This window comes from Lactuca serriola, chromosome 7 (genome assembly GCF_051521515.1).
Source record: "Lactuca serriola cultivar US96UC23 chromosome 7, Lser_US96UC23_V15, whole genome shotgun sequence".
Classification (NCBI taxonomy): domain Eukaryota; kingdom Viridiplantae; phylum Streptophyta; class Magnoliopsida; order Asterales; family Asteraceae; genus Lactuca; species Lactuca serriola.
Genome location: NC_136414.1, coordinates 30,361,901 through 30,433,989, shown reverse-complemented (window position 1 = coordinate 30,433,989; position 72,089 = coordinate 30,361,901). Strand labels below are relative to the sequence as shown.

The following is a 72,089-nucleotide window of genomic DNA, read 5'->3' as shown; positions in this document are numbered from 1 at the left end:
TCTACCAAACAATCCATAAATGAGTTATTTTAACAAATTAATTTTTATTTCATGTGAAAAAAATATATAAAACAATAATATCAAATTAAGTTAAAAATCCAATAGAAATTAATAAGAATAATAATAATAATTATGGTACATAGATTTGTGATTTTTATGTCATTGTTCACTTATCACCCTGCCAACAAAAAACAAAACTATATTTATTAAAAAAATAATAATAATAAAATAAAATAAAATAAAATAAACCGCTCTTTCAGCTTCTTCACCAGTAATCAATCAATTAATTGAATTCCACGTCCCTTTTTCTTGTTCTTCGACAACCAGATGTTTCTACTCTCGACGCCTATTTATGTTATGATCAATCGTATTCCCATGAATGCATTATTGTACGTATGTGTTTGAATTTCATCCCTGTAATGAATTTGTTTTCATAAATTTCTTCTATAACGATCTCTAGTACATAAGCAATTAATGTAGGTTATGGATTTGAAGTTAATGTTAATGGTTTCATTTAGTTGTACTTCATTTCCATTAGTTATATGGAATTTTTTTATATAGTTAAAAAAAATATTAACTTTTTAATTTTGTAATAATAAACAAAATAAATTAAGAAAAAAAATATAATTGAACTTATTTGTTGACACATAAAGATGGATGTATAGTAAAAATTTACATTAGCTATGAGTTACTTTGCAAAATAATAACCAAAGCTGGATATATAGTAAAATTTAAAATATATTTTTTTTCTTGTTCATTACTTTTAAGTTTTTAAGTTTAATAGGGAACAATATTTTTATATATTTAAAATAAATAATGATTTTAAAAATTTGTGCTAATAAGACAACATATCAAAATAAATAAACAAAAAATATAATTACATTTACTTTATACATTCATGGGATTTTGAACAGTATATACATACATGTATATATAGCTATTGTTTTTAAAATATAGGTAATCGCAAAAAGATTTAATGTTTATTTTGATATATAAAACTAATAAATGGATCCTGATTTATTGGTAATTCAAATTGGAGTTCTATTTTGAAATTAAGTAAAAGTGTATAATCGTACAACAACACTATTCTTTTATTAGGAAGCGTTTTTTTTTTTTAATAATATTCTTACTTTTGTTGAATACTAATTTAGCTCTTCAGAAACTAATGAGCTACCTAAGGTCCAATAAGATTTAGGTTTGGCCCCAAACCCGTTTTGAATAAATGCTATCATCCTTATTTTGGGCTTCATAAAATCCAATATTTGAGTGTTTGTGCCTCGCTATTTGGGTTAAAGAATAACTGAAAAAAAGTGTTTTTATTAAAGAGAAATAAAGTAATCTAACCATTTTCTTTTTGTTTTATTTTAAATATAAAATATAACGATTTTTTTTTTGAAAACTAGCTTTTGGTCCAGAATGGTCATTTCGGACCCGAAAATCGGCCGAAGCCCAACATATATGGGTCCCTCACAAAAAAATCTTGAATACGCGTTCCAGAATTAGCAGATTCAAAGCACGATGAACCCGCATTTTGAACCAAATTTTCAGCATAGATTCGTCAAACGAAATAAATTCTACACTTTAAGTTAGTTTGCATTTGATTTTCTGAAACGATTTATGTATTTTTAAATTGTCCGAAATGGTCCGGAATACGAGGAACAACTCTAGAATATCCAAATTATAATTTTCTTTAATATTTTTCTTGTTGTACATGTATGAATCTTATGTAAGTACTTTGTATGTGTTTTGAATCAGCTGTTTTAGTCCGGAATTAGTTATTGTAGGGGTTCCGGAGTGGTAATGTAGGCCCGGAACACGATGAACGTGGTCCGGAACCCGATGATCTATTCCGAAATGATGATCCAGAATAACTATACTTATAATTTTTTTCTAGGTATTTTTTAATAATTCATGTTAGTCCAAAGACGAGTTACCGTGAATATTGTAAAAACAAGTGGGTTTTACGAACGACGGAATTGTACTTTATTTATAGGAGTTTTCAGAATTGCGCCCGATAAAGGAAAAATCGAAAAACAATAATTTTATAATTATACTTTATTTTTATGGTAATGCATTAAAATGTTTTTTGAATTTTGTTTTTGTAGATAAAAAACGAACATGTTGAGTTTCAAAATACGACAAAAAATAAACCAACAAAAGCACCAATAAAATTAAGAAAGAAATCAAAAAGGGTGTTATAATTTAAATTGAAAATAGATAGGACTCCGAAAGATGGCACCGGAGCAAGTGCAAGACAAACCTGTTATGATAGACTGGTTGCAAATTTTATTTTATTATTATTATTATTAATTTTGTTATGGATATATTTTAGGAAGTGTTTTTTATTATTATTAAATACTTTTATGCACATTGTTTTCAAATAGTATATTAATATAATTTAGATATATTCTTTTTTCAGTCTCCAACATCCAGTGACTTGAACTATGATGATGATTGCCTATAGAGTATGTTATACCACATCTTGAAGACGAGCAACGATGTCTTGTTGATACGAGTGCATTAGAAATGATTTGTGATTATCAACGTGCTAAACAACAAGTGGTAATACTAGAAATCCCAATACCATCTTCATATGTAAGGTATTTATAGGCCCAAATAGCACGTAAATAGTATCCAAGGTCCGTCGCATATGTTAATGGGTCAATGAGGCCCAATAAACATATAAATAGTATACAGGACCTATCAAACATATAAATGGGCCACTAAGGCCCAATAACCTAGAAAATGATCAAATTAATCCGTTTGTTAGTTTATCATTGGTTTTGGTTCAAATATTCACTAAAATAGCATAAAAGTCCACTTTTTATAAAAATGACGTTCTTGGCCCAATAAGCCAAAAATTTACAATTAAGGCCCAATTTTTGTAAGAATAACACTTTAAACCCATTTTGTCAAAAATGTCATTTGTGGCTTGATTTTTGTGAAAACACACATTTTTCTGGTTTTGGGCTTTTCTGACCTAGTTGTTGGAAAATTCATAGAAAAATCATCGTAAGTCGAAATTTGGATCCGTAAATTCTGGAAGTTTGGAAATTTTGTTTACTTTGTTCACAATTTTTCTCATAATTTTTAAGGGCTTCTAACAAGTGTGAAATTGCTCTCCTTCACAGGATGGTCTGAAATTATTTCAAATTTGATAGGCAGTTTTGTAAAATTCGCCAAAAATTGTAGAAAAATCGTATGAACTTACACATTTTTGAGATGTAGATGAAGAAGAAGAAGAAGAAGAAGCTTGAGAAGTAGAGAAAATGTTGAACGAACTTGACGAGTTAGTTAGCCAACTCGACGAGTTGGTTAGGGTTTTCCCCAATATTTTTCACACTGTGCGAACTCGACGAGCTGGTGAGACAACTCGGCAAGTTGAATCGAACTTTTCTGATCTTTTGAGAACAGAAGGAACTCGATGAGTCGCATAGATGCACTCAACGAGTTGAGTCAACATAGACTGTTGACTTGAGTGTTGACTTTCGTTGACTTTTTAGGGTTTGGTCAAATTGTGGACTTTGGAGACCATGGAGGGGTAAAATGGTCTTTCACCCTTTCTGAGATTTAGTAGAGGAGCTAGCTTAACATCTTTGGAGTTGTTAATGCAAATTTTTTATTAGAGATGATTGTGACATATGTAGGCGGAGTCTAGACCGACAGTTTGAGCACAAGACATACTAGCTTTACGTACGAGGTGAGTCTTCTCACTATACTTATTTGAGTGGTATTTACTGTGCGACCAGAAGGTCTTATTTGAGTTACTGAACGAATGGTCTTATGTGCTTATACTGAGATATGTGATATTATAGATATATAAAAAGGACTTATCAGTAATTCTAATTATAATGTTGATTGATCTACTTATGGGAGTTATGTCTAGAATGGTCATATTGGCTTGGTTGTTGGATTTCAAAAAGGCTATATGCTGAAATGGTCCTTCCTCCCAACTGTCCGGCCTGGCTGATCCTTATTTTATAGAACTCTCAGTATTCATTAAGATTAATAAAAGATCTAGCTTTCATTACCAGATCGCCATATAAATTAATAAGTCATAGTATTATAGGCTAATACTTGTTAGACACATTACTCGTTAGTTGGATCGTTAGTAAGATCAGCCAGGCCGGACATACATACATCACCTAGATGGTTGTCAATCGTTGAAGTAATTGTCCAGGTGAGTTACATTACTATACGGTGTATTACAATACATGTCCATCTATGTTATGATATAAGATCTAGTAGAGTAGAGATGATAGTATAGTCTCTCTTTGATTAATGTTAGTGTACTCGAAGATAGTAGAATAGAAGGTATAGCCTCTATGTGCCTATATTAGTAGAGCCTAAAGGGTAGTCTTTATGTGATTAATATGGTTATGTATGTATGTCGGGAGGGTCCTAATAGGTAGTTCGGGCGGGGGCCATTAGGTAATTTGGGCGAGGCCAATTTATTTTTAGGATTGGCAGGGCCATTTATATGTTTATCGCGGGGGGGGGGGGGGGGGGGGTATATGTATTATGGTATATGTTATTTTGGAGAATTTATTAAGCTTCGTGTTTACCTAGTTGAATATAATTTTTTTTCCAGGTACTCATGTGAAGGGCAAGGTTCGACTGTACACACACACATTTGCAATATGTTTCTGCACAATGTAATCGTACACTGATATATGTTAATAAATAAAAATGAAAATCAGGACGTTACATTTTATTTTAATGTAATTTATAGCATTTTAAACTCATGTTAATGTCATTCATAGCATTCAACTTTCATCTTAATATTGATTATAGCATTTTACTTTAATTTTTTAATTATAACATTCAACTTTCATATTAAATGACATTTATAACATTCTACTTTCCTAAAATGGTTTTCTGCATTATGGTTTCGAATATGAGATTTTTTCTGTATTTTTGAAGTGTAATCTTTCTTAAATGAAATATGAGAACTGTATGTATTTCTGAAGTGTAATCTTTTTTAATTGCACAAAAAACTTCATACTTTCTAATTTCTGGAAACTTTCATTTACAACATTTTATTTTGTAAAATTATATATATATGAATTTCGAATATAAACCAGAAAATAATAAAAACATTTATTTGTAACATTCTACTTTTTGAAAACAGTCGTTTATAGCATTATACTTTGTAAAATGGTCTCATTTTGAGGATTTCAAACATGAAGTGGAAATTAAAAAAAAAAAAAACATCTTCTTTTTGTAGCATTGTAATTTCTGTAAACTGCTATTTATAGCATCCTACTTTCTAAGATGGTCATTTTTTTAAAATTTCGGACATGCAATGATAGAGAAGGATTTTTTATTTGAAAATAGTTAGCATAGAAAACATTTTATATTCATGAATCTTGGAACAAAAAAACGTTTGCAATGGAACGTTGTACATAAAAAGTGTTTGTAAATTTATGAAAACTAGGAAAGAGGCTCATGCGTTGTACATGCCAATTTTTTTGTTGATAATATAAAGTGTTATAAACTCACTTACAGAACAATTTATCAATGGCATTTCAATCTCGTTACCTATTTATCTAACAACATACATAAATTGAAGTATTTAAATAGGTAGACAAATGAAGAATCAAATGTTGTTAAAAGAATCCATTTGACATGCATAAAGGCTTCATACTCAAACCCAAGTTAGCTTAAGGCTTTAGTACATTCATCCTTTAGGCCAAGCTTAATAACACACCTGAAATTTAAAAATTTAAACTTTGTAATTATAGTGCTAAAATCCGGAATTTAACTTACCTAAATAGTGCAAGATAGATGTTAAAAGACTTGTTATTAAATAGATATTGCACAAAAAAAGGAAAATACTTACTCAGTAGGAACTCAAGTGAAAAGAAGTATGGACATTTAGGATCCTTTTTTTTTAAATGTTGTTGTGTGTGATGCTATTGTTCAGTTAATCGGTCCTTCACACTATGTGACAATATCTGCAAGTAGCAAGAAACAACAATGTACTTTAGTTTCATTTATTTGTGTATTAAAGGATCATACTTTCATTTTTTTCGACTTCAACATTTTGATTTAAATGAAAAATATACCAAAATATAGCATTGTAATTTCAGTTATTCTCTTATTTGAACAACGTACTTTAAAAAAAAACTACAAAATTATATCAATATACTTTTAGTTTTTTATTCTTTTTTTGACATAGTAACAAATCTGCCCAACAAAAAACATGAAAAAGAAAAAACATATATATGAATATACATTTTAATTTATTTTAAAGAGAAAAGAAAAATAGTAATTATGGTAAATTTGTTTTTGATGTCAGCTTTTCGGCTTCCAAGCCTTTTTGTATCAACTCTAAGAGCTGTAGATTTATCTAACCCTTTTCATCTCCTTATACACCTGATGTTAATAAATCGCAATCAATCAAGTAAATGATAATAAGAAATTTATAGTAGTTACTATTGCAAATCAAGAACAAATGGTTTCACAAATGTAACATCCTATTTTGAGAATTTATTAATTCGGGATTTGCGTACTATAAATGGATCAATTAAAGGCATTGGGCTTCCATGGAATAGGCTTTAGACCTTGATGGATGATGATAATGTTGGTTAAGTGATTAAAGCCACTGATTTGTGCTTGGAAGAAAAAGGGTAAAATGGGAAAAGTTAATTGTTGGGTGTCTTGCATTGATTATGGTTTTTACATCTACATGTGTGAAGCCATAGGTAACTAGATAGAAGTATAGGGTTCGTCAATACCTTTTTGTGGATATAAAGATTGCCGAAAACGGACTTGAAACAAAGAAGTTATGGTTGTTTGAAATTGAGGTGGGTTTGGGTGAAGAGTCATGGCCACGACGTGGGGATCAGAGCCCATGAGCTCATGATTTTTAGAGTTTTCAACGTGTTTGAGCTTAATGTTTCACATTTTTGGGTATTTTATCAGTCTCCATTACCTCTAGAACCCCTTGAGAGAAACCATAACCTCAATCTTCAAGATTTGAGCTTCTCCCTTCTCTTCTCTCCTCTTCTAGATGCTTTTTATGCTATTTTGATGGAGCTTAAAGATCAAGAAGGTTATTTTGGTTGCAAGGATTTATGCTTTAAGTTTAGATCCATCAAAGGCATTACATTTATGGGCTATTGTAAGTATAAAGTTCCAATCTTGCTATCTATTTCATTTAGATCTTGTCATTTGGGGTTTTTGGCACTTTTGATCCATTTTGTGAGTGATCACGGAGTTAAGTGGACTCCAACATCTTTTGATCATATTAGAATGCTTCTTGGACCTCATGGACTAGGAAAGTTGTGATCTTTTGACTTTCCTTATAGCCATGCAACTTATCTTGGCTCTTTAGGTTATTTTGCTATATTAAAGTTTAGATCTTGAATGATTGTGGTATTACTATGGATAAAGTTGGAAACTTTATCCCTCTAGAAATCTTGTTGATTCAGATCTGAAAGTGGGGGACTTGGACTTAGTGGATTAAGATGAGAAATGTGCACTTTTGGGTCCCTTTGAAACTTATAGTCTAGATCTTGGTGGTTTGGATCTTCCTAATGAATATAATTAAAACCTTTATCCATTAAGGCATTGGAAAGAATCATTTTGAAACTTTTGATTATATAAAAATGGAAGGTCTAATGTAGCTAAGGTCACCTACAGTTAAAAAGGGCAAAACGCTAAAAATTTAACCAACATAGTAACCGGTGACAACTAAAAATAACCCAAGGACCAAAACTATCAAAACCAAAAGGTTACTTTCATTTTTCCATCCAATATATATATATATATATATATATATATATATATATATATATATATATATATATATATATATATATATATATATATAATGATGTTATTTTAATTTATTGTATAGTACATGAGTTTTAACCTAATAAAATAAATAAATAACTTTAATAAAGTAATTATAATTATAGATAATTAATTTATGTTTATCTTTAAATAATTCATCAAAAATATTATAAATCCGAGCATAATTGAAAAGTGTCGGTGTACATGATTTATACTTTGTCTTCAGCCCTTTCTTAAGTCACACCTATCAAATACATGAATTTTCTTAGAATGGTACCAACAATAAAAAGACCAAATTGCCCTCACATCTTTCTATTGTCCATGTTCATTTGAGGACATTTTCGTCTAAAAAGGGAATACCATTTATTGAAAGGGTTGGAAGTTATCGGTCTATGTGATACTGATGGAGAATTGGAGAGTGACCCCCGTTGATAGAATCCAAATTTAAAGCATGGTACAAGCTTCATTTTACAATGTACAAGTCATTAAAAGCCACATCACTTCAAAAAAGTATTTTGCGTAGTAAGTGAAAGCAATGGACAACAGGTAATACTACTTGGTAGAAGTAAAATGGCATAAAGTACCCTTAAAGGAACTACAAGTAATATCAAGTATTTCATGTTTTGATCATCTTTATATACTTTCAAATTTTTTTTAAAAAAAAAAATCCCCTTTATTCCGATAAAGTTAAGGTCTTAAACTATATCTAATCTATCTTTATTTTTTAACACCAAAATCGAACAAAAAATTATACAAATAGTATTCATCTTATATTCTACTAATTTTTCACACCAAAAAAATATATATTTCCAAATATATTTATTTATATATAACTTATATAGATTCTTAAAAACATCATTTTTTATAAATTATATTTTCACAAAAAAATTATTTATATAAAATATGATACTGTGTTTTAATTGTTAAAACATATTTCACTTTACAAAAACTAAACTTTATGCTTGTTATTAATTAAACACATTTAATATATAACATGATATTGCAAGTATTAGTTATTACGTTTAATTACCAAAGGAATTTTAACCCAACAATATCGAATATTATCTTTTTTTTATTAAGGTCTAGGGTTTAAATCTCATTTAAAATAGTATAAGGCCAATATAAAAGATACCAAAAATGACAATCAAAAGTTCCACTTAATTTTGGTTTAAATAAATAATATTACTCCATATTCGCAATAATTTTGGTTTAAAAGTTCCATTTTGATTTTTGGATGGGTCGGAGGGAAACACGCATGTGTGGATCTTACAGGGGTATCCCCTCTCTTAGGCCTGAGGGTTGGGGGTTTCACAGCGGGACATGCTGCTTTAAAAGCAGCCACATGCAAAGTTACCAAACATGAGAGATCGTGCCTGGAAAATCAACATGTGTTCATACCATTTGCATTTGATACGTTTGGTTTCCTCACACCGGATGCGGTAGAGCTTCTTAAAAGAGTACAACGAATCTTGCATAGTAATGTTATATCCCCTAGATCTTCGGATGTAGTCTTTAAAAGAATTAGCTTTATCATTCAAAAAGACTTAGCAGCACAACTTGTTGTCCATTTGCCATCTCACTCATTGTATGATGACTTTTAATTTTTTTTTTTTCTTAGCATCGAACGGAAATCTCTCATGTGACAAAAAAAAATGAAATGAAAAATTATAGTAGGATTAAAGAGGAATAAAATATGAAATAACTTATGTAAATGAGAAATATAGTAGGATAGAGAAATAAAGTATGAAATAGAGTAAGAAACTAGATAGAGTGGGATTGTTCACTATTTGGATAAAACCGAATTGTCCAATTGGACAATTTGGATCGGACTATTTGGTTCGGATATTCGGATTTTTGGATTGGTTTTTAGCAAAACCGAATTATTATTTTGGATTTCGGATTGGTTTTGGTTTATAAAATAAAAACCGAATAGTCCAAAAAAACCGAATTACAATTTATTATTTTGTTTTTTTTAATATATATCTTTAAAAATTATAAATTTACTAAATTATTCTTTTAATATATTAAAATTTTTCATCAATTATAATACTTTAATATGTACTTCTTATAAAAAAAATTGTCTATAAAGTAGTAAACTATAATATATTTTTCTTGATAGTTATTTATAAGTTTTAGTTCACAACTAATTAAACAATATTTTTTAGTTTATATTATAGAGTAAGTTAATACTAAAGTTATATATTTGTTTAAATGTCTTGATTCTTGAAAACCGAATTGTAAAAAACCGATCCAACCGAATTATAATTTGGTTGGATCAGATCGGATTTGAATTTAGTTTGGTCTATTTGGATCTACGTTTTGAAAACCGAAATTAATTTGGATTCACTTGATCGGATCGGATTAAACCGATCCATCCAAATGAACACTCCTAAGATAGAGTGGGTGTTTGGCAAAACTTTTTAAAATAGCTTATTAGCTTTTTTAGTTTTTCAAAAAGTTAATAAGCTAAAAAAATGTTTGTGTAATTGAAAAGCACTTTTTAAAACAGTTATTTGGATAGGAAAAAATAAAGCTTTTAAAAAGCTAGAAAATCCTAGATTTTTAGCTTTTTAACCATTCTACTCTTAAAAAGCTGTTTTTCTTATCCAAACACTTTTTAAAACCAGTTTTTCCTAAAAGTTATAAGCTAATAATCACTTTTTCTTAAAAATCACTTTTATACTAAAAAAGGCTAACCCAAACATGTCCGCAATGTGAATTGGAGACGCTTTTAAAGTATTGGGTTTTAAAGTATTGGGTATGAGGATTAAAGTATTAGGTATGAGTGTGAGGGTTTTTAGTATTTAAAGTATTGGGTATGTAAGTGAGGGTTTGACATTGTCACATCATAATATCATATAGTGAACACCATACACCTTGTTAGTAAATATTTTTTAGTAGTGGAGTAACTCTAATTATGGAGTTTTGTAAGAAAAAAAAAATGTCTCTTTCTCTCTCTTCTTACATCCTCTTTGTCTCTCTTTCTATCTTCTTCATCGGTTACCACCATCCTAAAAAATAATGGAATGATTTTGTGACGAGATGCCCACCCTCCTTGACAAGTCGACTCGTTGATCATACTGTATAGCTTTGGTCAACTTTTTTGTCCTAAAGATTATTTGGGTTAATGTAATAATTGGTTAAAATACATTTGTTTTTTACTATAAAACATTTTTTTTAAAACAAATACAATAGATGGATAACAAACTACTTGTTTTTGTTTACGAAATATCAATAAAATAATGGTATTCTATAAACAAAATAGTTTAATTGATTATCTTCTGAGAAAAGTTATTCGTACACAATATTTTTTTGTCATACACAACAATTCATGCATTATATAGTTGTACAATACAACATTTTAAAGCACAAATTGTTGTGTATGGAGAAAAATTGTTGTGTACGGATCAGCTCCCATCTTCTGATATCATTTATTTACATAAATGTTTTTTTTTATAAAAAGAAATATATTATTTATGACGGGTTGTGAGATAGGTTTTTACTTTGATTTTTGGTTGTGAACCATTTTTCAAGTATAATATATACATACAATGTATTTTTTTTTTCAAGTTGCATCTGTCATACTCAATCTATAGGGGATTCTATGTCTTGTGTAAGATTTTGTACAAAAAGTGTGTAAGAAAGGCATTATTCATTTGTCTGTCTACATGAAAATATTCTTATCCTTTACCATCATAAACTCGTACGATCCACTCAGTCAATTACTTTTTGATACCTAAGTAAACAAATTGATTTTTTTTTCTAAATAATAATTGTTTTCATAAAACAACAAAAACGTACATTTGCAATTTTCGTAAGACAAAATGTTCAAATAATGTCACCTGCATAATGCATATGGCTTAACTGAAAATCATTGAACATTGACCAAGTATGGACCCTTTTTTTAGTAAATTACATTTTTAGTCATTCAATTTGTAATAAATTTCAGTTTTGATTTCACATAGTTTTTTCTTGGAATTTGTGTTCCTATTTTCATTTGTTGTAATGATTTTGGTACCTATAAGCACAAAAGCTGCAAAACGGAAAATTCAATTTTTGAACAAAATCAAGGACCAAAATGGCTACAACATCGAAAACAGATGCAAAAAAAAAAAAATAAATAAATAAATAAAAAAAAAAAAAACCAACTGAATCCAAAACCACAATTTTTGAATAAAATAGACCAATAATATATATCACTTTGAAGAAAACTACGAAAATGGTCTGATTAATAAACAAAATACATAAGATAAAAATTGTCTTGTGAGCTCTATTTTAGAATAGCACATGATCAAAACATTTGATAAAAGTTTATTATAATCATATTAGATGTAAGATGCAATGTGTGCAATGCATGACCATATTCAAATGCAAAAGCTATTGGGCCATCCCGATCCATTGTTCCATAAATACTTTAAACTAGTGGTTTGATTGTAAGAACTCAAAATTTAGAGAGATTTGACTTACAAATGGTCTATAAAACGCATACAAGAGATGGAAGTAGATTACTTTCTTGATTTTTGCACTAAACCTCCTTCCTCTTTCTTCAAAGACCATAAAGGCACCAAAAGTGAGCTCAAAAATTGCAAAGGAGGCGTGGGTTTAGGTTTATGAGTTTGGAGGGTGATGGAGGCTGAGAATAGACGAAACACTAGCCATTACTTCCTTTAAATATGGCTCAAGGCCAAGAAATTTAGGGTTTGCCATAATAGAGCCACCACATCATAGCCATTGCATGACCACACTATGGGGATCCAAAGACCCGCACATTCATGCAAGTGATGCCACATAACAAGTAAGGTGCTATTTGGTTCGCAGAATGTTGCTGAAGGAATTTGAATTGGAATTGGAAAAGGAATCTGTCACAAATTTGAATCCAATTCCATGTGCTGTTTGGTTAACAGGAAATGGAATTGGAATTAATTCCAGATTCTGTTTGGTTCATAGGAAATGGAATTGAAATTCATGTAAAATGACAGAATTGCCCTTTTGTCTATTACTATACCATTAAACTTATTTTTCATATTTCTTCAACAATTGAAACCCAAATATCAAACGAAATCTTTAGCAACTTCCATTTCATGTTCAAGCTTCTTCTACATGCTATTTCTTTCATCTTTTCATGTCAATAAACAAAAGTATAATTGTGTTACCAATCTTTCTAAATTCAATAGTAAACTTATAACAAAAAGGAAGTTGAGATTTCACAGACCTTTTATGTTTTCACAAAAAACAATTCACCAGCTGTATAACTAAAACAACACAATCAATTTTCAAAATGTTGCTATGAAATAAAAAAGAGATTGACAAACATGATAAGAAATCGATTTTAACAATCATTTAGTTAACAAAAACTGACAGCAATTCATTCCAGCAACAAAGATTTTAAGAAATCGATGTTAACAAGTATTCAATAAACAATAGCAATGGTTTTAAGAAACCATCAATTTTGACAGAATGTATACAACAACCATGATTTTAACAAGCATTCAACTAATAAAAATTGGCAAACAGGAAGAGAAATCGATTTTCAGGAGATGAGGTTGAGATAAATAGGAAAAAAATCGATAAACAGGAAGATAAATCGATTTTTAGAAACCATTGATTTTGACAGTGATTTAAGAGCATGAGAGATAGCGAGAGTGAGATCGAGAAAACAACAATTCACTTACTCGACGGAAGAATCATAGACGAGTCTGATTTTGACGAAACGAGGTTTGTCGACTGATTTTGACGAACAAGCTGTATACGTGAGATAGGGTTATATGTGGGTATAATGGTAATTGTAAACTTTCCTTGATAGTAAGGAATTCATTCCATCCTTTAATTGAAGGAAAGTATTTTCCCTCCTTTGAAGGAATGTTTTCTCATTTAGGATTCATTTTCCCTCTTTAAAGTTGAACCAAATCTAGAAATTCGAGGGAATTGGAATCCTTTTCCCTCGAATTCCATTCCATTCATGCTAACCAAATAGGCCCTAAGGTGATTTTTCTAACCCTAATTTCATATGGAGTTGTGAAAATTGTATGCTAGATCTAGGGTTATTGCTTTGGAATTCAATTTGCATCTTCAATAGTGAAAAACTTAGATCCAAAGCAATTAGGGTTGCATGATCACATAAGAATGTTGTTATGCTCAAAACCTATCAGTTTCAACCAACGTGAAACCAACAATTCCAAATATACTAATAAGCCTAAATAGATGTTTAATCATTGATTATAAGAATATGAAAACTATGTAACAGGTTATAAACTATATAATTAGCATGCTTTTATCATTCGTAATATGGTTTATAGTTCATACGACATTTATTTTGTTAATAATCATCAAATAAATGTAAATGGTTTGATCACAAAAACATTTATGTTATTGTTTATAATAACTAGTTTTTATCAAACAATATGTTACTATTATTATAAAAATTGGTAGATAATAAATCAATGTTTATATAAAATCAAAAGGATCATTCGACCCATGGATATAGTGAGGAGACTCACCTCTGATGGAAGATAATTGTATCGCATACTCGAGCTGCTTCTAACACGGCTCCTCACACTAATCATAACCCAATAAGAACCCTAATTAATAATTGGGGTTTAACCAACAAATAATGGTCCAAAACATAATTTATCCTACCAAGGGCAAAAGACCATTTTGCCCCTCCACGCATGGCCCAACCAACCAAGCCCAAAAACTCCTTAGAGACCTAAAGTCTCAAAACAGCCCAAAAGGCTTCCTGAGCGTATGCCCAACATACATTGAGCTACGCCCAACGTATAGCTTGTCCTCGGAAGGTTTACGGGGTCGCAACCTGGTACTCCCAACGTTCCCTAGGTCATGCCTAGCGTACGCGACCGGCTCCAAAAACTCTATTAAGGTCTTAAAGCCTTCAGACTTTACATCCAAACTTCAGATCCAAGTCTAATGAACATCTAGAGTAATAAAGTTGCAAACTTTATGCCTTTGCATGGCTACAAGGAGTCCAAAATCCAAATCTAAGTCTTATTCATGACCTAAAGGCTTAATAGATCTAACATGCATGATTGGGAAAGAACAAGATCCCATTTTTATGAACCACCATGCTCAAAATGAAAGGAAACTCTTCTCATTAGGCCTGGAGTTGCTCAAACTCACAAGATCTAAGGCTATGGGACCAATAATGAAAAAATCTCACTATATAGCTAGATCTAAAGAAATATGCATCAATGTTGGAGCTTTATACCTCTAGAAGATATTAATACATGGAACAAACTTCATTGAAGATGATGTTCTTCATCATCTTACTGCTCTCCATCTCTAGTACTTTCAATCTCTAGATAATTTTAATTTTTATAGTTAATATTTTAAACAGTAAAATTCCTCAAAATGACGATGTGTTTTTTCCCTGTTAAAACTAGATTTTTTTTATAAAAGTAGTGTATTTTAAATAAATATTTGCCAAAATGGTATGGTTTTTAAAATATTTTATATTTATGTTAAATTTTGTACCAAATCAAAATTTATAGGTAAAATAAAAAAAAGAAGGAAAATTGAATTATCATGGTACTTACCTTTTCATTTTGTTTATATTTGGATAATTTTTTTTGTAAACATTTAGGTAAGGAACTTGTTGGAAATGTTCACATATAACTATTATACAACCGATTATAATGGTTATATGTAAACTTTTCTAACAAGTTCGTTACATAAATATGTATAAAATAAAGATTAAATAAAAACAGTTACTTATATGTGAAAAAACAAAAAAAATTAATTATACTGATAAGTCATATTTTCAAAAAAGACGGATGAGCTAATTTCAATCTATTTAATTAAGTGACATATATCAACCTTTTACATAAACGGGTTTGATTGAGTGGAGAATTTTATTTAACCAAATTGGTTAATCCGAAAATGCACCCTAATAGGCTAATATATAGCACACATGATATTGTTCTTTAGTGTATATAACTTTTTTTAGTATTTTATAACTTCAATTATTTTTAACATGGCACATTAAACTAATAAATTTATATCAATGCATCATAAAAATTCGTGGTAACATATATTAAATTGCTCATGTTTTGCATGACATCCTTTAATATTCATTGATGAATTCTCTCTACCAATTTGTCTCTCACAGTGTCACTTTCTTTCTCTTCGTCCCACCACCACCACACACACACACACACACACACACACATATATATATATATATATATATATATATATATATATATATATATATATATATATATATATATATATATATATATATATATATATATATATATATAGGGCCTACGAAAACAGCCACTTGTCAAACTTGTTTTTAATTGCAGAAATTTTGGGTAGACGACTCCTTCTTAGTCATCACTCGTGTTCTTCACATGTCAGATTCACTTCCAGAAGAATAATTACAAGCTTTACTTCATCTTCATTAACCTTCTTCACGTTCTTTAATCTCTTCGAGCATTCCTTAATGATTATCCAGGTAACCCATCTTTTAATTCATCAATTCTACTCCCTAATGTATTAACTATCAGTCTTGATTATGATAGGAAACTAATAAGTTTGTCGTTCAATTTTGTGGTTTGTTTCTTATGGTTTGTGATCAATTATGAGTTTTTTTTCTTCCACTAGTTTATAGGATCGTAGATTCATTTCACTTACTCATATGAACACTTTCTGTGTGTGCGTGTGGTATTGAGGGAAAAACGGAACGCCAATCTTAGTTTCTTTTCTTGATGATCTTGATTTTGAAACAAGTGATTGGAGTAATTTATCTGTTAATTATGTGAATTAAATCAGTAGATTGAAGTCTTTTTAGGAGCCAAGATTCATGAACGATTTTCTCCAGTTGTTACGAATTTAACTGTATACACATTGAACTTACACTGTTTGAGATTCAAATAAAACAACACACAAACTGTACTAAAGTTATGAATAGTTCATAAAATTTGTTCCCAAAACGATGAAGATCTTAAAGAAATTTTGGAAGCCTTTCATTTGTAGGGTCATGAGGTGCCAAATGGATGGCCTTTTGGGCTTGGAAGTATGAACATGAGACTTAGTGTTGAAGGTGTTGTGGATGCAAGAGAACCAAACACTTTTCATGGTCCATGTTCAAGTTTTTCTTCATTTTCATCATCCAACTTAGACACGGAGGTATTCACATTTTGTTACTTGTATTCTTCGATTCAGTTCTTATAATGTGGTAAACTGTATATGAGTGTTTCTGCCTTTTGCAGTCAACGGTGTCGTTCTTTCAAGACAACAGTGTGTCTCTAGGTCGATTAATAGGAATCAAACCACGAGACAATAGAACCTTATACTTTACAAGAGCATCGTGCATACCACCACAACAAAGATCCCAAAGCTCCAAGGTATCGTCTAATGATCATCAAATTGAAAATTCTCATGGGGTTTGTGTTCCCAATTTGTTGAACATTTTAGTGAAGATGAGTAGAAGTAAAAGCCACTCAAGATAGTGAATGAAGAGGTTGTGTTTCTTCATCGTTGGTCAATATATTTGATCATATAAGGTTTTGGATTCAAAATGTGTGAAAATGTAGTTCAACCCATGGTTGTATCCTTTGTATAGATGATAAGATGCAAATAAATCAAATGATGATGAAATACGCAAAATTAATGATGAAATTTGTGACAAATATGTTCGCTTTTTGTTGAAATATAATTTTAAAGTGTGTATGTAGTTTTTGTCAATAAATATATTACAAGATCAAATAGTTTAATACATGGTTTGTTTAAAGTAGTTAAACATGGAAAATATCTATAGGCAATTGTTATCATAGTGTTTTAATATATAAATAATTTATTTATTATATTATACAATATGTACGGAATGAAAATCATGGATCCCTTGTTGTTCCCCTCTACTACCATTATATATACCTACTCCAAAAAAAATGTCTTGTTAAGGTAGGGAGCACATTAAATGTTTAATTGAACTACTAGGCCCTCAAAACACGATCCATGTTTTTTTTCTTGGACAACGAGAATAAACATCATATACAAACGAACTTTGTTGACCTAGAAAAAAAAATTGATAAAACTAAGATGCGATTTGTTTTTTCGAAGCAAAAACGTCTGAAGTCTGCAGACCATCTCTGCAACCCTCTATAGCAGAAAAGGGGACCAAACGGCTGTAACATGTAATAAAAAATTTGTTTTTTAACCTCTACAGACTGTTGCATTAAGTTAAAGTAAAGCGTGAAGAGATTTGAAGCAAAGGATCAAGTGTTGCGCCACGCAACACACACGCAACAGTGTTTAAGTCAGAAGTCTTCTTAAAAACAAACAGCTGCGAAAATGTCAAGTGCTACGCGTTTACTATACGGCGCAGCAATAAGCGGTTATAAGAGGTTTTTTAGAAAAAACAAACAGCACCTAAGAGACAGTCGACTGGAAGTTGGTAGCTGGAAGTTGCAATCTCAAAACCGGAAGCTGTAATTTATATTTGTTTAGAAATATTTGACAAAAATAGTCGGTATGCTTTTTGAAAAGTGCAAAATGACATAAAATAATAATCATTTTATTTAAAGAAATGTCATCTTCATCTTCATTATTCAATATAGCCCTAGAAAGTTTGTCTTAACCATTTCATCTTCATTATTCAATATAGCCCTAGAAAGTTTGTCTTAACCATCTAGTCATTTGTAACAAGGCTAGGCAAAAGGACCTCAACATTTGGACTAGAAAAGTGCAAGAATCACAAACACATGATCTTTAATAAGTTGCTATTAACACTCAAATCTTACACTTTTTTTTTGCTTTCACATTCAATAAACTACTACAAACAAGCATAATTTCTTGGAATCAACCAATGTAATCATTTCAAAAGATAAACCACTTAAAATGACATTAGGGTAAAATTCTAATACGTGTTATACGAGGATATCAACACGAAAAGGTTAAACCAAACCTTTTGTAGTTGTATATCAAAAAACCCACAAGTCACAAGAACAATCATACCACATACCATTAATTAAATTCAATTCATTCTTCAACATTCACCAACTCATACTCGATCAGAGACAAGTTGTTATCCTCTTTCACAGTGAAACTTGCAGGTTCTGTAACTTCAATGCGTCCCCATTTATCCACAGCAAGTCTCATGGAGCCTTTGAACATGTCAATCTTTGCATTACGTATTATTACAGTTGTTTCAGGCTTCATCAAATCAACTGCAATGAACATATAATTGTTTAGAATATGCAAACATTTCATAGCTATATTACTTTGCTTTCCCAAATAAGTAATTCAATTGTTGCATTGATTCAAGAGTATATCATTAGCTTGAAGAACAGTAAAAAGAAATTAATTTGTATTCAATATCATTATTTATGCCACAAAAAAATTGCAAGACGAGGTACGAAAAGTTAATTGAAAGCTCAAATGCAAGCCTCGGGTACAATCGGTTAGATTGAACACTGTAATTACAGATACAGATCGATAAAAGTCATGTACTTGTAGATCGAAGAAAGTATCATATAAAAGGCGTTAAAGAGATAGATATAGAGAGAGGGAGAGATAGATAGATATAGAGAGAGAGAGAGAGAGAGACCTTGATCGTTACGAGCAGTGAAAAGAACGGTGCCGGTTTCATCGCCGATAAGGCACTCGGAGATGCGAGTATGAGCAGCTCCGGGGCGACTAGTGTACGACGACGTATAGCGTGATTTCTTGTCTAAGACGGTGGTGGCAGACAAGACTTTGACGGCGAGTGTGTGGCCGTTGGTTCCAGGTTTTAGATCACCGACCTTCACAAAAACAGGCTTCCTCTTCGTTACTACTCGAGCTACCTGTTCTGGTTGTTTAATATCAATTTCTGTCTCCGCCGCTGTCGACATCGCAACCGTGGAATCGAAGTTCAGTCGGTCAGTTGACTAGTTACTCCCCACCAATCGATAAACCCTAACCCTAATAGACAACGGGGATTCGACTGCATTTTGGGGATTTCGGGTTTGGGATAGTTTCCATTTAAGTACTCCAAGTTTTAAAATGTGACCAGTTGAACCTTCTACTTTTTTTATTAAATTTTATTCATAAATAAGTTTTAATCTTGCGGGATAAATTGTGGAGAAAATGACAAAAATAGTCATTTATACTAATGGGATTATAAAAATAGCCAAAAAAAAAATCAAAATTACAAAATTAGCCCACAATTTCGCAGATGGAGATGCCCCATCTGCGAAATCAGCATCTCATCTGTGAATGTACAAGCACCTAAAGCACAGTTGTGCTTTAGGTGCTTGTACATTCGCAGGTGCTTTTAATTTTTTTTTTAATTTTTTTTCTGTATATATAGGGGTAAAATCGCAGATGGAATAGGTCCATCTGCGATTTACTCTCATTCTATCTGCGAAATTGTGGTTTTTTTTTGTATTTTTTTTTAGTTTGACTATGAAATGAATTGGTTTGACTACGAAATCATGTTGCTATATAAAAAGTTTTGTAGAAAAATATCATTTTGGTTGTTATTTGTTTAGGAACTTTCTCTACAATTTGCTCAAAAAATGATTGAATATTTGGCTTGTCTTGTAACCGGTGGGAGATGGCAAGTTAATGGAACTAATCTGGAATACATATGTCCACAAGGAGGTATTTCTAAACTTGCTTTGATATTTTCTGAGTATATTAATTATAGTAATTTTGTATCTTTGGTAAGAAACAAAATTGGTTTGTTAGACAAATATAGAATTAGTCTTCGTTTCCACCATCCTGAATTAAATTATTATATAGCTATAGTTGAAGACATGGATGTTAGAATGTTGATAAATGTAATCAAATGTAGTGGAGGAAGGGCTGTGAAAGTGTTTGTGGTGGTTGATGAAGTTGAGGAGGTTAATGGGGGTGGTGAAATTGGAAACCAGCTTGTTGGTAATTTATGCAGTTATAAAGGGAGCAACAATCCGATAGGTACTTTCAATACTCCTAGTGTACCTCAGTTTCACAGTGTTGCTGAAAATGTTAATGTTATTTATTCACCTATTCACTATGTGGATCCTGAGAATTACAAGCATGTTGGTGATGATGATGTTGGTACTTATCTTGATGATGTGGGTGGTCGTTGTGATGATGTTGCCGAACAAGAAGTTAAAGTTATAAGTAGGCGTGTGGTAGATAAAACTAAAAAGAAAAAAAATTCAAGTCAAAAAAATGAAAAAAATCATGTTTGCGGGCATTATGTTGATGTTGGTGATGTATGTTTAGATATAACCGAGCTACAAAGCAATTCCGATAGAGATGAGTTGGGTGATGAAGTTAAAGCTAAGTTTCCCGATAACCTTTTTCACGGTATGCCCCCTGTACCAGCATGGCCAGTTGATATTAATGAAGATATCCCAACACAGATGGTAGACATGAATCTTCAAAAGATTCAATGTGAGAGTATATTTAAGAACAAAGAACTTTTAAAGCGGTGTATTGGTAAAAAATGTCTTCGAGAAGGTTTCCAGACGAGGACAAGTAGATCCACCAAATCAAGGTATGAAGCTGTGTGTGTTTCGAAAAATTGTTCTTGGTTACTAAGAGCAAAAGCAATTAAAGATTCTGATGGACTTTTCCAAGTGAATAAATATGTTGATGTACACACATGTTATTCAACATTATTGCAACCTAATCATCGACAAGCAAACAAATATGTTTTGGGTGAATATGTTGCTGATGTTTTGGCTGAAGACTATAGTAGAGTTTATCGGGGAAAAGAAATTGTTAATGATATGAATGCTCAATTGAATATCAATATTTCATACCATCAGGCATGGCGTGCGAAGCAATATGCATTGTTGTCGTTAAGGGGTACGAAAGAGGATTCTTTTACCAAACTTCCGGCGTATTGTCACAACTTGGCCAAACATAATCCGGGTAATGTCACACATATTAAAACAGATGCTGATGATCGCTTTGAGTTTTTGTACGTCGCACTCGGTTGCTCGGTTAGTATTATCATATTATATTAATTTTTTAATATTTATTTTGGTGTATTTGAATAGATATACAATGTATTGTAGGTACGCGCTTTTGTCAATTTTTGTAAGCCGACCCTAGTAGTAGATGGAGCTCACCTAAAGGGCGAGTTCAAAGGTACCATGTTACTTGCAGTTACTAAGGACAGACAAAACCAAATATTATCGGTTGCATATGGTATATGCAAAAAGAGTGTACCGATTCTTGGACATGGTTTTTTCAAAAACTACATGATTGCATAGGAAATATGCAGGAGCTTACAATTATATCTGATAGGTCTCCATCTATAGCAACATCCGTTGCCAACATTTTTCCTCACGCTCATCATGGAATATGTGGTGTCCATTTGTATTTCGACATAGTATCTAGATTCGGCAAGAGTAAGACGGTTAAAGGAATTTTTTGGGAGGCGTGTACGGCGTACACAGTTGATGCTTTTGATGCTGCCATGGATGTTATGAAAAAGACAAAAGAACCAGTATGGGAGTACTTAAAAAGTATAAATCTAGAAACCTGGTCAAGGGCACATTTTAAAGGGAACCGATACAATCTTATGTCGTCCAACAGTGCGGAGTCTATAAATGCATTATCTAGACACGCACGTAAGGTGCCAATACTTATGTTGATCGATTTTTTTCGTGCTACAATGCAACAATGGTGGTTTCAAAGACGTAATTTTGCAGGTATTAAGTAAATTTGTAATATTAATGTTTTATTAGTTTTGATGTTATTGATCTTAACTTCTTCATTTTGGCTGTTTTTTTAGCGGAAGCAACAACAATACTTACCCCTTGGGCGGATGAAGTTGTAAAAGAAAACATGAAAACTTTTACCAAATGGGATGTTCGCATGATCTCAAATACGAAATGCGAGGTCAAAAAGGGGGCACAAAATGTGATTGTTGATTTTCAACATATGACATGTACATGTAGGCATTGACAACTTGATGGGATACCTTGTGGTCATGTCATAAGATGTTTAACAGTGAACAATTACCAAGACCGCTCGAGGTTTGCATTAAATGCTTACCTTACCGAAACACTGAGGAAAACATATGAGGAATCAATAAACCCTCTGCCAAAGCCATCCGAATGGGAGATCCCTTATGATTTGATGATTGTTAAGCCACCTATAATGGATAAACGTCAGCCAGGCAGGCCAAGAAATACAGACCACTTTCCATCCCAAGGCGAGGGTCCAATTATAAAAGAGTGTTCTACATGTAGTCAACTAGGACACAAGAGAAATAATTGTACTGGAAGGGCGTCCGGTAGCAGAGCATGTCACATAATTTCTATTGCAGAAATGGCATATAATATTGGTGGTTCAGCGGGTTGCTCACAAACCTATAACGCTGATTTTGATATAAAACAACCTTGAAATTAAGAGTAATGATGAGTTGTTTACTTATTATGTATTGTAATATTTTTATTAACTCTTACAAGACATTGCTATGCTTTCATATTTTAGTTAAGTTTGTTGATTATAACAATGAATGAAGCCTTTATATTATAAAATATAGTTTGCAGATTTTTTTAACAGTTACAACATGTTATTTAAAAAAATAACAAACGATCCTTTTGCAACCTAATTTGTTTCATGATAATATTACAACAACTTTGTAACTAATTTTTAAACTCAGGGAACTGCAATGGGTACTTCTCTTTCTCCATTGTTATATAGTCATCCCTAATTCTCATTTTGTCTTCGAAACGATCATTTTTTACCATAATGTGTATCAACTGCTCATCCTTCTCAGCAAGCCGTTTTTCAGTCGTTTTGATTGCCTTCTTACTCTTTTTTATCCAATCTTTATGCTCTTTGATTTTGTTTTGATTGAGGTCAATCCATTCTTGAGCTTGTTTGCATTCCGATTCAATATCATTAGCAAGTTGAGTGAGAAGTCGGGATGACTCTTTGTCCTCTTCTTGTTGTGCTTCAGCCTTCTTTAATTCTTCAAAATTTTCATGTGACATATATGGCCCAGCTGAAGAGGGTGTAAAAAAAGGGTCTACCGAATCACAATAGTAACAATGTACTTCGTTGCATGAGCAAATTTCGAATTTGTGTGAGGAACTCATAATAAAGTCGATATTGTATTAAACTGGAGCTATAAGTGGTATTTATACATACTAGACAGTAATGAGAAGTCCAACTTTGAAATGACTAGACAGTAGTGACAAGTCACTGTAGTAACCTGCACATCGTAGTGGGACCCTTAAGTGACAAGAGATAAATGACAGTTTGACATGATAAAACACTGCATAAAGCTGAAAATCGTAGTCCAAATATAACCATTTCGTAGTCAAAGTATTAATTCATAGTCTATTTATTTATATAAATAGATGTTTAAGATCTAAAAACCAAACACCCAAATCACCTAAACGAAACGAACTCCCATTATTAGAAATGTCGTCGAATGCAGCAAGTTCTTCGAATGAAGTACCTGGTTCCAATTCTGAAAGGCCATGGACGACAAACGAGGTGTTAGTTCTAACACGATGCTGGCTAAGTGTTAAGGATGGTGTATCGTTACTTGCTCCCCCGCATTGCCTAAGTGGTGATGAATGGACTCGCATAACATCTTCGTTTAACCATGAGATGGGAGAAGGACAAAAAAGAGAAAAATAAGATGTTGTTACTAAGTGGATGGATGTAAAGGAAGAAGTGACATGGTTCAATCGAGCATGTAATTATGCGAAAAGTAACAATGTTCGTTATCGTAACGAAGAAGAGTTCTTGGAAGTTGTTACAGATTTTTACATCTGTGAGCATGACGGCAGAGACTTCGAATATGAGGAAGTTTGGAAGGTTGTTAAAGATAAACAGTATTTCATGTAGACCACTCTAATTTCTGTTAAGAATAACCCATGGACTTGTGTTTTACGTTAATGCTTTGTTCGTATTATGTCGTTGTTTTTCATGTAATTGTTGTAATGTTTTTAATGGTTCATGGAATCCTTGTTACTAATGTATTCTAATGTATTGTGAAAACTAATGCAATGGGCATTTATTTATTCAAATTAATCATACGAGTTGCTCACATAATAAACTAAAATAAATTTTAAACAAACGAAATACATACGAAATATATAAAAATAACCTAGTACATGAAAATAACCTAGTACTCACATAATAAACTAAAATAGATTTTAAACAAACGAAATACATACGAAATACATGAAAATAACCTAGTAAATGAAAATAACCTAGTACTCACATAATAAACTAAAGTAGATTTTAAACAAACGAAATATATTTCAAAATATTCCAAGGGGCTTCAAACTGGAATTCCAACTCGTTACTTAATGACTTGTATTCCTCCTTAACAATTTTGCAAGTTATACGACAACTTTATACAAATTTTCAACTTATACGACAAACACAAACAATTTCTAACAATATATATACGACAAATTTTCAACTTATACAAATGTTATACTTATACGACAAATATATATACAAACGACTATTTTGCACATACTATAATTTAACTATTTTTCACTTTATATAAACAATTATACGATAAGAATATACAAGTTTTCAGGTTATACAACAACTAAACAAACAACAAAAATAACAAATTGTAAACATTATCTACGCAGTCTCTACTTGTACATTCAAACAAACACTAACAAAATAACATTTAAACTTCAAGTATACTAAAGAAATATTAAAACTATCAAACACAACAAAATTACCCTTTTTTAACACTAAATAATACAATAAATGATAAAATAAAAAAAAGTTTAAACATTAAAAGAGTTAAAATCTAACCATATTTGCGGGATTGTTGACATAATCCTCCATTTTCTTCAAAAACTAGCCAAAATTCCGAGAGAAGCCCAAAGATAGAGAGAGTTTTTGTGTAGAGAAGGGTGAAAATGGAGAAAAAAAAACCGTTTATATAGTGAAAGAGAAGGGGATTTCGCAGATAGACATCAATTTCGCAGATGGGACATCTCATCTGCAAATGTACAAGCACCTAAAGCACAGCTATGCTTTAGGTGCTTGTACATTCGCAGATGAGATGTTGATTTCGCAGATGGGGCATCTCCATCTGCGAAATGGCTGGCTAATTTTGTAATTTCGATTTTTTTTTCGCTATTTTTGTAATGCAATTAGTGTAAATGGCTATTTTTGTCATTTTCTCTAAATTGTGATCTCGATACTAATGACTTTTAATACTTTCATAAAAGTAACTCGCAAAAGGGGAAAAAAATTCTAGAAAATCATTAGAAAATATTATTACTTATGAGTATATTCAAAAACTTAAATAATAAAAAATATATATGAACTTATACATAAATAATAAAGTGTGGAGTCTTATTTAAAAATAACAACTGTATTTTTAGCTTGATACAGTTTTGTGAAAGCAATTTATTTTTCACGAACCAACTTTATTATGGCCAATCAGTTATATAATTAGCCTGCAAATGAATTCACTAATTACTCACGAGCTTTATTAGTTTTGTATATATAATGGATCCTTGGAGATGGACGGAAAAAAAAAACATACAATATATATTGTCGAAACTTTCATAAACAATATCTATAGAATAAAAAATATTGAAAATATATACAAAGATGGTGATCTAGCATATATCATGAATTATATCCTAGTAAGTTTACAAAAGATCTTCGATTTTAAATATTTTAAATTTCTTGTTTTGTTGAATCAGTAATGATATTGTATTTATTTAGTTATAGAGAAGGGAAACAACAACTTAAAAAGACCCCATCTTGTGGCCAATTCATAGTTATTTTAGTGAATAACTTGTTAAAAATTCATGTTGTTGTTGGAGAAGGAAAACAAACAGCTTATGAGGATTAATGTGCATACATTTGTAATGTGTACACGCATGTACAAAAAAGCTTGTACGGTTGATGGTAGAGAATCTGACGAGTCTAAAACAGAGAACAATATTATTCATTATCTAAGTGGGACCGATAAAAATGAAAAAGTAAAAAAGAAAAAATATTAGCTTTTCTTACTCAATAATTCCACTCAACAATGTTTGAATGAGAGCTGAAAGCTTTGATTGCTTAAACAATCTATAACAAATCTTCCCACCACCTTCCTATTTATAAGTAACAAAAACCTTAAAATTCAATAGCTTTTACAGTTTTACTCCACTTTAAACGTTTAATATGATTCATATGGACAATTTATTATATGAAATGATTTAATGGGTTAAACCATAAAATGAATATTATATAATTTCTTAATTTAAAATTAACGTAAATGGTTATTATTCAATATTTTATTTGATCTACATGAAATGATTTAGAGGTTTGAGCAAACCTGAAAGCCTGGAAAAGTACATTTTCTTTTAAAGTGTTTGAGTTGGGCCTAAAGGAGGTCTGAACAAACCTGGAAACCTGGAAAAGTAAATTGTCTTTTAAAAGGTTTGAATTGGGCCCTAAACATAGGTTTTTGATATTCTTTTGTGTTTTCGCCCATCAAACAAATACTTACAAAAAAGTAATTAAAGTTAGAGACGAGAATGTAATTTCACTTCAAATAGCAATATTGATTATTGCAACTCTAATCTTAAGATATACTATTTGATTTTACCAAATTATAGACAGGTGCGCAACATTCTATCAACTCTTGTATTTAAAATGAATTTTTTGAAGGCATCCTAAATAACTAAAGGGATTGATTCAAACTTTATTAAAAGCTAAAGGGTATATATAAAAATTGGTGTGTATTCCCTAGGATACAAATATACGATATAAAACATGTGCTGTGTGTGTATCAGTGTATGGGATCCGACCCATGTATCTTCGGCGATTATTTTCCCTCCACAATCTCCTTCAACGACAAATTCAACTCTACAAATCCATTTTCTTCTTCGCTAGGTGCATACAATCTCTGACAATAATCACTGAAAATCCACAGACTACAGCTAACCTTAAACGTCGCCCACGATGTTGAATGGACACCTAACTCGATTTCCTACTCTAAACTCTTATCTCAATGCTGTCAAACCAAGTCGCTCTATCCTGGGCTACAGATCCATACCCACCTCATCAAAGTCAGATTGGAGAATAGTCCAAAACACAGGAATCATCTGGTTAATTTATATTCAAAGTGTCTAGCTTTTGACTCTGCACGCAAGTTGCTCGATGAAAGTCCTGAACCAGATTTGGTTGCTTGGTCCACTTTGATATCAGGGTATGCCAAAAATGGTCTCGGTAAAGAGGCGCTTTTGGCTTTTATAGAGATGCACTCGTTGGGTATTAGATGTAAGGAGTTCACATTCCCTAGTTTCCTCAAAGCTTGCTCCATGAAGAAGGATATTATTGGAGGGAAACAGATACATGGAATCGTTATACTGACTGGTTTCCAAAATGATGTTTTTGTTGCCAATACATTGGTTGATTTATATGCAAAATGTGGTGAGTTTTTTTTATTCAAGGAGGCTTTTTTATCAGATTCCAGACAGAAACCGAAACGTAGTTTCTTGGAATGCAATGTTTTCTTGTTATAAACAGGGTGATTTCTTTAAAGAAGCAATTGATTTATTTCAAGATATGTTTGGTAATGGATTGATCCCAGATGAGTTTAGTTTATCAACTATAATCAATGCATGCACAGGTTTACAAGATATAATCCAAAGGGCAAAAATTCATGGGTATTTAATCAAACATGGGTACACTTCTGATCCCTTTTCGTGTAATGCACTTGTTGATATGTACTCAAAAGTTGGAGACTTTGAAGATGCTAAAACAGTCTTTGACCACATTCCTAACCCTGATATAGTCTCATGGAATGCAATCATTGCTGGATGTGTTCTTCATGAATACTATAATTTATGTTTGGAGTTATTTTTTATGATGAAAAGGTCAGGAATCACACCGAATAAGTTTACTTATTCGAGTGTTCTTAAAGCTTGTTCTGGATTAGGTCTCCAATATTTGGGCCAACAGTTCCATTCCTTTCTTACAAAATCAGAAATAGAATTGGATCTTCATCTTTGTTGTGGGCTTATTGATATATATTCAAAATGTGGTGAAATGGATGATGCTCAAAGGGTATATGATATGATGCCAAAAAAAGAGTTGATTGCATTAAACGCTTTGTTATCTGGACACTGTGAAAACGGAAATGACATTGAAGCTATGACCCTTTTTGCTAAACACATGGACGAAATCGGATTTGATGAAACCACTTTAATTAAAATCCTAAAATCTTCAGCTAATTTGCAAGATGTTTATGTTAGTGAACAAATTCATGGATTTTCTTTAAAATCTGGATTCCAATCGGACCCTTTTGTCATAAACAACCTCATTGTTTCTTATTCAAAATGTGGTCATGTGGAAATGGCAAAAATGTTATTTGACGAATTGGATACCGCTGACTTGGCGACTTTTACATCTTTGATAAATGGGTATGCTCAATTGGGACAAGGGGAAGAAGCTATAAAACTATATTTAAAAATGCAAGATTTGGAGCTTAAGCCTGATTCTTACATTTGTAGCTCTCTTCTAAAGGCTTCGACTATTTTATCTGCTTATGAACAAGGTAAACAAATCCACGTTCATACGTTAAAATCCGGTTTTTTATCCGATGTTTTTACTGCGAATTCTCTTGTCGACATGTATGCTAGATGTGGAAGTATAGAGGATGCTAGTCGTGCTTTCTTCGAAGTTCCCGAAAAGGGTATCGTCTCATGGTCCGCTATGATTGGTGGACTTGCCCAACATGGATACGGGAAAGAAGCACTTTCGCTTTTTGACAAAATGTTAAAAGACGGAATTGCCCCCAACAACGTGACTCTAGCTAGCGTCCTATCGGCTTGTAACCACGCAGGGTTGGTAACCCAAGCGAAAACATACTTCGAAACAATGGAGGGCGTTTTCGGAATTAAGCCAACGCAAGAACATTACGCGTGCATGATTGATATTCTTGGGCGTTCGGGAAAGTTAGATGAGGCGATGGATTTATTAAGTCGGATGCCATTTAAGGCTAATGCTTCGGTTTGGGGGCGGTTCTTGGTGCTGCAAGAACTCATAAAAACGTTGACCTTGGTCAACGGGCTGCCCGAGAGCTTCTTGTTCTTGAACCGGAAAAATCGGGCACCCGTTCTCTTCTTGCGAATATATACGCATCGGTTGGTTTATGGGAAGAGGTTGCGGATACAAGGAGGTTGATGAAAGATAGTAAGGTCAAGAAAGAGCCCGGGATGAGTTGGATTGAAGTTAAAGATAGGGTATACACATTCATAGTAGGGGATAAAAGTCATTTTATGAGTGAAGAAATATTTAAAAAACTTGGGGAGTTGATGGATTTGATTCGTGAAGAAGGGTATGTTCCGGTTTTGGAAAACGATCTTCATAATGTTACAAGAAGTGAAAAGGAGGTGCTTTTGTTGTACCATAGTGAGAAACTTGCGATTGCTTTTGGGCTCATTGCTACTCCTCCAAGAGCTCCGATTAGGGTTAAAAAGAATCTTTGGGTTTGTATAGATTGTCACACTTTTTTGAAATTTGTCAGTAAGATTGTCACTAGAAAGATTATTGTTAGAGACATCAACAGGTTTCACCATTTTCGAGACGAATCTTGTTCTTGTGGAGATTATTGGTGAGGGTACGAGTCTTAACAACGTCGTCTAGTAGTTTTAATTTTAATGTAGATGCCTGATTTACATATTACTTGATACACTTGTGGCCATCAAGGGTTGCCACAGGACTTGTGAAACTAGGGTTGGTTTTCGTTGAAAGGGAAGGTAATGATAAAATTGGGCTAAATACAAGAAATAACAGTTTAGTTTAATTTATCAGTTTATTATAACAATTTAATTCAATTTTTTATATATTTATAACAATGTATTTTCCAAGGTTGTCAAGATCGTTATCTTACTTAAGATCATTTTACGTTTTGCAAGATCGTGATCGTAAAACCGGACGGGTTCAAAAGATTCTACTAAAATGAACTCATATTCATATTTGCTCGCAAGACGTCGATAATGGAATCAACTTTAACTTCTTAAGCATAAACCATAATTATTTTTGCTACGAACCATAAAATTTAAGAAGAAAACAACTTAATTAGAAAAAAAAATCATTTTGATCATATACAACTAAAGATATATTGATGAAATGATGATGCTTTTACAAGACTTTTTGCAACTTGTGATGCTTGATTTTACATTGGATAGACAAATTTTTTACACTTGGCTATATAACAAACTAATGAGGTGAGATCGGGATCGTAGTGTTTGACTTGTAGGATCTTAAAAACGTAAGAAATTAATATCAAATCAGGATTTTAACAACCTTGGTATTTTCCATTTTCTTCTTAGTGAGACATTGTACTTCAATTGTTTTATTCCAATGTATTTTTTAAAATTTACTTTACAATATTATATATTGTCCAATGCTAAACTAAGCGTAAAACGAGCTAAGCTTTTGGCAAACCCTAAGTTGTATTTCAGACCGAAAGAAAGCAATATCATCTTGTTAATCTTATTACTTTGTCATTTCAATAACAAATGAGTTTATTCATTTTGTTAATCCTTCCTCTTTTTCTTGGCTACAAACTAAAATCAAGAGCCAGACATTACATTTACTAACATAACCTAAATACTATACTATAGTTACCGGATACAAACACCAATACTTCACCTTTGTGTATCCCATACATTTCTATGCATTCTATGCATTGGATCATGCTTGGGAAATGTTTACATATGTATTGTATGTACAAGAATCCATTCCCAAGTTACTTTAACTATATCTTTGTTTATCTAATAATTGCTCACTATATCAATATATTTTGTGCCTTTTATCAAATATAACAACCTACTTTACAAATTTTCATATATATGCTAAGTACCATACTTTTTGCATCGTTTTACTTATAATAAATATTATAACATATCCGAATGCAATTACTACAATAGTATAACACATAGGACATGTTTGGCGCCGTTTGTCATACCTTGTCCCATTTGGCCTTATTTTTCAAGATTCTTGTTTGCTTCTAAGCTCTACATGAACTATTTTTCTTGTTACGTCATTTCTTTTGTATTGGTTACGTGTTTAGATCAAGAATTAGCTTATTTGGTTAAGCATTATCCATTTTACATAGCCCTAAACATGGGAACTTGATAAATATTTTTTTCTATACTTGGTAAAACTTCCTCATAAGATTCGTGCAATATTTTTCCATAAATTTTAACATTCATAACTTTCTCATATGAGCTAGTATTTAGCTAAAGGATTTTTGCTAAGTATACTTTGTTGGTTTTGTTACATCTATGAACCTAGAAGATATTGCTTTGCTACAGCTATTGGACATTAAAACCATCAAAAACTTGCAATATACCATTTTTAAAATGGCATAACCCCTTCATTTTAACACCAAATGGCATGTTTGTTTTTTAAGTTGCTTTCCATGCTGTCTCATCTGCATATTGGAACTTTTATATCATAATTATTATGGTAAATGATACAAAAAACACTCTTTTTACACAGAAAAATAGACAAAATTGAACAAAATTTGATAAATGATGTTCGATTGGAACAAAAAAAACATAGTGTCAAAATTGAAATAAAAAATTAAATTTAGTGTCAAAATCGAAAAAAAAATGAGAACTTAGTGTTTTTTGTGGAAAAAAAATCAATTTTGACACGTCAGCATATCATATCAGCATTCCACGTCATCAAAACGGACACGTCATCATGCCACGTCAGCATGTAACATGGCTAACCGGTCAAGTGGTCAGAACTGTAACAAATTGGAAAACACAATGTCAAAATTGACAAAAAAAAACACACGGTGTCAAAATCGAATTTCTGTGTAAAAAGAGTGTTTTTTTGTGCCATTTGCCCTAATTATTATGTATTTATGTTTGATTTCCATGGTCCCAAAGTAGGACACTTGTCATCTTGTGAAACCTTTATGTTTCACTAATTTTCTTATATGTTCATCAGGGTGATCACTACATATATTCCATACTTGTAGTTTAACATTAATAACTATCCATATGACATAATCTAGCATTCTAATTACATTAAAATTAAGCATGCAACAAATACTCGTTTCCATTCTTATACTTTAAATATATTGTTCCATTTTGTCATCTATTTCATGCATTTTAAGAACCTTGAGATTTCATTATGTATCATAAATTTAAGTATGTATGTCAATCTCTTAACACCCTGAAATTGCGAATTTTAGGATGTTACACCTTACATATGGTTACATGAAAGAAGGTCCTAGGCACAATTGTCTATAAAAGCACGTCGAATGTGTTCCATGTGTGCCACTTCAAATGGTGGCGGTGGTGGATGCCAAGGGAATTGATGTGTTTGTGAAAACAAATATTTTAATAAGATTAAGTTGTGAATCGTCATTAAAATGAGAGAAATCTAAAGAAAACTATGATCTTTTAAAATAACAATTCAAAACCCCAATTAAGAGACAAAATCTTGATTCTTGAATGCACACTCTCCACATCATAGGGTTCTTACAGATTTTATGCCAACTTGTGCAAACTTTATGGGCATTCTCAAGTATGTCAAAAGCACCAATTCTGTGTAGAATATTAGCAATTACATCATATGGGACCTCCACCCAATTCCTCTCTTATGTTTCTTGTAGTGGCGGAGGCTCTTAGGGGCAAAGAGGGGCCATTCCCCCCCTAGTTTTTAGGTTTCTAATACCTATACATTGTTGATGTTGTCTTTTATTTATTTAGGCTATTTGCTGTCATATTTATCTTTACTAGTTTATCTAGGTTTCCTTGTTCTTTAGTATATAAACTCTTGTTTTGCCTCCGGTTAATTTAATGAGAATACAAAAGCTTTTATCCCTTGTTAAATTTATCATGGTATCATAGTAGGGTTGGGAGATCTAACCAAACTCAATGATCGGATGTGGAGAGAAAGGCAACACTTCAAGTGAGAAACCGGTGATGAATATCTCATCACCATACTTCCTCACCACAGCAGACCATCTTGGCCAGAATTTCGTTGGTGAAAGCATATTTTGCGATGGAAACTATAGCGATTGGCAATGTGAGATGAAGAATGCGCTCCTTGGCAAGAAAAAGATGAGCTTCATTGATGGAAGGCAACCCATGCCTAAAGAAGATTCTGCAGATCTGATGAAGTGGAAGAGATGCAACACCATGGTAAGAGGATAGTTGATTAGCGCAATGGAGAAGGAAATCAAAGCCAATGTTAAATATGCCATCACTGCCCACGACATATGGATAGATCTTGCAGAGAGATTTGGTAAAGAAATCGCCCCACGGGCATATAAACTCAGAAGAAAGGTTACTACAATACGTCAAGATGATTTGACTGATTCTGCCTACTACATGAAGCTTAGAGGTATATAGGATGAAGTTCAATCAATAAGTTCCATACCCAGGTGCACATGTAATGAAGGCTCGTGTGATGTAACAAAAGATTTTGTCGAGATACGTAATAAGGAGAGATTTGATGGTTTCTTGATGGATTTGAAGGATGAATGCAATGTTGTTAAAAATCAAATATTGAGCACATATCCTTTATCTAGCCTAGGAGCTACATATCACTTGGTCAGTCAAGATAAACAACAAATACTAGTTAGGCTATCTCATCCTTCTAGGAACAACACAATCGCTTTCCAAGTTTTAGGAAAACGTACCCAATATGAAGACTTCTGGAAAAGCAAACTCCCAAGCATCAAATAGTAAGAAGAAAACAAATGATTTTTGGTGCACTCACTGTCAAAAGTCTCAAAAGTCTAGACACATGGTGGAGGGTTGTTTTGAACTCACCGGCTACTCGGAATGGTGGAATCCAAAGGGAACCAAGACACAAAACAAGGTCAAATCTACATCACGAGCCGCTGCAACCACTGCTGATGAAACACAAACCACAAGCATAACGAAAGAAGATTACAACAAGTTAATCAAGCTCTTACGAGCCACTCAAGTCAAGGATAATGCTCGTGCCACTGCCAACATGATTGGTAAGACATCTAGTTTTGTTGAACCTTGGATTATTGACTCTGGTGCTAGCGATCATGTCACTCACCATGGGGGTTGGTTAAATGACATGAAAAAGGTCTTGATTGCACCTCTGTAACAATTCCAAATGGAAATTCTTTGGTTGTTAAGAAAATCGCAAATATTCATTTATCCGATAAACTTAAACTAAGAGAAGTATTAGGTGTTCTTGGATTTAAATGTAATCTACTATCTATGAGAACAATCACTCGAGACTTGAATTGTTTTTTAACCTTCTTCCCGGATAAATGCTATGTACAGGACTTAGCCTCGAAGAACGTGATTGGGATGGGTAAAGAGAAAAATTGTCTATACTATTTAGAGCCAATTTAAGGAAAAGAACTAGCAATAGCAGTGTGGAGTAAACATGAAGTATGGCAGAAGATGCTAGGACATGCTTCTGATGCAGCCATCAATAAAATACAACAAATAAGGAATATAGGACAATCTGGAAATCAATTTTGTGATTCTTGTATTCGTGAAAAACAATGTAGATTACCTTTTCCCATTAGCTTTGCAAAGACTACTAGTTGCTTTGATTTAATTCATGTTGACATTTGGGGTCATTATCATCATGCTTCTCTTAGTGGTTCATATTACTTCTTGTCTATTATTGATGATTATAGTCGTTGTGTGTGGATGTATCTCATGAAAGCAAAGTCTGAAGCTTCGTACTACTTGAATATGTTTTACAACATGGTTGTAACTGAATTTGAAAAACGGGTAAAAAGGATTCGAACAGACAATGGGTCTCAATTTCAATCAAAATTCATGCTCGAGTTCTATAAAAATCCTGGAATCCTTCTTGAAAGCTCATGCCCATACACACCTCAACAAAATGGGATTGTTGAAAGAAAGCATCGACACTTATTAGAGATAGCTAGAGCTCTCCGATTTCAAGCTTCTCTTCCTATTGAATTTTAGGGAGAATATGTGCAAACTGCAACCTACATCATAAACAAGTTGCCCACACTTGTTCTTGAAAACAAGACACCTCACGAAATTCTATTGGGAAAGAAACCAACGTATGACCATTTTCGGATGTTTAGCTGCTTGGCATAACTGGTAAATCAGACAAGTTTAGTGAAAGAGGGAGCACTTGTATCTTTCTTGGATATCCTATGGGATAAAAAGAGTACAAGCTATACGATGTAAAACCTCTCAAAATTCATATCACTTGTGATGTGACTTTTGTTGAGAATTTTTTTCCTTTTAAAGATAACTACAAAGGTTACAAGAATATTGATAACAATACCTTTGCTGAAAGTGTAAATGATGCTGAGAATTTCATCAAAAACTACAACTTCGAAACTGTTGTTGTGCCTCCTGATGAGTTCACTATTGAAAACATTACTGGGGTTGATGAAAGCGAAACTAGAGAAGAAAATGAGGGTCCAACTAATGTAGGAGAAAACCAAGCGAGCGAAGCCACTAACAACTCATCTAATGAGTCTGATGCGCCAAATCATGATCCCAACACAAGTTTTCCCACCGAAACTCCTCGATAGATTACTCGTGTTCGAACAAAATCAAAGCATCTTGATGGATTTTCTACCAACTTACCTCCTTCCATTGACCCCGCTGCCACTGCTTCTAACCAGGGTACGTCTAAGCCTCATCCCATATCTCAGTATGTCACTTATGATAAATTCTCTAAATCACGTCATGATTTCCTGGCTGCTATCACTTCGACTAATGAACCCAAAACCTTTTCACAAGCCTCTAAAGATCCAAATTGGCAAGAAGCAATGAGAAAATAAATTGAAGCTTTAGAGTCTAATGGCACTTAGATTCTAACCTCTCTTCTTTTGGGAAAGAAAACTATCGAATCAAATCGGGTTTATAAAATCAAGTTCAAACCAAATGGAGAAGTGGAAAGGTATAAAGCTCTTCTTGTCGCAAAAGGGTACACACGAATTGAAGGTGTCGATTTTCATGAAACTTTTGCTCCAGTTGCAATACTTGTTACAGTTTGAAGTGCTCTTGTTGTTGGCTTGTTGCTATTGCTGCTAAGAAACATTGGGAGGTACATCAACTCGATGTAAATAATGCCTTCTTACATGGTGATTTACATGAAGAAGCGTACATGAAAGTTCCTCAAGGGTTTCTCAAAACAAAAGAAGTTCGTGTTTGTAAGCTCCAAAAAGTCAATTTATAGGTTGAATCAAGCTTCTAGGAATTGGTACCAGAAGTTCACTAAGCTCTTCTCAATGATCATTTTCAACAATCAAAAGCCGATTATTCTATGTTTGTTTTCAAAACCCAAACAACACACGCTGCCTTAATTTACGTTGATGATGTTCTTCTTATGGGAGATGACCCTTGTAAAATCAAAGAAGTTAAAGATAATCTTCAAAGACAATTTAACATTAAAGACTTGGGCCCACTCAAATATTTTTTGGGAATCGAAGTACATAGATCTTCCAAAGGATTCGTTATCAGCCAAAGAAAGTACACTCTTGATATTCTTGAGGATTGTCATATTCAAGATCGTCCCTAGTGTTTTTCCTGTGGAACAAAATCTAAAACTGGAAAAGGAAGATGCTAGTCTAGAAATTAATGCTTCAAAGTATCGATGTCTTGTTAGTAGGCTTCTCTACCTTACTGTGACTCGTCCTGGCATATCCTTTAGTGTCAATCAGTTAAGTCAATTCTTCAGCAAACCACGACAATCACATATGGATGCTGCTTTTAAAGTTCTTTGTTATTTGAAGACTACTCCAGGTCAAGGCTTGTTTTTGCGTACTAAAGGTAATTTGGACTTAAAGGCTTATAGTGATGCAAGTTGGTTGAGTTGTCAGTCGACACGAAGGTCTTGCACAAGTTATTTCATAACCGTTGGTGGTTTTCCTATTTCTTGGATGACGAAAAAGCAAAGTGTTGTTGCTAGATCTTCAGGCTCAGAATATCAAGCTATGGCAAGTACAGTTTGTGAGGTTTTGTGGCTTCGGTGGTTACTTTTTGATCTTGGTGTTGCTCATAAGGAAGCTACTCCGATAATGTGTGATAATGAAGCCACCCGTCATATTGCAGCCAATCTAGTTTATCATGAACGCACAAAACATGTCGAAATGGACTGTTACTTTGTTTGTAAGCAAGTGGCTAGTGGAGAAATTCAAACTTTTGGTATTCTATCAGAAATCAGTCTGTAGACATTTTCACGAACATTTTCACTATAGCTCTTGGTGTAGATCTTTTTTAGTATCTTCGTGACAAGTTAGGTGTTCGTAACCTTTACCGTTCAACTTGAGAGGGTGTGTTGACGTTATCTTTTATTTATTTAGGATATTTGATGTCAGAGCTAGGTTCAAATGTTTTTAACAACTATTGTGTGCATGAATGCACCAATAGGAATTTAGGAAAAAATAAATAATTAAATAAATCAGTTAAGGGAATTATAGTAATCTTTGCTAGTTAATTATGGAAGATAATTAATATTCCTGATTTCACTCAAGAATCAAAGATAAATTTAGAGCATTAGCCCTAAATCGTACTCAATATCGTTTCTAATTCACCGCTTCTTCTTCTTCTTCTTCTTCTACAATCGATTGCCAGCTCCACTGTCTCTTCTCATGATTCAAGCTAATCGATTACCCTCATCGATTACCCTCTTGATTGTTACCGCTGTGTGATTAGTCGTCGTTTTCAAATTTAACGGAAGGAAACCCTAACTCTCCCTGCTTTGCGCTTTTTCGATTCACTAGCCAGGTAATTATTTTATAGTTTCTAGGGTTGTAATTTCCTTCGTCATCTATAATTATAAGATATATTTTTTAATTAATTTATTGCCTTCTCATTCACTATTGTCGTCCATTGGAGAATTAATCCAAAACAATAAAGGATCGACTAATATTTGTTTAAATGGCGTCGAACCATTTTTGAGTGAAGGTTTATTTCCATTCTTAAAAGTTTGTGGCCTCATTGTAGATTATTTCTTCACTGTATGCTTAATATCTATATACATGTGGCTATATCTACGATATGCATCTTTTTTCCTTCTTGTGAACACATATTTATTACATTAAATTAATCCTTTAATAAAGCATTGATTTGATCCTTAATCAACTTTAACTTTGTTTTTACATATACTGTGAGTAATTAAACCCTATAACTTTTGATGTTTTGTTTCTTTGGTTTTTTACAATTAACATATTTGTGATCGATATTGTGTGTTTGATTGTTTTGATTCATTCGTCTTTAGTATAGAATAATTTGAATTTATTCTTAATTAACTACTTTTTGTTGTTGTAGACGATTTCATTTTCACTGATTAAGTTAAATTTTTTTATTCCATGTGAGTTAATTAAAGGGGTATGTGTGTAAGTGTGTTCACAATTTCTAAGGCTACAGAATTGTGAATTGATTTTTAGCATAATTTTTTGTTTTTCTTAGCATCGTCTTCAATTTACTGTTTATATATCTTCATTAAATTTTTTTTATTTAATGGATTATGAAACTAATTTTGATTATAACAAGTTTCTCACAGAATGTTATCATCATATAGTAAGATTTGAAGGTAATTATTCTTATAGAATGAGCTATTCCGACAGAATATACTGAAAAGTTATACTAATTTAAAGTTGATTATGTTATTTTTCACTTTGATATTTTTCCAATAGAATGCATACGGTAACTGAATCTTGAATTCAAATTCTATCGGAATGAAATCAAGAATTCCAATTCTGTTGGAATGAAATATGTATATTTATTATAGTTTTTATTCTCTTAGAAACCGAACACAGGAGGTATACTCTCCCGTGTAACCCATTCACTTTGCAAACTTTATTAATTAAAATGAACCATCGTTTATGAACTTTTCATCCAATTGCTTTTTTATTTTGATTTTGAATCACGAATTCCAATTCTGTTGGAATAGAATATGGATTAATTGTTTTATTCTATTTAATGCACTAAAATTTTTAATATTTTGAAAGTTGATTATGTTTTCCTTGTGAATTTAGGTTTTGAAGATGTTGCCATTAATGTGGAAAATGAAGAAAACATGGAGAACGATATTTGTATTCTAACAGAATGTATTCTGGCAGAATTTATAAATTGTTTCTTAGCAATAATATTCTTTCGGAATATTATTATTAGTCATAATTTTTTTAGAATGATTGTAATAATTGTTTATAGTCTTTTTCTTTACCGATGAATGTAAATAGTGATTCTTAAAGAATAAAATATGTATTCTTTAGAAAATGTTATTCTTGATAATATCTTGTATAATTCTTTAAGCATGTTTAATATAAAAAGTATATTAAATGAAACAATATTCTGCAAGAATAAAACCGTAATATGTTTATTAGTTTATTGTTGACTTTTTTGTCATTCTAACAGAATAAAATCGGTTATTATTAAAAGTAATATTAAAATTTGAATTAGAATTAATTTAAAAAATTCTTATTAAAAGTAATATTAAAATTTGAATTAGAATTAATTTAAAAAATTCTGATTTTTTAAAAATAAGGGAATTAATGATCCCTTAAAATCCGAAAATTTCGTTTTTTAAAATAGGTTAATTGACCAAAATACCCTTTTGCTGAAATTTGTATGATTATAGGATACATGCTACCCTATTGTAATATTATAGACTATCATATAATGATTGTTGATTCTATTCATCCGGTGGTCAAGATCTGTGCATTCTGGCACACAATAGTTACTAGAAACAATATAACCTAACCCTCTGATGTCATATTTATCTTTCCTAGTTTATCTAGGTTTCCTTGTTCTTTAGTATATAAACTTTTGTTGTGCCTACGATTACTTCAATGAGAATACAAAAGCTTTTATCCCTTGTTAAATTTATCATACATATGGTTATTTAGTAATAAATTATCGATAAAATGACTAATTGCCCCTCCGGTCTTAAGGTTAGTAGCATGCTGGAACTTAGTTACAAAACAATATTCAAGAAACTAAATAACTCGTCAACCAAAAGTTCAAAAAGCACTAACAAAATTAAAATTAACCTTATTTTTAGGAAATCAAAATAAGGAAACCATCTAAAATATATATATATATATATATATATATATATATATATATATATATATATATATATATATATATATATATATATATATATATATATATATATAAATCTAACCTAGTTTACAATTTTTAACTTAGCCTTGAATTTAAGAAAACAGGAAATCTACAAAATTATCGTCGCTGCAGCCGGAAACAAGGGCGGAACGAGTAGAGGGGACCAAATTTAAAACTTCAAAACATAACTTTATAAACAGGTTTAATTTGGTTTAAAATCATAACATATCAACATGAGTATTTTTAAATCCATTTTTAAGAACACTGTGAAATAAACTTTGCTATAACTACGATTAATTGTGTACTATAATATCATAATCTAAAAAAAAATAATGCAATAAACAAGCCCTTGAAAGTTGAAACCCTTTTCTAGACATGTTTCATGAATATAGATGGACCTACTAGACTCCACATTCCACATATGTTATTTGAATTTTGATCATATATGGAAATGTGTATATTTACCGTTTTATTCATATTAATTAATTTTGTTCTATGTTCATTGTCAAAGTATAATTATAATTTTCACAAAGTCAAAACAATTAGTTGTTTATCAAAATCTAGATTTTATTTGTCATTTACTCATTTTATTTTGTTCTTTAAAAAAAACATTTATCACGTTTCTCCATTTTAGGTAAAAAATAATAGCCTTTTTTAAGACAACAAGTTTAGGATAAATGGATAATACTAATAGTAATAAGTTGTAAACCCTAAACATTAGAAAAGTTTAAAAGCCGGATATTCGTTCGAAAAGTCAAAAATTGTGTATTTTTCATATTTTGTAAAACTCTTCTTTTGGGACAAAATTATTGTAATTTTTAATCATCGAAATTATATAAAATAGAGTTTCGTAATACACAAATCATTATTAACTGACAAATTATTTCAAGGATCTCTGGTCTATTATTGATTCCAAAATTACCTGTGGTGTTGAGAATCCTAATGTCTAGCTGAACTTGGTCCCGATCAAAATCACTCTTTTCATTTGGAAGACTACTATGGGTCACATTCTAACTTCTTTGGATCTCGCTCAAAGAGGCGTGTCGATCCCTACCTTCGATTGTCTTCTTTGTTTGGATGGGTTGGATTCATCGGATCACATCCTGGTTGATTGTTTTTTGCTAGAGAAGTTCTTTTGTGGATTTTCAAGTGGTGTGATATTCTCTCCCAAAGTTTCAATCATGTTGTCCATTTTGCTGCCAATTGGGGTATATGCCCAAAAAAAAAGGAATGTCGTGGTGTGACGAGAAACGATAAAATTTTCAATAAAATTCATATTTCTCCTATGAAAACGGGAGACTACATTAGTTCACAATTGGATAAAGTTTAGGTGTCATTTGGTGATTGTAACTGGAATGTTTGGGTGTGTTGCCCTTTTAACATTTTGTAATTTTTGTTTCTTTTTGCCATCCCTTTTTCTCTTTGACAGTGTTTGCTTTTATAAAATTTCTATTGTTTCAATTTTTTTTTTATTATTATATGTATTCTTACAATTAATTTTCTAAAAATGATGTATTTATTGCATTATCATTTGCACCTAAATCATGAAGTTACGGATATGTTTGGCGTAATAGCTGAAAAACTAGCTGATAGCTGAAAAAACTAGCTGATAAAAAATAACATTTTGTAAAACTAGCTGAAAAACTAGTTGAAATATATAAAATTACATAAAAGGACATGTAAGAGTATGTGTTTCTATAATTAATTAAGGGGTGTATTTAGAAAATTTTAAAAATGTTCATAAAAAGCTAGTATAAGTAACTTTTCAAAAAGCTAGCTTATAAGCTATTTTTTGGCTTACCAAACACGACAACATAAAAAAACTCGAAAAATAAGCTAGCTGTGGCGTGCCAAACACATCCTAAGAGTCGACGGTTTTTGAAACACTAGTTAGAAAAAATGAAAAAAAAAACCAAATAAAATCAGTAATCACCCCCCCATCTATTTCAAGTCTCCAATCCGGTCCATCTATTCCACATATTATGTATTTATACCGAAAATTTACCAAGTTTTTGTAGTTGGGTTGTTCAATGATCGTTTATAATTTTGTTGCCTAACTTGATAAAGATAACAAAATTATGAGTCTCTGGAATTGTTTTATAAGTAGTGTCGATACAATCCATTTTTAAAAAAAAAATCAATGCATCATATCTCCAAAGTGAAACTATAGTTAAGAACAACGAAGTTGGAAAAATATGTTGTATTGTTACAATTAATTGTGTAGTATACCTGGGTCCTCATTCCTCTATTAATCGTACTACATAAGCCTTAAAATGTTGATGCAAAAATATGTTTCTTTAAATAAAACATTACATACAAATTGCTCTAACATAAAGTATAAAGCAACAACTTACCAATTTTACTTGGATTCATATGGAAGACACTTTCGACATCAAAGAACCAGTCTTAAGGTACTTTTCATTGTTTAATTCACACTTCAAAGACTCTTCAAAGTCAACTCTTAAAAACCACAAGCATTTCCACGTGGCACCAACCCACAACACCCATTCGGCCGCCATTGTTCACCACCTCCATTCACACTGTCCAATTTCAGGAACCCCACCACAACGCAACAAACCACAACGAAGACACCCACCCACTCGAATCCCAATAAACCATTTTGAATACACTCATGACTCAACAAATCACAAAGTAAAAGTTTCATCTGAAAGAATTGAATCAATTTGGTGAAATCGGAAAATCCCTTTTTTTTCCTTCTTCTCCCTCTAGATTCATCAAATTTCAAATTTCGAGACTCCTGCTGCAGAAATTCAGACAAATAAGATGTCAATTTACAAAGCGAATTTCTTTGATCCTCAATCAGCGGCGGAGACGGCGGTGTCGGTAATTGGGTACGGCTACGACCTCACTTCCGATATCCGGTTAACCGGTTGTAAACCCGGTCCATCCGGGTCACCTCTAATCGAACTCGACGGAACCCTAACTAAAGATCTAGTAATTCCCGGCGGCGTCGTTGTCCCCAATGTTTCCCCGTCGATTAAGTGCGATAAAGGTGAACGTACCAGGTTCCATTCCGATGTTCTTTCCTTCAATCACGTAAGTTCACCCCACACTTTGACTTCCAATTTCCAATTTCAAACCTAGTAATTTTCTAATCTTATGTATGTATGTATATCAGATGTCGGAGCAATTCAATCACGAATTATCATTATCGGGAAAGATACCTTCAGGGTTCTTCAATTCAATGTTCGGTTACAAAGGATGTTGGCAAAAAGACGCTCCGATTACAAAGAATCTAGCATTTGACGGCTGGTTTATTACATTGTACAACATCGAATTAGCAAAATCCCAGATTTCGTTGTCTGAGAAAGTGAAGCAAGAAGTGCCTTCTTCATGGGATCCCACTGCTCTTGCTGAGTATGACATTTTTTGATTTTTGCCCTATCTTGAAAATCTTAAATCTTTTTTAAAGACTTATGTTGTTAAAACTTAAACTTAAACGGACTATGAAAATGGTTATGTTGTCAGGTTTATAGATAAATATGGTACTCATATTGTTGTCGGGGTAAAGATGGGGGGTAAAGATGTAATTTACCTAAAGCAGCTACAAAGTTCCAATTTAGAGCCCACTGAAGTACAGAATTTGTTAAAGAAATTAGCGGATGATGAATTGTCCGAAGATGTATATGAAGGTTCGGTTTCGGGGTCAAAGCAAAAGGTATGTTAGACTAAATTATATAAAGTGTAAAAATTAGAATTCTGTTCTTGTGTAAAATGTTCTTTTACCAGCAACCTCTTAGCTGGCCCACACTGTACTGCATGGCCTAAACAATTATGTAAGGTCTAAATCAAGTACTACAGACATAGGCGTAAGAAGCTCAATCCACATTGGAATTGAAACTCGTATAGATACCACCTTGAAACTAAATGTGTTAAATTCTATTATTTTGTAAAGTAAATTGATTTGACATGGGTTTCGGTCAAAATATAAAAATCAAATTGTATTCTTATTAAAATCGTGGTGTGATGTAGGATGCACGATCTGTAGCTTGGGATCTCCCTCCAATACTCGCGAATTCTCTAAGACAATCCGTTGTTTCCCAATCCAAGAACGATGTAAGCAATTAATTCTGTGAGCTATTTACACGAAAAGGAGGAGAAGGGCATTTACGTCTTTTGCATAAACGAGTCCTTGTCCCCTTTTCCTGGCACAAAATATTTGAATTTTTGTCTCATTGACGTCCGTGTCACCGACCATGTCCAATGCATGATAAACACAGTACAACTTGTTCTGTTATGACATCTGACTGTTTTTGTTTAGGATCTACTAAGCATTCATGTACGTCGCGGAGGTATTGACCAAGGTCAAAGCCACAAAAGTTGGCTTTCAACCGTATCACAATCACCTAATGTCATTTCTATGTCATTTATTCCAATTGTCGCGCTTTTAAGTGGGGTCCGTGGTAGTGGGTTTTTAAGCCACGCGATCAATCTCTACCTTCGATGTGAGTGTTTCCTTCTTTTTTTCCTTTATATATACAGGTTTAAAAATTGCAATATTTATTGTCAAAAAAGTATAACGGAATTTCTTAAAAGCATATTTTAATTCACACACAGATAAACCACCAATTGAGGAGCTTGATCAATTTCTCGAGTTCCAGTTACCACGACAGTGGGCCCCAGCATATGGCGATCTTCCACTCGCCTCTCGACGCAAGAAAAACCCATCACCATCACTTCAGTTCACTTTCTTGGGTCCTCGGCTTTATGTCAACACTGTAAAGGTAAAATCTTGCCAAGAAATAACAACATACTTTCATTCATTTATTTATTATATTTATAGCACTCAATTTTTAATTTCTTCATCGTGGTTATAAAAAATCTACCAATTATAACAATGACATCAAAATACAAAACAATTTTCATTGCTATAATTGGGGTATGTTTTTCAAAGTATACTGTCTTAATAATAAAATAAACTTAAAAAGTATATAATAATTTATCTATTTACAGGTGGATTCAGAAAATAGGCCCGTGACAGGTGTGCGATTATACCTAGAAGGACAAAAAAGCGACCGGTTAGCCATCCATCTACAACATTTATCATCCGCCCCAAAAACACTCGAACTGTCAGACGATTACACCTACAAACCAACCGACGAGCCAATCGGAAAAGGCTACTTAGAGCCCGTAAAATGGAGCATTTTCTCCCACGTATGCACGGTCCCCGTTGAATACAGTGGGACCCGCATCGATGACTCAGCATCCATAGTCACAAAAGCATGGTTTGAAGTCAAAGGCTTAGGTATGAAAAAAGTCCTCTTTTTAAGGCTCGGATACTCTATGGTAGGGTCCGCAAGGATCCGAAGGTCAGAATGGGATGGGCCATCGATGCATTCTAGGAAATCGGGGTTGATGTCGACATTGATGAGTACACCGTTTAGTATAGGGCTCAATGCGCCTGATCAGAAGCCCGTAAAGGTGGATTTGAATTCGGCTATTTATCCGGGTGGCCCGCCTTTGAGAGCACCGAAAATGTCGTATTTTGTTGATACTAGGGAAATGGTGAGGGGCCCGGAAGATCCGCCAGGGTATTGGGTGGTCACCGGAGCTAAACTGTGTGTCGAGGGTGGAAGGATTAGAGTCAAAGTTAAGTATTCTTTGTTGACGATAATGTCCGAGGATTCGTTGTTTATGTGATGAACAAAAGAAAATGTATAGCATTGTTGTATTGTTATCCATTACCGATTGTACATTTTTTTGGTAATTTTTTATTCATAGCTACGATTATAGAGGTTCAAATTTTATCGGGGTTTAAATTTTAATGCAAGAAATAACAACATGCTTTTGTTTATTAGTTTTATTACATCATTGTATTTTTTTTTTAAATGTCATCAAAATAATATTTACTGTTATAACGGAGTAAATTTTTTAAAGTATAATATCTTAATAAGAAGAAAATGGAAATAACTGTATTGGTAATATAAATAAATGGAATTAAAATGTTATATCGGGAGTTCTGCATAAAAAAATTATTCTTCCAACAACCCTTAATGAGATAGAAATCAGGTATCCATCGACATCAGAGTTTCACCAATAATCTCCGCAACTACAATTTCCGTCTCGGAAATGGTGAAATCGGTTGATGTCTCTAACAATAATCTCTCTCGTGACAACTTTACTAACAAATTTCAAAAAAGTATGACAATCTATGCAAACCCTAAGATTCTTTTTAACCCTAATCGGAGCTCTCGGAGGAGTAGCAATGAGCCCAAAAGCAACCGCAAGTTTCTCACTATGGTACAACAAAAGCACCTCCTTTTCACTTCTTGTAACATTATGAAGATCGTTTTCCAAAACCGGAACATACCCTTCTTCACGAATCAAATCCATCAACTCCCCAAGTTTTTTAAATATTTCTTCACTCATAAAATGACTTCTATCCCCTACTATGAATGTGTATACCCTATCTTTAACTTCAATCCAACTCATCCCGGGCTCTTTCTTGACCTTACTATCTTTCATCAACCTCCTTGTATCCGCAACCTCTTCCCATAAACCAACCGATGCGTATATATTCGCAAGAAGAGAACGGGTGCCCGATTTTTCCGGTTCAAGAACAAGAAGCTCTCGGGCAGCCCGTTGACCAAGGTCAACATTTTTATGAGTTCTTGCAGCACCAAGAACCGCCCCCCAAACCGAAGCATTAGCCTCAAATGGCATCCGACTTAACAAATCCATCGCCTCATCTAACTTTCCCGAACGCCCAAGAATATCAATCATGCAAGCGTAATGTTCTTGCGTTGGCTTAATTCCGAAAACGCCCTCCATTGTTTCGAAGTATGTTTTCGCTTGGGTTACCAACCCTGCGTGGTTACAAGCCGATAGGACGCTAGCTAGAGTCACGTTGTTGGGGGCAATTCCGTCTTTTAACATTTTGTCAAAAAGCGAAAGTGCTTCTTTCCCGTATCCATGTTGGGCAAGTCCACCAATCATAGCGGACCATGAGACGATACCCTTTTCGGGAACTTCAAAAAAAGCACGACTAGCATCATCTATACTTCCACATCTAGCATACATGTTTACAAGAGAATTCGAGGTATGAACATCGGATAAAAGACCGGATTTTAAGGTATGAACATGGATTTGTTTACCTTGTTCATAAGCAGATAAAATAGCCGAAGCATTTAAAAGAGAGCTACAAATGTAAGAATCGGGCTTAAGTTCCAAATCTTGCATTTTTAAGTAAAGTTTTATAGCTTCTTCACCTTGTCCCGATTGAGCATAAGCAGATATCATAGACGTAAAAGTCGCCAAGTCAGCGATATCCGATTCGTCAAATACCATCTTTGCCCTCTCCACATAACCACATTTTGAATAAGAATCGATAAGACTGTTTATGACAAAAGGGTCGGATTGGAATCCGGTTTTTAAAGAAAGCCCATGGATCTGTTCACTAACATATACATCTTGCAAACTAGCAGAAGAATTGAGGATTGGAAGTAAAGTAGCTTCATTAAATCCGATTCTATCCCTATCTTTAGAAAAAATAGATAGAGCTTCAATGTCATTTCCATTTTGTGAGTGTCCAGATAACAAAGTGTTTAATGCAATCAACTCTTTTTGTGGCATCATATCATATACCCTTTGGGCATCATCCATTTCACCACATTTTGAATATATATCGATAAGCCCAGAACAAAGATATGGATCCAATTCTATTTCTGACTTTATAAGAATGGAATGGAATTGTTTGCCTAAATCTTGGAGACCTAATCCAGAACAAGCTTTAAGAACACTAGAAAAGGTAAACATATTTGGTGTGATTCCTGACCTTTTCATCTTCAAAAATAACTCCAAACCTAGATTGAAGTATTCATGAAGAACACATCCAGCAATGATTGCATTCCATGAGACTATATCAGGGTTAGGAATGTGGTCAAAGACTGTTTTAGCATCTTCAAAGTCACCAACTTTTGAGTACATATCAGCAAGTGCATTACAAGAAAAGGGATCAGAAGTGTACCCATGTTTGATTAAATACCCATGAATTTTCCTCCCTTGGGTTATATCTTGTAAACCTGTGCACGCATTGATTATAGTTGATAAACTATACTCATCTGGGATTAATCCAGTAATAATCATATCTTGAAATAAATCAATTGCTTCTTTAAAGAAATGACCATTTGAGTAACAAGAAAACAATGCATTCCAAGAAACTATGTTCCTGTCTGGAATCTGATCAAAAAGCTTCCTTGAGTCCAAAAAATCACCACATTTTGCGTATAAACCAACCAATGCGTTGGCAACAAAAACATCATTTTCAAAACCAGTCACCACCACAATTCCATGTATCTGTTTCCCTCCAATGATATCCTTCTTCATTGAGCAAGCTTTGAGGACACTAGGGAATGTAAACTCGTTACACCTAATACCCAACGAGTGCATCTCTGTAAAAGCCAAAAGAGCATCTTGACTGAGACCATTTTGGGTATACCCTGATATCAAAGCAGACCAAGCAACTAAATCTGGTTCAGGACTTTCGTCGAGCAACTTGCGTGCACTCCTGAAAACCCGACACTTTGAATACAAATTGATTAAATGATTCCTGTGTTTTGGATCATTCTCCAATCCGATTTTGATCAGGTGGGTATGGATTTGTAGACCTGGATTGAGCGACTTGGTTTGACAGCATTGAGATAAGAGTTTAGAGTAGGAAATCGAGGTGGGTGTCCATTCAGCATCGTGGGTGACATTTAAGGTAGTTGTAGTTTGTGGATTATCGGTGATTATGGCCAGAGCTTGGATGCGTCTAGCGGAGAAGATCGATTTGTAGAGTTGAATTTGTGGTTGAAGAGGATTGTGGAGGGAAAATAATCGCCGAAGATACATGGGTCGGATTCGGATCCCATATAATAAACGTTAAAATCACAATGTGTTGTGTCGAGGGGAAAAGAAAAACAAAAGTCCCATATACATACATATACACTTTAACCCCTCTAACTTTGAAAGTAAATTCAAATGGGATCCTTTAGTTATTGTGAATGCCTTCATTTTTCTATCTTTTGATTTAATAAAAAAGTTCGTACAAATGTAACACACCTATTATGTAAGTTGCTGTAAAACCAACTTTATCTTTTAAGATTAAGGTGGTGTTTACATTTTACAACCAAATTTATTTTTTATGGGTTAGTAATAAACATAAGAATCAAAGTATGAATTGTGTTGGTTGGCTTCCTAACACATTAGTTATTTGTTCTATCATCTATGTGACTTGTAGTGCTAGCTTCTTTTAGTTTTTTTTTAATGTAAATTATATCGCTCCAAAAAAAAAGAAGAGTAAATTACACGAATGGTCCTTATGGTTTGGGGTAATTTATGCGTTTGGTCACTGACTTATTTTTTTAACTTGTAAGGTCCCTACTATTTGTTTTTGTTACGCGCTTGGTCCCTACTATTTGTTTTTGTTACACGCTTGGTCCCTGTCTTACCTAAAATGACTATTATTTAAATAGGAAAAAATGATGGTGTAGGTAAGGTAAGGTGAAAGGGATGAGGTTGGGGGTGTGTTTATTTAAAAAAAATTAAAAAATCAAGGGCAAAATAGTCTTTTTATGTATGACAGGGACCAAACGTGTAACAAAAACAAACAATAGGGACCTTCCGAGTTAAAAAAATAAATTAGGGACCAAATGCGCAAATTACCCTAAACCATAGGGATCATTCGTGTAATTTGCTCAAAAAAGAATTGGATTAAAAGTTCTGTTTTTAAAGTTCTCTACAAAAAAGAAAAGGTTAGGTTATACTTTTATGCATTTTACCTCAAATATACTATATTATATTTTTTGAGATAATTTAAAATGAGAAAACATTGGATAATTTATAGTCAAATAGCTTAGGAGAATACTTTTTGTAACAACCATCAATAATTCATTCCAAACTCTTCATTTATTTATTTATTGTCTACAAATTATACAAAAATATTCACAATTCCATTCCCTTGAAATTGAATTCCAACCTCTGATAAACTCATCTCTACATTTGCACGTTACCAAACACATCCCAAGAAACTGCAAAATGGACAAACAACAAAGAGAAGTTCAGAATTAAAACTTTAATGTCCTCTGTGTTATGATTAATGCCAAAATGCTAAAAAAATCAACGCTATATTCACGTGATTTTGAGAATGAATGTTGAATGAATGAATAAACTGTTAGAAAGGTATTTTCATCATTCATCAACGATATGATTAATGCCAAATCAGTACAGAAATATCCACAAATCCATTAAGTAGAAAATTAGATTTCAAATGCTAATATGAAAACTAATATCAAAATGCTAAAAACAACAAAAACCAGACTCTATCAAAGATCCGATGTTCATCGAGTCGATCTTAAGCTTCATAAGGACTTGATTTCGTTGAACAGTTTGAGAAACAAAATCAACTTGATTTTGAGAAATAATCAATTAAATAGCAGTCAATTGTTAAAAGAAACGTCTTTATCATCAAATCAAATCAGAAACTATTTAAGATCTGATCTTCATCGAGTTTAATCTTAAGCCTCATACGCACCCAAATTTTATCGAATGATCATTAAACCAATTTAATACGATTGTTGTGAAGTAATCAATTAAATATCAACAAACTGTTAAAAAAATCTCTCGATCAATCATCAACAATGATCACTAAATCGATTTAATACGATTCAAACAGAATTTCGTAAGTTTTACCTGAGCGATCGAATGGAGATTTGATGAGCAAGAGCATGAAACATGAAATTGGCGCCATGAAGGAACATCACGATTCCCGTGCACCCGAGAACAAAGAACTCAACGACCGCCATCACTGTCTTCTCTTTTCTTTTTCTGTGGAGTGAAATTCAATCAAAGGATTGCGGAAGTTCGGTAGGTTTTTTTATAAAGAGAAAAATAAATATAAATATATATATATATATATATATATATATATATATATATATATATATATATATATATTTTTTTTTTTTTTGAGAAAATTAAAAAGAAAGCGTTGATGACAGAAGCTATCCGTTGTGTTAAGTGTTAACCCCACCAAATAATCGGTGGTATGATGGGCCACCCCCACGGGATTTCTACTTTATAATTTAAGAAAGAAAATGGTGTTGCTCTTATCTTCAAACAAATAAATATGTGATCTATTTTTATATGTGTTTTATAGTTTTATTTGGTTTGATCTAAGAAAAATATTTAAAATATTAATAAGATATTTACAAGCTCTGTTTACATGGTGAATATTAAACAAAATTTAGATAAGCATGGGTACTACATATCTAGATATCTAAATATAAGTTCTTCGGTTCCAAATTATTATATCAACTAATTTGAGAGCAATCAAAAGGTTAAAAAGTGATGATCATGTGATCTATTTTAGTGTATAAAATGGAACACAATTTAAATATGAAAAATTAAATATCTTTCTATTTTTTGTTCCTACAAATCTTTTTATTTAATGAAATAGTGACATATATAATATTTAATGTTTAGTTAAAGATATTTTAATATATTAATATGACACGTGTCGCTATTTCATTTGATAGGAAAATTTATAGGAAGAAAAATAAAAGGATATTTAATTTCTCTTGAAATAATATTTTAATATGTTAATATCCAATACTATTATATTTAAGGTTAATATCATAGTAGTCTCAAATAAGATCAAAGGTTGATGGTCCTTTTATTTATTTATTTATTTTTTGTTGCTTCTTAAACTTTCAATTTTTGGGTTAAATAAGCAAATATTAAAAAAAAAAAAAAAAATGAAGGGATCATCACATTTCCTAGGTGAACTGGCATCCACATAACATTTCAATAACGGAAAGACAAAAACTACTATGTAATCCAATAAAACTCAATCAGAAAAAGGTTTAACCTTAAATAATAATAAAAAAAAAAAGAGACAACGTGCAATACAAACAAACTCATCCAGAATATATCACGCTAAATACATACAGTCAACTAAACACACTAACGGTGAATAACAAAAACAAAATAATGAGATGAATAATGAAATAAATAGGAAATCCTCTCTCTCTCTCTCTCTCTCTCTCTCATATATATATATATATATATATATATATATATATATATATATATATATATATATATATATATATATATATATATATATATATATATATATATATATATAGGGAAGAGTTATATGGAAAATAAATGATTAGGGCAACACATATTTGAACCAATGAAAACATGACAACACATCACTTCCACAATAACTTCCACAACACATTACTTGTGAAGAAAGAAATGGACACGTGTCATTTGATTATTGGTTCCGGTAGATGTTGCCATACTTATTTGTTTTCCATAGAACTCATTCATATATATATATATATATATATATATATATATATATATATATATATATATATATATATATATATGGAAAAATGAATATACCTTAAGGGTATATAAGCTTAGGTATCCAAACCCACTATAATACATCGTTTTGTTTGATATATTCATTATAATGTTTTAAAACTTCAACCTCTAACATGATTTATTTTTAAGATTTTTGAAATTTATTATTATTTTGCTCTTACATCACATCTTTTTGCCGAACACCTACTAAGCTATACATATATATATATATATATATATATATATATATATATATATTATAGTTGAAAATGAAAATTTTGTAAAAGAAAGATAAATGTGAAATTTATAGAAATCTTGGAAGTAAATCAAGTTAGAAGTTGAATTATAAGAACATTGGACAATTACAATGTATATATGATACAAAACGAGGTAGTATGATAAGTTTCGGTACCTAAGCTTATATACCTTAAAAATATATTCACTTTTTTCATATATATTATTTCAAATTTGATTTTGGAAGGGATTATTACTATATCGTGCGAATCATATCAATTGAAATCTGTATATTCCACATTATATTATTTTGGAAAGGTTATAAAATTAGTTGTGAAATTGGAATAATTGAGGAAATTAAGGAAATAAACTACTTTGGATAATTTATTCTCAAGTCTAATAGACTCACTCTATCTTATATAAATCATTATAATACATGTGGCAATGAAATAAAAATGAAAAAAAATAAGAAAAATGACAAATAGGAAAGAAAAAACTTTAAAATGCTTAAAAATCAGATCTACTATCTAATAAAAGAGTCTCTCTTTAACAGATGACACTTCTAACTCTAATATTTCTACAAAGTTAATTGACTATTTTGCCTACATTTAATTTATATTCGATATACATATTAATTTCCATCAATTCCACTAATTTCCGGAAATTGTAATATTTAAATATGTTCAGTTTTAATCAATCCCTACAAATAAACAATCAACATTATTATGTATTTAATTTCAATTTCATAATAATAGTCAATCCCTTATGTTCAAGAAATATTTGAGATTTTTGGAAATCTGGAAATCAACATATCCTATTTCGGTAATTATTTGAGATTTTTTTGAAACAATATAATCAATGATGAATCAACAAGTAATCTTTTTTCTAAAATTGAAATTGATTACCCGATGGTTTATAACCTAATGTATCAACATTAAAAAAAAATGACATTTGAAAATAAGATTGTTATTTATTAAGGATGATATCAAACATTATTTATTATTATAATCGATTCATTTTTGTTATGTGGCGACACTTCTGTCAGCGGAAATATCTTCTTAAGTGCTTTTTGCCAAAAAAAAAAAACTATATAGAACTGCAGGTAGTTCTTGGGTTTATAGATTTGTCATTGATAATTAGAGATAACGTTTTGATATGAGCATTGTTGGATTTGCTGATAATGAGCTTCTTGAGTATGTTGCTAATAGGTATGTTACGTATCTAAGCTTCTTGTGATTGTACATGTTTTACCAAATATGAAAGATTTAGGGTTTTTAGTTACTTTAACAGATCAAGCAAACTAAGACGTCTTGAAATCTCATGTTGCTATGAGGATCCGTATGAAAGTTGGATTGAAGCTTTGAAGAAATGTCCATTATTAGAGGAACTCAGTATCTGCCTAACAGATATCCCAAAAGAAGCTATTGAAACTTCAGGGCGTTGTTGTCCCATGTTAAAAACACTAAAACTTAACGACAACCCATTGAGAAACCGTGAGTTCCCTAGGGTTGCTAATGAGAGAGCAATAGCAATTGGAGAGAACTTATGTGAGTTAAGGCACCTTGAACTCATTGGAGACAACATGTCGAATATTGGGTTAGAGGTGATTCTTGATGGATGTCGCCACCTTGAATCACTTGAATTGCGTGCATGTTTTTACCTTGATCTTGAGGAGGGAGATCCAGATCCAATTGGGAAAATAAAATGTTTGGACAATAATATTGAATGTGTAAAACTGCCCAAAGATTCTCTTAGTGGATGCATATATAGGGAGTTTTTATATGACTATGATGACCGTATTAAGACTTTCTTCGGGTTTCTTGATGATGATGACAAATTACCAAACATGGAGGAGTTGAGGAAGACATTGGCTTCCTTGTCCATGCTTGAATAATCTTTTTGGTTGTGTTAGAGTATAAATATTTATGGTATGTACAAGTCAACAAGCACCAACTTTTTGTTTATGTTGTTCCAAGAGCCAACTTTTAAGTAATCAATGTACAATATGATATTGGTAACGTTGTTTCTTACATGTTTTTATATATATATAAAACCGAGTATCAAGTCAATATCACAATATGGCAATGGAATGAGTACTTTTTATAAAGCAAAATTACGTCTTTTAGTCTATAAAATCACTACAATATATTGATAACTTTCATTTTGGTCTATCCGCAAGTTTTATTCATCTTGTATGTGATGAGATGATTTGAATATTCACTAACCAATAAAAATGGTAATTAAACTCTATGTTAGGTAAAATATTGTGTTGAATCATAATGACCAATAAGTATACTCTTTATATATATTGAATATATAGTCTAGTAATAACTATAGTAATATTGTTTTGGAGGGAGATATGGAAAACTATAGTAGTAAAGATGAATTTCGAATCTAGACCATCCATATTATCATGAGAAAGATTCACATAATATTATACTTATTCTAGTAAAACCCTTTTATTGCATTATTATGATAATGATGGTTGTAACATCTCATTTTGTTATACTAAGTTATAATTGGGGAATGTTCAGACGGATGTCTATTACTCGTGGTTGCTAGTAAATTTATATAACATACATGATAATCAAATGGGAGATGATATTTCCATCTATGTTTTTGATCTATTTAGATAAAAATAAAGTATTTTGACTTTTATATTTTTCATTTAAACTGAAAAAAAGAATCATGATGATGATGGTATCAAAACTATATATATATATATATATATATATATATATATATATATATATATATATATTAAGTGGATAGATCAAAAACATAAGTGAAAATATCACATTTCCAAGGCCAGAACGAGTGGACATCAAAGAGGGCTCGATAAGGGTGTGGTGGCAAGGAAAAGGCTAAGGTAGAAGCTAATATATGTAAGCAAGAAAGAGGTTGAGCGGGAAGGAGTTGGTTGTGGCTGTTACACATCATTCTGTCTGCTTGGTAATGGAATGCCAAAGAGAGAGAAAGAAGAAGATGGGTGTGGAGCTCGACATGTTTGGCATGCTCGACAACCAATTGATGTGAAAAACGCAACCACAACGGTAAATAATAATATGGAATAAAACTCTGTTTGATTAAACTTTTCCCATCTTAAATGAACCTATAAGGATACAAACAAATCGAATATTTTCAATTGCAACAAAACAACCCCAATGTGATTTTTATGACCAATATAATCAACCCAAAAACAATAAGTAATCAATCAATATGAGACATCAAAATTTTAGCATGGAACCTCTCAAGAAAAAGGGGCTACTAGAGCCGCTTCAGATCCACTATCACAAATATTTAAGCAATGCAAAGTCTTATCTTGATGTACTAGTGTCATACAATAAACATCAAACGCTCTTAGTTTGGAATCAAATAAGCAAAGACAAAGAGAAATATCACCAAAATTGGGGTGGTTGTCCAACAACAAACTCAAACTGACGCAACGATTCCCAAGGCTCCCAGACATATAGACATATATGGACAAACCCACCAGAAGATATGTTGGTATAGATGTTATGAAGCCGCCGATTGAAAATCAAAGAAAACGAACTTTTGAATCTTCGATAAATTACAAATCACTACATGAATTATCCATAAATACAAAAATTAAAGAAACACTTGTTTTGTCTCCTTTTCTCTATGTGATTGTTGGAAATCTTACACACACTCTAAATGAAAATAAGTTGAACAAGCTTAAAGTTTTGGGCTTACGCATTAGCCCTTTCGTATATCCGGTTTTTCGGATTCAGATATGGATAACAATTTTGTAAAATTTCGGATATTTCGGATATCCAAAATCCGAAAAATATGATTTTATTTTGTGTTTATTGTTTATTTCAAAACACTTATATCTTATAGTATCTTTATTAATAACTAAAAATATTCATAATATCATTAGTTAAACTACTTTATTAATACATCTGCCTTTGTATTGAAATAGCATGGAACACAAGCATTCATGCATTTGTTTTATTTTAGTTTGGCGTAAGATTAACAAATTAGTACTATCATATAATATTACATATAAAATGACTATAAGTTGATGATTATATATGTGATTGAAGACTCAATGCAACAACTTTTTTTACATGTACAAAATAAAAATGAATTGGTTTTTGTTAATAAAAAACAAACTGTTTATAAATTTATGTGGTGTGGATGCTTAAATGCAACATATTAACATTGATATTAAATGAATTGATATTTAGTAATTACAAAATTTTAGACTTTTCGGATATCCGTTTTGGTATCCGAATCCGTATCCGAAAATTCGGATATCCGGAATTCTGGATACGGATTCAGATATTAAAAATTCACTATTCGAAATTTCGGATATCCAAAATTCGGATATCCGGTTTTGAACACCACTACTAACAACCATTCCCAAAGCCTAATAAATTGGATTGTAAATTTGTGAAAATGGATAAGTATGATGTGGACTAGAGGTGCACAAAAAACCGATTCAAGATCCGAACCGGTAAAACAGTCCACGATGAACCGAACCGGTTCAAGAACCGCACCACCGGTTTACACCCGTTCAAGATCTTAGTAATTGAAACCGGTTTAGAACTGGTTTAGCATTGTGTGAACTGGTTTGGAACCGATATAGAACCGATCCGAACCAGTTTAGATAGATTCGACTAATTTTTTGAGTGAACCGGTTAGAATCGAACCGATTTATGGTTGAACCGGTTTTGCTTTGCTGGTAGTAAACCGAACTGTTTTAAAGAAAGCGGTTCGGTTTGAAAAATAAACCGGTTTGTGCACCTCTAGAAGACTCCTAGTTAGAATTGAATCATACAAAGCTTTTGGGCTCTCCATTTGGGAGGGGAATGAGGATGGGTCTTTAGTGGGCTTGATGCAAGTTTTATACAATTGATATAATTTTAATAATCGTATATCACTATTATACATACTTATAAAGTTAGCATTTATTCTTGAATCTCATGCATTTGAAACCCACTTTTTTAACTTTCTCAAACCACATTCATTTGAAACCCCCTTTTTTAACCAATGCAACTCAAAAGTTTTCTTAATTATGATTTAACACTCAAAAGTTTTATAACTTATATTATGTTTAATTAGCATTTAGTGAAAAGTTTACTATAAAAAGGCCAATCTTTTGTGTCTTTTGTGTTATATAAAATCTTACATGTAAGAAGGATTTCAAGATATTGTGATTCAAAAGTTTTCATATAGTTGAAGCATTCACAATCCAAATATGATGATTTGAAGAAATGGGTTATGTCGCATCGATGGTAATTGTAATATGCTTTTTTCTTTCAACCAAAACAAATGAAGCTTTTTCTATTCTTTCTGTATATTCAGTTTCTCATTTAATCTTTATATGTGATTTGTGTGTATTACTCAATCTTGAATGTGACTCTCCAAAAATCAATATTTTGCTTGGAATAAATTTCTGATTCTTCTTTTTCAAGAAAAATATTTTGAATACAGGTTAGTGAATAATTGTCATCAAGTTTCTATGGTTGAATGGTGTTAAATGAAGAAAGAAGATTCATAAAATGGATATAGGTTTTTTTGTTTGAGCAAAGTTGACGAATGTTAGTTTTTTCTTTTGATTTAAATGCATGTTTATGTAACATCTTTTTTTATATATATTCAACCACCCAATGCTCTTATTTATTTGATTGTAGTTTTTCTATTTTGATTATGTTTATTTTATATTATTTTTTTGTTAGGTTATCGTACACAACATATTTCAAAGATAACATAATTTTGAACATTTGATATGTAATTATGATAGACTTATCATGATATGTTTTTCATATGAAAGTAATTTATCCATATTACTTCCCCAAGAATTACATATGACATTTACGAATATATATATATATATATATATATATATATATATATATATATATATATATGTATGTATGTATGTATGATTTGTTTAACATGTATATGCACCTATGTACGTTATAAAATTATAATTAAATATCTTTATGTTTAATAATTGAAGGGATTAAAATGATGCATCAAAACCAATTATTTAGAAGAATATAATAATAATAATAATAATAATAATAATAATAATAATAATAATACATTTCCAAGTATCGCATTCATTTGAAACTAACACTACAACTCAAGAGTTTTCTAATTTATGTATATTTGTTAGTTAAAACTCAAGAGTTTTTAACTTATGACTATTAATTAGTAATCACTAATAACTTTTTATTTTCTTTTCTTTTGTAAGGTTGTAAAGTTTTGCTCATTAAAAACATTAATGTATTTGAAGAGATTTATGATTTAAATATGAAGAGTTAATATAAATGTTATAATATATGTTTTAGTGTTTTTATGTTATTAAAAATTATAGTGTTTATTTTTCATATTTTTTATTATTCGTTGTATATATATCTTTTTTAATACAAATGTTATAATAGATGTTTTTCTATTTTTATGTTACTAAAAGTTGCAGTTCATATTTTTGTTCATACGTTTTGTTACACGTTATATTATCATTCATTTGATATATAATTTACACAATTTTAAACGGTTTATAAGATTATCAAATAATTGTATATATCATAATGACTTAAAAATTAAACTATAATGTTTAATAAAACTAATATGTTAACTATATGTTTGCTTTACTACTAACATTTTGTTTCAAAGTAGAAATATTAAATAATAATATGGTAAAAATTATTATTTTAACTATATAATTCTATTCTCGCGCAACGCGTGAGGATTCGCCTAGTATGTCTATATGACAAGCTTAATTATTTTAACATAATGATTCTTTTATAAATTAAAAAATAGTTGAATTGAATCGTACAAAGCTTTTGGGCTCTATATTTGGGAGAGGAACGAGGATGGGCCTTTAGTGGGCTGGATGCAAATATTATACGATCGATATAATTTTAATAATCGTATATCACAAGCTTAATTATTTTAAAAGAATAGTTCTTTATAAATTAAAACATAGTTTTTAACAACTTACAAAGATAAAATATATAGAAAAGTAATAACACACATCTTCATATCCCAATAGACATGAACAAAAGGACTAATCTCGGAGGTCCTGTGAAAAGAGCATCGGCTCAACAACATTGTCAGAGAGACAAGTCCAAAAAAACGGATTATTCTAAGACGATCATAGAAAAGACCAGACCATTCTGAAACTTGGTCTGAAACTGATGCGGGATTGATAGTAGACCTGGAACAAGACCGACCCAACTGATCTCAAAATCATCGAAACCGAAAGTTTATATACATATGACTTTTGTGTTAATTACATATTTTTTAATTGAACATTACCTGACTTCTTTTATTTCATCATTTTTATTAATCTTAATGTATCATTTTGGTGTTAGTCACATATTTGTAAACGGAAAAACTCAAACCCAAAATACCAAAATCAAACCAAAAAGACCCCAAAATCCAATCTTTAAAAGACCAGACTACTTTGAGATCGACCTGTGATCGGTTTCGAATTGTCAATGTACATCTCTACTAAATATATAGAATTTAAGTGTAGGAAGCTTTTGGGCTTTATGATTTTGTCCTTGATGTATATTTTTGGAACAATGTTAATGGGTTTGTGCTAAGATTATAACGTATCTAATTTGTAAAAGATTTCCACATGATTTAATATAAAAATAACTTTGATTACTGAATCAAATACGGAGTAACTTTTTGTAAAGTATCATATTCAGTCTCACTATTATAATACAATTATAGCTTAAGCAATTAGATCAATCGGAATGGAAAGTTTTTTTTTTCTTTGTAATTTTTATATATGATTAAAAACCTCATCTTCCACCATCTTGCTAGTTTTTGAATAATTTTTGTTGCTAAAAAATGATAGAAACCTCATGAACCAATATAGCTGTTAGTAGTAACTTTGAATATTTATTAACAAGCAAAATAGTAAACTTGATGTATATATTGTTTGTAAATATGATGCGTTGTATTCTAACATTTGAAGCCCAAAAGGGGTTTGATAATACAAAGAATAATGTAGATAATACATTGTTAGAAATCTTGTCATCGAGTGTTTGTGCACCTCTATCTTGGACTAAGACTTTTTCCAAATGATCGTCAGTTACTCCTCAATTATTTTACTATCTTTCATGCACCAAAACAAATACCCTCTCAGTTGAAAGATCATTGGATTTCCATGAGGTTATGGATGGAATGAGAACACGTCCTAGATTCTTGACAATTTTATCAAAGAAAAGGGAGTTCCATAGGTGTAAAGAGAGTCCAATTTTATTTTTACCTAGGCAATTATTTCAAAATTAGGGACATACCATCCCAAACCTCCAGTCATTTTAAACCAATTACATCGTATTGTTTAACCTTCACACAAAAAATAATGGCACTTATGGAACATTTGAAATTTAGGACACTTAACTTGGCCGGGTCAAGTTTGATTATGTTCAACTTCTCCTCCAATGCCAAAGCTTCTTGACTTATACAAAGCATACAAATGCGGGTTCAAGTCTCGTCCTTTTCAAAATCTTTTTTGAGCAAGTACAAATTATATTATGTTCATGAAATACACACATGAAAAAATTGTCATGATTGTGTGCTAAGTGCTTGGGTTGGATGAAAGTTGTGAGTTTGAGTCTGGTTTCCTTCAAAATTTCTTTTTTTTCATAAGACAAACCAGTAAGTAAATGCTTATATTTTCGACCAACTAGCACAAGAGTTATAATATATATATATATATATATATATATATATATATATATATATATATATATATATATATATATATATATATATATATATATATATATATATATATATATATATATTCAATTATGCCATCCAAAATGTAAAGTCGTCATAAAATGTCAACTTATTGTATCATGTCATCGACACATTATCAGTTGGTGACAACTCAACATGGGGTGAGCGGAAAGTCTGAGTCAGAACAGTACCACAAAGACGATTAATTATCCGGTTCACTATTATTCTTACTTGGTAACATGTTGAAATGATAGAATTCTCAAAATTCCTATAAACATAACTTTTTCATGCAAAACAAAAATATATTGTGAAAGACAAAACTTAAACTTTTGTGAAATTTCTCTTATCAAAAAAGAAAATCTATTAAAATTAAACTAATTAAAATCCACGAATTTATTGGTATTTTACAACATCTCCTATTATAGAAATATAAACACAACCCCATTTTTAATGCTAAGTTTCAATCGGATTGTTGAAACCACATTATCCTTTTTTCCTTGACCTTGAAACTCTACTTTACATATATCGCTCAAAATAAACAAAATAATATAACATTTTATGAATCAGCTTTCCCTACAAAATTGCGAACAATAAGCATATATTGCACTTGATTTCTTTAGCATTTATAAAATTGTTAAAAGTGGGACCATTGAAATTTTGAAAGCACCAATATTCTGTATTATATTATATATTATACGCCATCATTTTTAAATAATTAGTCATATTACATGGGTTGATGAGTGTTTTTTTTTCTTTTTTTTAAATTAAGCATCTTACATAAAATTTTAAAAGCACCAATAAATATAGCAGGTGTCTTACACACAGTGCGGCTTAAACATCGGCCCTTGTCTCAATCATTTAGTCATCTTTGTTTCCTTCCTTATACTCATTTGGCTTTCGTTTTTTTGCCACTGCTACACCACCGTTTCTATTACCAATCTATTTCTTTTATCTACATTTTCTGTGTTCATAGCATTATATATTTGATTTATGTAACATCTGGATCCTCGAGGTATAAAATTTTAAGTAAATTATGAGTTTGAGTGGGTCACGACGTGACATGACCACTAGAGACGTGAGTCTCATTTAAGTGTCACACCGTGACACTATGATGGTCACGACATGACAGCTGATCAGCGGCAAACCCTGATTTTCGGACTTGGATCTTATTTAAAGGAAGTGAGGGGCTAAGGTTTCTCTACCCTCATCCTCCATCACCTCCTAAACCCTTTTGAAGATACCCTAATCATTCTCCTCCATTTTTGAGTTCATCTTGGTGTTCTTTGTGGTTTTTTGAAGAAAGAAGAAGGCTTTTGTGGTGAAAGGAGCATCTTGGTCAGCTTTGAAACTTCATTTGGTCATCTCTAGACATTTGCAAGTGTTCAAGATTCAAACTTTATGGTTTTAGGTTGCTTGATCAAAGGTGGTCCCATTTTCTTCAAATATGAGTTAGTATGGGTGGAATGATTCCATAAAGTTGGCAACTTTATGGATCCTTGAGGTCCTTTGAAGGTGATATGCCTTTGATGTGGAGTTTGGTGTAGTTTTGAATCCATGCAAGGGATTTTGGTCCCATTTTCACCATTTTAATCTATCTTGAGTTCAAGACATGCATTGAACATGCATGTTTATAAAGCACCGATCTTTAAAAGGTTTTTGGGGTAAGAAATCCCTATGGGAAGTTGGGATTAATGACTTAATGGATAAGGGGCTTAATACATTAAGTTTTCCCAATGCGGTTCTCATGACGTGACCACATGGGTGTCACACTGTGATGATGAACATTCATTGACTGTTTTGGCGGACGTAATCACGATGTTATGCTACGTGACGATAGATTTGAATAAGTCTGAGTTGGATCGTGATTGAGTTTATGGTCAGTTCAAGTACGTGTTCCCATGACGTGACCATGGGTTGGTCACGATGTAACATCCCAAAAATACGATTCAAAATTTTCATTTTAAGTTTACCAAAATCACAAACATAAAACATCATTGATTCCAAAATCACGAAAACGCAAGACAGTTATAGTGTATAATCAAGACAATTTGTGGACAAACATTATCAGAGCATAAGTCCCAAAATCTCTTCTGCGGAGAATCATAGTGTAATGCGACACGATCAAGCCAACCCCTTCCCCTTCGAGATGGAAGTACTTGAAATACAAACTAAAACAGTAAGCATAAAGCTTAGCGAGTTTCCCCCACCATTCCACATATAATACAAATATAATGCCAGGCATATATGGGTACCCGAACTACCCTGCTGTGCATATCTGGGTGCTCAACCTACTCTGCCAGGCATATCTGGGTGCCCGACCTACCCTGCCGAGCATATATGGGTGCTCGACCTATCCTGCCAGGCATATTTGGGTGCCCGACCTACCCTCCGGTTTATTTCAACCAGTTACAGGGTCTATTTCGCTCCCTACCACTACCACATAATAACATACATACATAACATGATCATCAAGTAATACGTGAACAATGATAATTATCACACAGACAACCATCAAACTATGCAATAAATAAAGGGTCGCCCTTTGTGCCTTCGACTCGTAACATTCACGAAGGGAGACTCACCTCAACTATAAATGTCAAATCTTACTCCTTGGAAGACTCGAGACTCCTCACTCCTCTCCCTATAGCACAACAAACTTCCTAATTAGCCATTGGATCTAAACCTGACCCCAAGGCCCAAACCCTTATTCATAACATTAGGCACGGTTACCTAATCTTTTCCCTATTGGGCCTCTTCCTCCCAAGGCCTAACTTCCAAAATAAAATGTCCAAGTCCAACAACTTAAGCTTTAAGGCCCAATAAGGGCTAATACCATAAATCCTAGGCCTAAGCCCAAAGGCCTTAATCCACAGGTGGGCTTGAGGCCTAACAATTCCAAGCCCAAAATCCTAAGGCCCCAAAACCACTTTTGATCCACTGCATGCGTACGCGCGGCATACTTGGCACGTACGCCCCGCGTACGCTGGCCTTGACCAGAGACGGGAGGTTGACCTAGTACGCGCAGTGTACCAGGGGTACGCCCAGTGTACTGGCCAGCTATTTTAAGGACTTCCTTGTGACTTAATCCGTTAAGTCCTAACGCCCAAAGCGTAGATCCAGGTCCCTAAAGAAGTCCTAAATCATAAAGTTATAAAACTTTATGCTTTTGCATGCATGGATGGTGATTAAGACACAAATTAAGTCCATAAGCTCACTTAGTTGCTATCTAGCACTTTCATGGTTGAGGCTAAACCATCAAGGTCTGATTTTTATGGCTCCAAACACCTCCAAGTGCCTAAAAGGACTACTCATATGGACTGGAACTTCTAAAACTCAAGGAACCCCAACTATGGGACCAAAATACAACATAAAACACCCCAAAACTAGATCTAAGCATGCAATGGTCAAGGTTAAAGCTTTATACCCCAAATAGGTTAGAAATGATGTCAAACTTCTAGATCTACAAGCCCTATACACGTCCTTACTCCTTCTTCAAACTCCTTCTTCTTCAAAATCACCAAATAACACAAAAAATTCTCAAGGTAAGCTCAAAATGCATGCAAGAGACTTAGGGTTCGAGTTTAACACTTTAGGGACAATGGAGGCTAAGAGAATGAGCGTTGCGAGGGACTTAAGGTGTTTAAATCAGGTGCAAACCCTAAAAGTTAGGGTTTGCATCTGGCCAGCGTACGCAGGGGCTTCCTTCGATTTGCACCTCACCAATGTACGTCGTGCGTACACTATGTACGCACAACGTACAGTCCCCTTCCCCTTACCATATTCATAAAATTTTTATTATTATTTGATTAAGAAGCAAAATAAAATACTTGACGACTCGGGCATTGCAAATATCCCCCACTTGAATTAGACTTCATCCTCGAAGTCTGCTGTTGCTGCTAGAAATAGCTCCAGGTAATGCTCCATCATCTCGTCCTCTAGCTCCCACGTCCATTATGAGCCCTTACGGTGTTGCCACTGCACCTTCACCGACTCGACCCTTTTGTTCCTCAGATCCTTCGTCTTCATGTCGAGGATTGCTACTAGCCACTCTATGTAGTTCAGGTGGTCATCCACCTGAATATCCTCCAAGGGAATCACCACAGAATCATCAAATAAGCACTTTCGCAACTACGAGACATGAAAAGTGGGTTGGATCTATCTGAACTCCTCCGGAAGGTCTAGTCGGTACACCACCTTGCCCACCCGGGCTATAATCCTGAAGGGTCCGATATACCTGGGGCCCAACTTGCCCCACTTCCTGAAGCGAATGACACCTTTCCAAGGTGACACCTTAAGGAGGATCATATCCCCAACCCAGAACTCTTGGTTTGATCGGTGTCCGTCGGTGTAGCTCTTCTGTCGACTCTGAGTCGTTTGGAGTCTACTCTGGACCTGCTGAATCATCTCAGTCGTCTTGAGCAACACCTTGGTACTCCACATGACTCGCTGACCAACCTCACCCAAACATTTTGGCGTTCTGCACTTCCTCCCATAAATCATCTCAAAGGGAGGTTGGTCGATGTTGGCATGGTAGCTATTGTTATAAGAAAACTCAGGCAACATAAGGTATGTATCCCAACTACCACCGAAATCCAAAACGCACGCCCGCAACATATCATCCAATGTATGGATGGTTCGCTCGCTCTGACCATCCGTCTACGTGTGAAAGGTCGTGCTGAAGTGCAGACGAGTACCCAACTCGTCAAGAAATTTCTTCCAAAATCTGGAAGTGAACCGCATGTCTCTGTCGGAAATCATAAAAACGGGCACCACGTATCGAGTCACAACCTCCCTGATATAGATATATGTCAGCTTATCGGCATAATTACTCTCCTGGATCGAAATGAAATTGTGACATCCCCCTTTTTCATGTCCAGAAAAGACCGATTTTGTTTATGCTTTGTTTGAAAATCAGAGTAACATTTTAAATAAAAGTGTTGCGGAATTTGTTACCAGAAAACATGATAAAAACGTTATCAAAGCATTTCCGAAGAAATGTATTTTTATCCATTTTAAAACATTTGGGATGTCATTGTCAATATAGAAACATAAGCATAAACAGAACTTACATTCATAATCACTAGTGATATATATCTCCTTAATCTCTCAGTGTAATGTAACTTCATATCGACACTCTTGATTCAAATAAACTGAGTGAGTCAGGTTGGGAAACTTGGTGAGTACATAAGGTTTTCAACCCACAATAAATAAGTTTAATAACTTTATCCAACCAATCAAACCCGATTACCCCTTCCCGTTATCCTCACTTTACGTCCCTAAAACATCTAACACAAGGGACCTAGTCTAAAGACTTTCATCGGGGTGACAACACATGCTTCGGGGGTTCCTCAGCAATTCATGTCAAATAAGGCAACCATGTGGGGGATGGAGTACTGCTGGTGAGCACACAGTTTAAATAAACACTTGCAGGTTGTGAGGCTGCTAGCGTTCCACTGGACTGTCTAGAATAGTCCGTGGTCGTCATCTATACTCCGCTAGATGACTGGATCATCAATAACATCGAGGCCTCTCATTATTTTATTTTATCACACATCAACTATTACATCTACCCATGTTTTACCCAACACATTTTGTAGATATAAAATACATATACAGTTTAAATCATTTAAAACATGTATAACATCGTTCATCCAGCATAGATAGCAAGTATACAGATAATATGCACACATAGCACGTAATTTATATAAAATACTTTATATTTATGTGTAAGATGGAAGTAACTATGCGCTCACTTGTTAAGGTGGTGATTTCGAACTTGGACAGCACTTCGTTACTCTTAAAGAATTTCCTTCGACAAAACCTAGTATCATTACCACTAGGGTTTAGTATAATATTCACTGAGACTAATTAATAGTCTAACTATTCTTACTATTATATAAATGTTAAACAATACTCTTCACCTACTATGTACAGATAGGGGCAGATATAAAACACAGGAGGGCAGGACCATTTTGGCATATAGCACTTCTGAAATCCAACAACCCTATGCGGCCCTTTAAACCAGATTCCCCGTATCACGAGTGGTTAAAAGATATTATAACGACTCTTATATAACTCATAATAATAGCCCAAATAATTATTTGAAGGTCCTAATAACATTACTATAATTAAATAAAAGCTATATTAAAAATAGCATAGTCGTAGCTCAATTTTAGCGGGTTTTTAATGAAAACTGGGCTTCGCTTGGAGCAGTGTTTCCGAACCGAAAGACCCTTTATCTCGGGACTATGGGAGCCTCGGGGCTTCCTTCAAGTGCTAGGGGGTTCCCTAGGGTTTAGTGGGGTTGGAATGGGTTAGAGAGAGAAAGTAGTGAGAGAGAGAATGGATTTGGTGTGCATTGGCCGGCTGCCCTCGCAGCCCTTTTATAGGCGCGGCGCGGCCTCTCCTCGGAACGCTAGACGTAGTGGACAGGTGCCGACCCTCATATGGAGCAACGTGGATGCCTTCGGACCGCAAAAGGAAGCTAGACCGTGCAACATAGGCTCTTCGTACGCAAGGCGTACTTCAGATACGTTGGGCGTACTCCTCGGTGTACGATGGGCGTAGTGGACAGGTGCCGACCCTCGGATGGAGCAACATGGATGCCTTCGGAGCGCACAAGGAAGATAGACCGCACATCATAGGCTCTTTGTACGTGAGGCGTACTCGGACGCGAGGCTTACTTCTGATACGCTGGGCGTACCCCTTGCACCCAGTTTCCCAATTTGCACTCCCGGTTTCAAAAATTCATATCGTTCACGTACGAGCTCCATTTTCGACGTTCTTTATATCCACGTGTAGGCGGGACCGTACTCTAAAACTTTCGTTTAGACTCTGTTGGCTAATTTTGAATTTATTTTAAAAGTTATATTTTTAACAGGCCGGGACAGGATTGGTCCGTTAAAAATTCATAACTTCGTCCTCCGACGTCCGTTTTCGTCTGTCTTTTTTTTGTTATGATACTATTAATAAGATTTTCGATTCTCATTTAGTTTGTGTCGGCTAAAAACCGCTCGATCTAATATTCGAACTTCGGGCTGTACACTGCTAAGCCGAAACTTTGAAAAATCATAACTTCCTCATACAAAGTCAGATTTGGGCATTCTTTTTACGGACGCTCTTGGTTTAACATATTCTATGACTTTCATTTAGATTTCTAAGGCTAAAATTCATTCTATCATAAATTTACTATTTATGCTTCCTGGTGCCGTGCCGGTTCCGTCGCGAAACTTCGACTGGTCATAACTTCTTCGTTATAACTCGGATTTCGGCGTTCTTTATATGTACGGAATCCTTGGAACACATACTATACTTGGTTAAGATTTAACCTTCTAAATAATCTTCCATCAAAAACTCATATTTGATGCTTATTGTCTCTAAACTGACTAGCCTGAATCTGTGGGCGTTACAATTATCTCCCCCTTAGGATGCTTACATCTCGGAATCATCAACGAAACAGGGTAGTATAATGACTCCATATGTTATCTCTTCATCCTAGGTAATAATCGTAACTTCTTTGTTCCTTCGAATGAGTATCTAACTCTTGGACTTCTTACTACATACAGTGCTCGATCTTGCACCCGCTCTTTATACTATGTTGTAACCTTCGAGTTACAAACTCAATACTTATTGGAGACTCCTTATTCTTCTTAATGAAATTAAGATAAGTTCTCTGATTACTACAATGGACCGATGTGTCATATTCTAATGACCTATCATCGTGTGGCGCAACGTTTAGACTCAGGTCTCTTAGAGTCAAATTCCATAATGGAATATATCTTCCTTCATGTCCTAATGTGATATAATCACCTTTTAGAATGTAGCATTTCTAGCTACAAGTTTTTTACTTTAACAACGATCACAATCACTTTGATTATCTTTTACTTCAATCTTTTGGATTAATTCGGATGCTACATCAAACTTGCTTCTCTGAACCACGTAACACACTCATCTTAGTCGGACTCGATATGATATGGCCTCTAGGGTCAGATTAACAATCATCTTCTTAGTCATTACCGAAATGATGGTAACGACATACTTGAATAAAACAAAATAAATTTACTAGCTTCTTGGTAACCTTGTGACTTTCCCTGATCCAAGTTGGAGTCCTGTGCTTCCGGTAGTATAGGCCTCTACTACCTTTCACACCTACTCATACTCGTCCCAAGTATTGTCTCACAGTTCACCCAAGTCACCATATAAGAAAATCACATAACAACTTGACACATCAGATAACAAAACGAAGGTTTTATATTATTCCTTGAAACGATTGCATAGGTGTTCAAGTTCAACCTATAATATGCCTCTAATAGGCTATACCATGTGGTACTATCTACACGACTACTTCATAGATCCTTATTAATGATCCCTTGCATTGCCATCTGCTTTGTCATGGATTATATAGAACGCTCTTGCATTTGGTTGTGGTGGAATGTTGGGCCTTGCCACCTCTTTCTTCTTTGGGCAATCCTTAGAAACATGCCCTTCTTCACGACATTCATAGCACACCCTTTTGCTGGTGGTGCACTCATTGGCGTAATGCCTGGTCTTCCCATAATTGTAGCAGGTCACTTCCTCGCTACATTTCCCGAAGTGCTTCTTCTTGCACTTCTCGCACCATTTTGCTTCGTTTCCTCCTCCACTAAACTCCTTTGAACCATACTTGATCTTCTTATTGTTGGGCTTTGCAGTACCCTCGAACTTCCTCTTCTCGCCAACCTCAACCTTGTTGGCAGCTCTTCCCTTAATAATATCCTCCACAGACTTGGCAGCCCAGATAGCACCTCCAGAGTAGGTGCCTGATGCACTGGCACCGCATACTCCCATGGAAGTCCCTTTGCGTACTTGTCAATTTTCGTTAGCTCGTCCGGAACAAGACGCAAGGCAAACCCCATATTCTCTGTGAAGTTGTTGGTGTATTCATCAATATACATGCTCCCTTTCTTCAGGGTTAGAAATTGGTTTTCTAGCTCTAGCAGGTTTTGGGCTGAGCAGCACTTGCGTTTGAACTGCACCAAAAACTCTGCCTACGTCGGTTGCAGGGGCTCATTGGGGCTTAGTGTCTTCCCCAGAATGTTCCACCAAAGAACCATGGCTCCTCTGAACTGGCGCACTGCAAATGTGGTCTGTATTTTGCCTCTGCAACCAGATGTCATGAAAGCTAACTCCATCTCCAAGATCCAATCCATGACTCCGATTGGATCTTCCTTTCCAGTGAAAGTCGATGGCTTGCAAGTCAGAAAATCCTTGTACTTGCATCCATTCCTCTCGACTCTGTCATCCTGGTTGTTTTGTCTAGCTATTGGTGGGTTGGCTTGACCAACGGTCCCACTATAGTTCCCTCCTTCTAATTGCCCATCATTCAATTCAGGTCGTTCAACAGACATCGTGGGTTCGTCCCAATTCTGTTGAAGTAACCGCCTCGTTTCCTCCATTGTACGATCCAACATCATCTGGATCATCTCTTGCACTCCGGCCATGGTGATTGGCTCTGGAGCGGCTACCACAATGGGTATTTGCTAAATCACTGGAGGTTGATTCCTGTTCTAATTTGCATTCCCGGCTCCACTGCGGGTCCTCGCGATTTTGATCTTTACACCGAATAGGGTGAATTTAGATCTTTACTTTGGGTAGACGTTTAAATCATCCTTATCCCTCCAAAACGTTTACATGTTAGTTCTAATATCGTAGTCGTATGTTTAGAATCCTAAACACACAAGGTTTCCAGATCCAGTCGGCAACATACCATATATCCAAGCAAATAACAGCATATCAGGCACAAAGCATTTAGCACATAAAAGCATTTTAGGCATAACTCCTAAAATAAGCTAGTGCTCACATCTCACAATCATCGCTTAGCATTCTAAGTTTCAGTCTAGAAATCCTACAAAAAAGTTCTAGTTCGCTTAAACT

The 72,089-nt window shown here is 33.0% G+C and overlaps 4 protein-coding genes, 2 long non-coding RNA genes and 2 pseudogenes across 6 annotated transcripts; 5 read left to right on the top strand and 3 right to left on the bottom strand.

Moving 5' to 3' along the window:
* The first annotated feature begins 16,096 nt into the window (after window positions 1-16,096).
* LOC145064779 (uncharacterized) lies at window positions 16,097-17,450 on the top strand. The gene is made up of 3 exons (XR_013688078.1): window positions 16,097-16,273; window positions 16,795-16,947; window positions 17,031-17,450. It is a non-coding gene; the product is annotated as an uncharacterized LOC145064779 (long non-coding RNA).
* A 1,092-nt stretch (window positions 17,451-18,542) lies between these two features.
* Window positions 18,543-19,745, bottom strand: LOC145062927 (uncharacterized protein At4g28440-like). Its single transcript, XM_079010519.1, has 2 exons — window positions 19,367-19,745; window positions 18,543-18,986 (listed from the first exon to the last, which is right to left on the bottom strand). The coding sequence occupies exons 1-2, from the start codon at window positions 19,650-19,652 to the stop codon at window positions 18,799-18,801; spliced, it is 474 nt and encodes a 157-aa protein (XP_078866645.1). The 5' UTR covers window positions 19,653-19,745; the 3' UTR covers window positions 18,543-18,798.
* Window positions 19,746-27,553: 7,808 nt separating this feature from the next.
* On the top strand, window positions 27,554-30,515 carry LOC145062124 (pentatricopeptide repeat-containing protein At4g14850 pseudogene; annotated as a pseudogene).
* Window positions 30,516-33,941: 3,426 nt separating this feature from the next.
* LOC145063837 (uncharacterized) lies at window positions 33,942-34,463 on the top strand. Its single transcript, XM_079011412.1, has 2 exons — window positions 33,942-34,119; window positions 34,177-34,463. Exons 1-2 carry the CDS (start codon window positions 33,942-33,944, stop codon window positions 34,461-34,463), a joined length of 465 nt encoding a protein of 154 aa, XP_078867538.1.
* An 8,835-nt stretch (window positions 34,464-43,298) lies between these two features.
* LOC145061734 (MACPF domain-containing protein NSL1-like) lies at window positions 43,299-46,598 on the top strand. The gene is made up of 7 exons (XM_079009279.1): window positions 43,299-43,889; window positions 43,972-44,210; window positions 44,322-44,511; window positions 44,826-44,909; window positions 45,115-45,298; window positions 45,411-45,577; window positions 45,807-46,598. The coding sequence occupies exons 1-7, from the start codon at window positions 43,617-43,619 to the stop codon at window positions 46,491-46,493; spliced, it is 1,824 nt and encodes a 607-aa protein (XP_078865405.1). The 5' UTR covers window positions 43,299-43,616; the 3' UTR covers window positions 46,494-46,598.
* A 219-nt stretch (window positions 46,599-46,817) lies between these two features.
* On the bottom strand, window positions 46,818-49,769 carry LOC145061687 (pentatricopeptide repeat-containing protein At4g14850 pseudogene; annotated as a pseudogene).
* A 931-nt stretch (window positions 49,770-50,700) lies between these two features.
* Window positions 50,701-51,684, bottom strand: LOC145061689 (uncharacterized). Its single transcript, XR_013687280.1, has 2 exons — window positions 51,525-51,684; window positions 50,701-50,863 (listed from the first exon to the last, which is right to left on the bottom strand). It is a non-coding gene; the product is annotated as an uncharacterized LOC145061689 (long non-coding RNA).
* Window positions 51,685-54,599: 2,915 nt separating this feature from the next.
* Window positions 54,600-55,338, top strand: LOC145063836 (F-box protein SKIP19-like). The gene is made up of 2 exons (XM_079011411.1): window positions 54,600-54,652; window positions 54,735-55,338. Exons 1-2 carry the CDS (start codon window positions 54,600-54,602, stop codon window positions 55,336-55,338), a joined length of 657 nt encoding a protein of 218 aa, XP_078867537.1.
* Window positions 55,339-72,089: the final 16,751 nt, after the last annotated feature.

Bases quoted from the DNA above. Each gene is read 5' to 3' on its own strand.
- LOC145062927 (XM_079010519.1), bottom strand. From the start codon at position 19,652: ATGTCGACAGCGGCGGAGACAGAAATTGATATTAAACAACCAGAACAG. The intron at 18,987-19,366 runs GTCTCTCTCTCT...TGTTCATTGCAG, and splicing joins CACTGCTCGTAACGATCAAG to TTGATTTGATGAAGCCTGAA.
- LOC145063837 (XM_079011412.1), top strand. From the start codon at position 33,942: ATGGAGAAGGAAATCAAAGCCAATGTTAAATATGCCATCACTGCCCAC. The intron at 34,120-34,176 runs GTATATAGGATG...CATGTAATGAAG, and splicing joins CTACTACATGAAGCTTAGAG to GCTCGTGTGATGTAACAAAA.
- LOC145061734 (XM_079009279.1), top strand. From the start codon at position 43,617: ATGTCAATTTACAAAGCGAATTTCTTTGATCCTCAATCAGCGGCGGAG. The intron at 44,211-44,321 runs GTATGACATTTT...TTATGTTGTCAG, and splicing joins GATCCCACTGCTCTTGCTGA to GTTTATAGATAAATATGGTA. The intron at 45,299-45,410 runs GTGAGTGTTTCC...ATTCACACACAG, and splicing joins GATCAATCTCTACCTTCGAT to ATAAACCACCAATTGAGGAG.
- LOC145063836 (XM_079011411.1), top strand. From the start codon at position 54,600: ATGAGCATTGTTGGATTTGCTGATAATGAGCTTCTTGAGTATGTTGCT. The intron at 54,653-54,734 runs GTATGTTACGTA...TTACTTTAACAG, and splicing joins CTTGAGTATGTTGCTAATAG to ATCAAGCAAACTAAGACGTC.